The 60,948-nt window shown below is 39.9% G+C and overlaps 3 protein-coding genes across 6 annotated transcripts; all 3 read right to left on the reverse strand.

The window, feature by feature from the left end:
* Positions 1-33,542: 33,542 nt before the first annotated feature.
* On the reverse strand, positions 33,543-39,357 carry LOC111222351 (transmembrane protease serine 2-like). Of its 4 annotated transcripts, none has more exons than XM_022746058.1 (14): positions 39,298-39,357; positions 37,936-37,992; positions 37,555-37,747; positions 37,021-37,113; positions 36,720-36,836; positions 36,463-36,592; positions 35,890-36,006; positions 35,755-35,795; positions 35,385-35,556; positions 35,073-35,245; positions 34,871-34,966; positions 34,476-34,618; positions 34,225-34,377; positions 33,543-33,805 (listed from the first exon to the last, which is right to left on the reverse strand). In XM_022746058.1, exons 2-14 carry the CDS (start codon positions 37,963-37,965, stop codon positions 33,797-33,799), a joined length of 1,467 nt encoding a protein of 488 aa, XP_022601779.1. In that variant the 5' UTR covers positions 37,966-37,992; positions 39,298-39,357; the 3' UTR covers positions 33,543-33,796. The 4 variants fall into 4 exon arrangements, with proteins under 4 accessions (XP_022601779.1, XP_022601780.1, XP_022601781.1 ...); XM_022746059.1 differs by having other exon boundaries at positions 39,303-39,334; XM_022746060.1 differs by lacking the exon at positions 39,298-39,357 and adding an exon at positions 38,346-38,445 and having other exon boundaries at positions 35,385-35,553.
* A 1,342-nt stretch (positions 39,358-40,699) lies between these two features.
* On the reverse strand, positions 40,700-47,082 carry acat1 (acetyl-CoA acetyltransferase 1). The gene is made up of 12 exons (XM_022745865.1): positions 46,959-47,082; positions 46,285-46,332; positions 46,077-46,194; positions 45,648-45,743; positions 45,026-45,126; positions 43,568-43,711; positions 43,085-43,235; positions 42,891-42,986; positions 42,661-42,774; positions 42,196-42,260; positions 41,871-42,028; positions 40,700-41,080 (listed from the first exon to the last, which is right to left on the reverse strand). The coding sequence occupies exons 1-12, from the start codon at positions 47,007-47,009 to the stop codon at positions 40,960-40,962; spliced, it is 1,263 nt and encodes a 420-aa protein (XP_022601586.1). The 5' UTR covers positions 47,010-47,082; the 3' UTR covers positions 40,700-40,959.
* A 1,158-nt stretch (positions 47,083-48,240) lies between these two features.
* On the reverse strand, positions 48,241-59,290 carry LOC111222196 (stromelysin-1-like). The gene is made up of 10 exons (XM_022745816.1): positions 59,085-59,290; positions 51,744-51,991; positions 51,485-51,633; positions 51,283-51,408; positions 51,038-51,199; positions 50,733-50,880; positions 50,432-50,562; positions 50,129-50,288; positions 49,093-49,196; positions 48,241-49,001 (listed from the first exon to the last, which is right to left on the reverse strand). Exons 1-10 carry the CDS (start codon positions 59,190-59,192, stop codon positions 48,898-48,900), a joined length of 1,440 nt encoding a protein of 479 aa, XP_022601537.1. The 5' UTR covers positions 59,193-59,290; the 3' UTR covers positions 48,241-48,897.
* Between the last annotated feature and the right edge of the window lie 1,658 nt (positions 59,291-60,948).

Here is a 60,948-nt window from a genome sequence, read left to right on the forward strand (position 1 = left end):
TTAGCACATAAAAAGTAAAAAAAAAAAAAAAAAAAAAAAACATCTAAGAAGCACATCTACATTTACTTCCTCATTGAGAAATTCTGGATCAAGCCTTGTGCCCCGCCCACCACCACTGCCTGCGCTAGGTTGACTGGTGCAAGAGCAGTGCGCAGAGGAAAGAAATATAGAAACTCAGCCACAAGTTTGAGCCTCTGTCAGACGCAGACTCACATGAGGAGTCTGTTGTGACCAAAATCAGCGACTAGCAGCCGTGGCAGAACTGTTAGCATCTTTTACTTGTTTATGTTCTTTGTTAGCTTGTAACTAGCAGTGGCTGAAAGATCATTACTGACAAGGTTAAAGGGTTTTTCATGTGTTTTAACCTCGTTAACAAGGTTAAAAACTTGATATTAATTGGAGGGGATTTTTAAGGTTGAGAGTTTTCTGGCAGGATATTAACATTTCGCATGTAACAAATCACATTTTACTGTATAGTCTATAACTTCAGCAAGGATAATCTGTTATGACTGGGGAATAAAGAGCATAAATAGGTGGGTTGCTACATGAGTCATTTATAACGTGTTATATATGTACTGAACTGAAATGAAACGTGTGCTATTTGATTCCCTAAAGCTTTTTGCATGCGTCTTGAATTTTCAATCTCTAAAGAATTTCAGACACCAAATGCTGTGTGCTCATCATTGCAGTGCAAGACAGCTCTTTACTTTGTTGTTAGATTCACATATTGTGTGGGAAATGTTATGTGAATTGCCAGAATTGTCTCAAGGATACAACATTTAGAATTCACTAAGAATTTGGGTTTGACTCTGGCCTCACAAACATGGAAGAAATGCTGTGTCTTGTAAGTGATATGACACTGCACATTATAAACAGAAAAGTACTAGTAGTAGTATGAGATATCACTGGGCTACAAATGTTTTATTGTATATTGCTGCATTATTCTGATTGTTACAATATATATATATATATATATACACACACAAACACACACACATACAGAGAGAGACACACACACATACACACATATATATACATATATATATATTTATATATATATATATAAATGAGAAAGAGAGAGAGAGAGAGAGAGAGAGAGAGAGGAGTAGCACATGCTCACACAGATATTTCTCCAGCACCATCTGACTGTACATGGAGTGTGCAGCTCATTTAAATGTACTCCGATAAGGATAAAGAATAAAAGAATAAAGAAAGGGGAGGATGTCTCTGTGTCAGCAAACTTCACTCAGTCTCCTCTTCTCAGGAATATACTGTATACATAAGCAGTATTAAATTTGGCACATATGAAGCTGATGTCTCTGTGCATGCAGACAGGTGTCTACATCCAACAAGGACATGTAGAAACCCCACCAGGCAGAGTCTCTGTGGGGGTTGTTTGGCAACAACTCCATCACCTCAGTAACCAACCTCTTCTGCCAAGAGTAGCATACTGTACATCGTGCAACTATAGTATTTTGCTTTAGAAAAACACATTCATGCCACCTTATCAAAAAATGAGCCTAAATATTCACACCTAACATATGCAAAACGTGTACTGGGGGGGATACTGTATGTTCAAAGTAAAATCACTGAATAGCAACATTTGTGAAAAGCATGAACGTTAAAATCAAGTTGCACCATTGGATAAATATTTGAATGTCAATACTAATTTTTCTAGTGTAATAATGAACACAAATGCAGATCTCTGGAGTAAAGTTTGCCTGTTTCACTGCACTTTATGAATGTCACCATGCAATTTTTGTTTGCATGTCAATATAATATACAAATATAATGCCTAATGTGCGGATGACGCCAGAGAAAGTCTCCTCATTCTTCCTACATTCTTTTTACCTCTGGCTTTTCATATTTTCATACCTGACAACAGCAGCTAAGCACATCTCTGTTCTAACTTATGTGAACAGAATAAAGCTGTTTTCTTGTCTGTTTTTATTACCACTGCATTTATGATTTCAGTAAGACCACGGCCACAACAGGCAAACATCTCACAGGTTCCTCTGCTATCGAGCAGTTGCAGTGCATCAACTCAGCTAAGCTACACCTGCCAAACAGCCCCAAACTGTCACTGTATGGGTTTGTATGGAGAATAGCGAGTAACCATCTGTTTTTTTAGTTTATCTAAATCAAAAATAGTCTGCTGTGTGGTACATCTTTATCTGACATGTAAGACATCGAGTGTTATAACATAAAATCTCAATAGAATCCTTCAGGTTAATGTAGGAAACCTTGGACAGCGAGCAAAGAGCACTGGTCAGGTCCTTCATTTAAAGAATGACCTGAGCTCCACTTGGCTTACGTCTCGCTGTACCTGCGTGGCCACAGCATTAACCTACTGCCCTATTTTATAATGAAAGCCTACAGACACAAACAACACAACTAATTGCCGTCTTGTTAAGTCACTGGTCCGGTCAACAGTTGCCTAAATCTTTGGTTCACCAATATCATTGTCTTACTGTACCATTACACATTCATGCAAAGACATTTTGAACAAAAATTGGAAATACATGTCACAAAAAAATCTCAAAGGGACTCTAGTAAGAAGCTTTTTCATCTACCAAACTTAACTGTGTCACTCAAACAGAAAATGGAAAATTAACCAATAAACCAAAGCTCTCTGGTTTTAGATCAAAATACTGTAACAACTGATAAGTAACAAAACAAGCTGTGATTCTGACGTCCATATGAGGTGGCAGATGTGTATGAATGCCAGATGTTAATAAGCATCTGTAACAATGTTCATCTATAAAACATTCACAAGCTTGAGAACCTCTTGCCATATGTTGTAATAACAGTCTTTCAAATGACTGCAGTGTTTTTCAACCCATTTGCCTTGACCTTATTATTTCAACTTCAGATTTTGCTGACATTTAATTAATCATCACACTGTTCTCATGTCTGCTGCATCACTGATTATCACCAGCAAAAGCAGCAGTTTAACATTATTTAACCATGCTGTACAAGTACAAAAAGATATAGCAACCTCTATTACTAAGTCTGACACTTGATACACAAAACTATAACTGGACAAAATGATAAAGTGAAAGCTTTGTCTATTTCCTATTGGATATACAATGAAGACTGTTGTCTCCATCAGTGTCAAAGAGTATAACTGTGTGATATATGGGAACATGTCTATAATAGCCTTGTTTCTGCATGGAAAACCAGGCTGATTTGATATGATTCTTTGAGCTTTAGATACCACATAACACGAGCTGACTCCATGTGTCCCTCTTCCCCCTCTCTTCCTCCTCTTTTTCTGCCTCACTACACACTATCATCTCCTTAAGCATTCTGGTCTGGGTTAAATGAAACCTTTAACAGTTCAATGTGCATCCATTAACATATGCTTGAGTCTACTCTTGTCTGAACAGCCAAGCTCAGGCGTGAGCACACACAGTGGAGCGACACAAAAATCTTGACCCGATGGCACTGACAAATCCTGGAGTGATTAGTGAGTCCACGAAAACAGCATGTCACTAATACCTTCTGATATTAAGCCTCATCCATAATTAAAACTAAATAATAATAGAAAAAAATCTTCCTGAACCTCAACTGTGCTTCTTTAAGTGATCAAAAAAAAAATGAAGTCAGCAAAGAATTTAAGTGATGACCTAAATTCCAACACTGGAAAACATGTTACTGAATGAGATGGTGTCACTAATATATTGCAGCATTAGTATAATGATATATATATATATATATATAATATAATAATGTGAAAATTTGAAAACAACAGAACACTAAAAGTTTCCAGTCTTGTAAGGGAAAAGTCTGGTTTTAAAACTTTTAAAAACATAAATCAAAGACATAATTAATTAATAATTAACAAAACACGTTCAAAATGTGGGTTAAATGAATGTATGGATATTCCACCTCTGTCAAACATCATATTGTGATGAATACACTTTATAACCAGTAGCTCTGCTCTGCATTATAACACATCGAGTTGAAAATAATATAAAGAATAATCATAGAATAAATAATAAATAATATAAATAAATAATTCCCATTGGCCTACATTGTGTTGATATTAATGTGCGACTGAAGAGCTGAACTGAATTGTTGTTGGCTGATGTGTGTTGCTGTGACTCTGTCAACCCGTCGTGGCTCTATGTGAAGTGACAGATGTATACCAAAAGACAGTAGCCTGCGCAGGCCTAGTTTCCCACTGGCCTTAATGTGACCTCTAAGCAGTGCTGTTTTGACTGGTGATTATTGGTCAAAACAAGTCGTGCCACCGAACTTGGTTTAAAACCAAAGTTTTTACAGATTCATTCAGAGCGAATGTTCTGCAATTTGGGAGATACATTCATTAAAAACTTTTTCTCATTACACTGATGATAAATTAGTAGTCATTTCTTGGGGAGATGGTGTAACTCATGTCTTGAAACATACCCTTTCGATGAGTCAGTAAACTACAGAGATATTAATATCAATAAGTTGATCCGACTGTAACTGGTAAAATGACATGGATGAGCATGACTGAATTGTGGTCATACATTTGACATCTTCCTCACAAACCCAGGTCTCCTTTCTGAGCTTCTCGGGGTTAATATGGAGCACGGGTTACTCCTGATCAAAATGAACAGCCTAACTGCTGATGACAGGTACTCAGAAGCTCGGGTTTTGTATCTTTAATCCCCCAAAATCGTTGTTCAGCATGAAGCTGCTCTGAGACAGTTTCCTGTGTTCAGTCTGTTGCTATGATGATCTGACCTGGGAAGAAATGTTGAGAGAAACTGAATTCTGCTTAATCATTAATCATGTTTGATGTCTGAATTAAGCCATACTGAAAATACTTGTGTTTTAATAAGCGGAGGTACCATTTCTCCAGCAGCCCCTCGCCGTCCTAAGCTGGAAGCTAAAAATACCCATGCACAGTGATGCTAAGAGCCAATTGAGGAGCTTTGCTGTATATTTACACAGCTTATTAGTGTCCAATTGAGCATGTGTCAGATTTCCCCCCCGGCATAGCTGAGCAAAAACAACATTATGCCATTTCCCCAATTTTATCTCTTCATAACTGGAATATGTTGTTCGTATTCCATTTAGGTTTTAATAGACACTTTTGCAAGAGCACTTTAAAAGCTCAAGCATCACTGAAGTGAACTCTTCAGCATATTTTACTCTCTGCAGCGGTGAATTGTTTATATCTACTGTAGATGAGATTGAAAATGTGTCCTCAAATTGGCAAACGGCAATTCAGAGCAAAATGGAGTTGGTAGGTACTATTCATAAATGACTACTACTAACTCAAACTACAGCTGCAGTGCAAATAGGTGGATAGAAGATGTAATGTTTTAAATCTACTAACAGGCAATGCAAATACAAATATCTACATAAAAAGACAAAGGATAACGCGAACAGACAAAAAAATTAAATCAGTCTTGAAATAAAATGTTACTCCCGTATCTACAGTATTATCAGGAAACAGTGAAATCTATCAGGAAGCATTGCCAGGGTCACCTGAACAGAGTGCAGTGTTGCTCAAGCCCAAAGCCCACACTGCAACAACACTCATTACCCAGGTCTCCATAGAGACAACCTCAGCAGCCTGTACTGGACCAGAGCCCTAAAAGCCTTTATTTCAGGAAGCTACATCTCTCTGTCCAGAAGAGGCGCAAAATTAACCATTCTGATGGAGACTCTTCATTACGACTAATCTTTGCTGGTCTGTCCGGGGAAAGCAGATATGCAGCAGAAAGAATTTGGTCTAAGATCAACAACACGGCCCTTTTATTTTGCTTACAGTCAATTTAGCATGCTACAGACACAAGCACAATACAAAGAGAGGATTGTCATAATGCACTCTGGATAATTTTAGTTTCTGCCACAAAACCAACATTTAAATCATTGAATCAATGGAAAAGGTCAGCGTCAAATGAACCGAGTCGGTCCATGTGAAAGGCACTGCATCTGCAGCAAGCACAAATGTAGCATTCACCACAATTACAAGTGCTGTTGCTGCCATTCAAAGTTTCCATGTAGATGTCTCTAGCAGCAGCCATTTTGCAACGCTGTTGCCTGGACCAAAGAGACTGAAAAAGCCATTCACAAGCAAAGCGATAGATCGTGCTCAGCAAACAGACGTTTCAGCACAGCACTGAGGGAGATTTGAAATGGACATCAGTGTCCTCCCTGTTTCTTCAAAATGTCTCGCCTCAATTACAGAAAAAAATGTTTGCTACACCGCCGTCACAGCTTTTACTCCATTCTCTCCTATAAATAACCACTGCCTTCATTGAACCCTTTAGCATGGCCACAAAATGGTTTTCCTGTCATCTTTGCTTGACGCATCACCCTCCACTCTCAGTTCACATTGTGTCCACTTTTGATTTTTTTTAACCCTTTTCCCTCCTTGTACCTTTCAAAAGATCTTCTAAATACCCCAATTTTCTTTCGAGCTGATTTCTGCCCCCCAACACGCGTACCTCCCACCCCCTACCCACAGCCCCTTGTCCTCCTCATACCCCCCCTTCCTTACACACCCTTGTTGTATTCGCTGTAAAAAATCAGTCAACCTCAATCCAAAAAAATAAAAAAAATAAATAAATAAACAAAACACCATTGCTACTTATCAAATCTGTCTTTTGAGGAATTTACTGTGCACAAAATGCTTTTTGCAAGATGTGCACTTGGGCAAGGGTGATAGGGCTTGTCTCATTTTTTTTCCAATCCAAAATGACTCCATGTCTGTGCTTCTAATATGGCGGGTGCAATGCCAGAAAAAAGCACAGCCAACCTATTTAATCCTTTTTTCAGAGGGCCCTCAATAGATCTAACAGAATGTATACAATATAATCATGTTAATGTTATTTAATTTCATATTTAACTTAAAAAAAAAAAAACTTATGGCATGCAAGTAAATACAGCATTTTTCATCAGTATACCTCTTGCTTAAGGAGAGGATTTCTGAATTAAAAATTAACTTCATGTCACTTAAAAAAATATTTCAGTTTCATTAAGTAAATAATTGTTCTGTTTGAATGCAATTCATAGGTAGGTTTGAGATTTAAACAAACAAATACACCAGGTAAACGTGCAAATGAGTTACAATTAAATTATTTACTAAAAGATTTACTAGATAATTTTTCTCATAAGCCAATACATGAAAATGTGATTGAAAACTGTTAATATGCATATTTAGCATCTAAAAATGATGTAGGCAAATGCACTTAGACTGAGGCCCAGTGCAGTTTGATGAGAGAGAATAAATAATTATTTCTGGTACCAACTGAGAGAGAAACTAAATAATTGTGAGATTTTATTTCAGGCCTTGAATTCTCTAAAAATTAATTGTGCAAAAACTAAACTAAAAAAATATGTTAAATGCCTTGTTCCTAGTGCAGTACAGGCTGCACCTATCACTCAACCTACATTTCTCCTCTTTCTCTCTCTCTATCCCCCTCTCTCGCTGTATATATACACATATATTTAAGCAAAGCTCCATCTTAAATCTTGAAAATGCATGAGTGGTTATACGTTCTTAATCCCTATAAATGTACATGTGGATGTATCCAACCCCAAAAAACCCATGCACTGCCTGTGTCAGGACATAGCAACAGCCTGTTCCTCGCTCAATTCTCCAGGAAAAAAATTGAATCATACCTTCAGTGTGGAAATGCTTGCAGACTATTTCAGATAGTATTTGTACACTCAGTCCTCTGGGTTAATTAACATAAACTTGAAGTTTAACGGGCACAAATGCATCACCTACCATTCAAGATGCACTGGGAAAAGATAAGAGCCAATATCCACATGCCCCGCTCCGTTCAATATCCAAGCTTATGCTTTTTCTTCTTTTCTCCCCGCACTCTTTCTTCTTGTTATTTCTTCCTTTTATTTTTTTTCAACAAGTCAATTGCAATGAAAGAAAAGGGAGCTTGCAAATATCTATTTCTCTCCCTCTCTCTCTTTCTCTCCCTCTCTCTCCCTCAATCCTTTACGTTTGGAGGAAGATGAAGAGGAGGTTTGAGCTTCTTCTGCTGCTGCTGATTGTCTCCTGGTACAGCGGGAGATAGTATATGATCCACAACTGTGCGTCTCCCCTTTGACGGACTGACCGCACCGCACCGCGCCGGGCCTCAGTGCAGCCGTCCCCCCGTGTCGGAGCGCTGCTCTGCGTGGAACATGAGGGAGCTCGGCTCGGTGCGCTCCGGTCCAGGTGAGCTGTGCCGCTGCTGCTGCTGCTGAGTCAGAGGCTGGAGACGCATAGGACACACTGCCAATGCGCACACCCAACTCCACGATTAAACAATTAAAACAAAAAAACAAAAAAACAAAAAGACTCCAAAATCGGATTAAAGAAAAGAATCAATAAATAATAAATAAATAAATTAGAAGTCTAAGCACGGAAAAGAGCCAAACATGTCACCTCAGATACAAGAACAAAATGCGTAAAAGTTGGATTTTTTTCGAGGATTAAAAAGCGCATGGAGTTGATTGTTAGCTGCGCTGAAAACTCATTCTCTCTTCGCCGCCTCTCTCCGTCCGGCGAGCAACAAGCACACGCATCTTCCCCCCGCAGCCGCACACACAAACTGCGCACACTGGTCCCTGCGCTTATAACCTGCCGTGCCTCAGAGCACTGTGGAATAAACCCTCGCCTCCTTCTCCGCAGCGGCTTTTCTCCCTCTCCATTGCCTTAAAGGTGCAGGGGTGGGGAGAAGGGGGGGCGCACAGCTGAGCCTCTGAAGGAGCGTTAAAAAAAAACAAAACAATCTTTCTTTTGTTTTATCACTGGGAAGACGGATCAAGGTGTCCCACTCTGAGAGGGAGAACTGTGCATTAACATAAGCAAGAGAGAATTAGCCCATGCAGGACATCCTTCTATGGTTTGCTGGCACTGCTGTGGTGTAGCAGGCTGGAGGATGGATGCTGAGGGAGGGAGGGAGGGAGGGAGGCAGGGAGAGGGAGTGATGTAGGCTACACCTGACTGGATGCTATGTAGGCATTTGGTGGGGAAAAATTCTAAATTATCTTAATTGGAGGAGATCAAATCCTGTCTTTTAATGTGTTTTCTGGATAATTTATGAGCCCTGGGGGCGCTTTGGGGATCCTGCCAGCCTTACCCTGCATTCATTAATTGACCTTGACAAATATAAGCAGCGACCCCCCCCCCCCCCCAATGCACCAGGGGGCATCAAACGGCAGCCATGTCAGACATCCACAGCCCTCTGCATGTGTTCACCTCCAATCAAACCAAAGAGGAGGCTGTGGATTAATATATGAAAACTAAATCTTTCAGTATTAAGGGAATAAGATAGTTTGATAGTGTAAACATATTTTATTTGAACTGGTTAAAGGCCTGACCTCCAAGATTTTACAAATTAACAAATTGGAAAATAGCTGTACCTGAAAATGTGAACTTTTTAAATGATTATTTTTGCAATCTAAAGAAATGAATGGAACACGCACATAGTAAATGTTTATTTTTATCTTTCAGCGTGCAAACATCCATGTTATGTTTTTCAGGCATAGTGTTATGATAAGAAAGTCATATTCGCATTATACGTTGAATTTAAAATGATTTTACAGGCACTGACACAATAGTAACTGCAGTGACATCCGCTGCCATGTGACTGTTTGAATTTAGCGTGGCCCATTTATGTTCAAATATCAGGCGACCCAGAGTTTAGCTCTCCTCCCAGATACAGTGTCTGTCTCTTAGACTTAGCATCCACATCAGACCGACACATGAACATGCTCTGCACCAGGAATACAGGACCTGTCACCGCCTGTCTGGCCCCTTGCATGCTTCCAGCCAGGCATCCCCAAAATAAAACACATCATTATCACTGACTCCAGCCACCCAAACCAACACGGCAGGGAGGAAAACGTGCTATTCCTCACACATTGTATACAAAGTATGTTTTTGTTTGTGTTGAATTTGCCTAATCCCTCTCCACGTCATTCTCCATGGCTCCCAGCGGTGAGGGGGGTTTGTTGTTCATCCTGTTATGGTGCTGTGTTCAATGTAATGTGCACACCTCTTCCTCTACCTGCCTCTCCACAGCGCTGGTCTGCAGACTGGTACTCTCAACGCCTCACTACCCTTTTCAAATGGATTATTATTGGAAACCATCCAGTTGCGGGCAGCAACCTATTTAGACTGCCTGCAAATGTGGCAACTCATCAGATAAACTGGCAAACATACCAACACCTTATGTTATTACCAGCTGATATTTCCATTAGTTACAGTATGTGTTTGCTATACTCTTGGATTGCCGCCTTTTCCTATTATTACTGTAAAGTCAAAAATAACTTGGATTTCACACAAAATGATATTAAATCCAGACACATTTAATAGCCACTGTGTGACCGAAGTCCAACAGACAAATAGTTTGTGGTTTGTGTTGTTGATTTGAAAAAATACAAACTCAAACACAAGAGTGCCAAATAACTTGGCACTGACCCATTTCCTCACCAGTCCCACTGATTAACTGCCCTTTTTTCTTTCTTTTTCTTAGTCTGCTTATGTCCAATCATTCAGCCATATGGTGTCATCCCAGTGGACTGCTGGGTAGAGATTGGATTAAAATCAGACTGTATGGTCATAAAGAGATCAATCCCTATTTCTCTAATCCCTACTTTGACTCTATGATATGTTATGAGGTTATGATGAAATCTAAGGTATTATCCTCTTTAAACCCTTCTGTTATTTAAATTATAAACCTTTGCAGACATTTCTCAGGCTTTTTTTGCATTTATAAAGGGATCTATTGTAAATCTGACACAAAAAGTTTTCAACTGCTGCAGAAAAATTGTGAATGTTTTCTTAAACATTAACACAGTTTTATAAGGTATAAACTGATTTGTATTACAATATACAGTATGAAGTTAATTTCAATGTATTGACACATTATGTGTTCCAAGAATACAGGTCGTATTTTACAAGCTATTCTGTTCTGTTATGTCAAGAACTGGTCAATCAAGTCTGAGCATGAAAAATGACCCCTTGTTTTCTTTTCTGGTTTCTGCTTCATTTTTCATGTAAGAATTGGACATTAGACTGGAAATGAAACAACAGATTGAGAGGCAGATGCAGTAATATGTTCACGCCACTTTTAGGCCTAACTTTGTGTGCTCAAAAACATGGCATGGTATGTATGAACAGACCACACATGGCTAAAATCACATTATGCCTCCCACAGGAGTGTAGAATGACAAGTTATGCTTTTACTACTCATGCATTCATAGGAGGGTTGAAGGAAAAAGTGGGAGATGCGCACATAGAGACCGATTACATATCCCGTTTATGAAAACTGAGAGGGATATGATATTACTCCGCCTCTTAAAAGCAGCTGTAATCCAGGTGGCGTATTTGGTTGAAATGCAGAAACTTCCAGCAAAAATGGCAGCAGTCACCCGAGCAAGACAAAGACACAGGCCAAGGAGACACACAGAGGATTTTCTCCATAGGAATTACTGTTTCAATTTAGTGAACAAATCGTCTTCAAGTGTTACAGATTAAGCAGTCAAGCAATACTACTGTTACTTGAAGAAATTAGAGATGATAACAAACCTGTGAATCAGCATTACCACTCCAGCAGTCGTCAAACTCCTTGCCACATTACAACTCTTGACATCTGGTTCTTTTCAGACAGTAATAGCTTCCTCAATGGAAATACTGTAGTCTGAATTTAGTCATGTCCTAACCTTGGTGCTTACTGCACTGCTACAGCACACAAGTCAAAGATTTCTTGGACACTGCAAACTTTCCAAATGTTATAGGACCAATTGCTTGCACCCACGAACCAACCGTCCCCTCAATCCACGGGCACATTTACAGAAACAAAAAACATTTTCTAAATGTGCAAGTTATACAGTATATAACTTATGCGATGCCAATCAACAGATCACAAACGTTGTGGCTAAATATCCTGGCTCTGTCCATGATAGCTTAATCTTCCGAAATAGTGCTATCGACGACAAATTAAGCAACAGGACTTCTGGGGAGGCATGGTAACTTTAAGTATTGTTTTTATTCATTTGTTTGTATGGGGATATTTCACAATTAATGTATTGGCACATTATTATCCAAGAGCTCAATTTTAACTGGTGTCCCAAACATTTACATTACACAGGAACACGTTACATTGTTTCAAGAGGGAGCTGAGCCGGAGGACAAAGCTTTCAATTTACCAGTCGATCTTCGTTCCAACTCTAACCTTTGGTCATGAGCTCTGGGTAGTGACCAAAAGAATGAGAACATGGATGCAAGCGGCTGAAATGGGTTTCCTTCGTAGGGTGGCTGAGCTCAGCCTTAGAGATAGGGTTAGGAGCAACGACATCTGGAGGGAGCTCGGAGTAGAATCGCTGCTCCTTCACGTTGAAAGGAGCCAGCTGAGGTGGTTTGGGGATCTAATAAGGATGCCTACCAGGCACCTTCAATGGAGTTTTTCCAGGCATGTCCAACTGGGAGGAAACCCCGGTGTAAACCCAGAACTTGCTGGAGGGATTACATATCCCATCAGGCCTGGGAACGCCTTGGAGCTGGAGAGCGTTGCTGGAGAGGTGGATGTGTGGAACCTCCTGCTTAGCCTACTGCTACCATGACCCAACCCCAGATAAGCGGAAGAAAATGGATGGATGGACGTTACATTTTGACAATAGGCTACAGTTCTCTTATATGTTTTACTTCTATTTAAGGTGTGCCCAACGGCCATGGCTGATGACGCGGTCAACAACCCAGCGACTGCAGCTCAGCTAGACACACATCCAGGCTTGGGGAGATTGAGTGCTCATTTGGCAAAAGTCAAATGTGCTGCTTGGACTGTGCAGGTGGAGTGCTTGTATGCACACCCAAAAAGTTTCCTGTATTATATACTTAGATACAGTAATTAGCTTGTTATATATCAACTGCAGCAAATGTTATATTGAAACTATTTTTCCCCTGTTGTGGGCCCATCTGACTTGGTTTGGTCAGAATTAACTTCTCTTTTTATGACGATGTGTTGGCACAGAAGATAAGGTCACAAGGTCTTCAGGGGTTCCTTGGAGACCCCTGGTCTTCCTGGACACCCCTGGAATAATGCCTGCAATGTTCAGGCAATTGTTTGTTTCATGCTGCTGGAGACATAACTTAGAGGCCACTCACATCAAATTGACAGCAGTCACGAGTTGTTATTGCTGCTGACTGCTTCATCGCCCTTAGTGATGTGCTTAGCTGTGCTTGCTCTTTTGAAATAATTTGAGGCACCTTTGTTTGGGAGGCCTATTCCATTGGTTTTTTTAAACCAGGTGTCGGAAGTTATGGTTAGAGTGCAGGGACATGCGCTGATTATGTGATCCGCCGCAGGTTTGGTACATCCAACATAAAATGAAAAGGCACAGCCTGCGCTTTCTGTGGACTGACCAAGTCACTGTTTACTCTCTAACGTACATACAGTACATCTGCCCCTAAGTCATGCAAGGAGTGATGCTATCAATTTCCTCTAAGGCAGGCTTTAACTCTGTATGTTATGTTACAAAACTGATCAGATATTTGCGAAAATGCAGGTGCAAGGTGGTGACAAGGAACAGATGTCAATCTACACAATGAGACACATCCTCATCCTCAAGTTAAAGGACCAAAGCCAGAGCTGTCTCCAGCTCATCAAACACTGCAGCAAAAGACTATTATCAGTGGATGTTACAGGTCCTACCGTATATAGCAGTAGCAGTTTGTACACAATGAGACAATTACAATGCAGCTGCATTTCTTGCCAAAAAAGATACAGTATATGCCTGTTAATTTATCCTACCAAACAATATTTCAGAGATACAGAAATGTAGAATAGTAGTTGTGCAGAGACAGAAAGTTAAAGAAGGTGGGTAAAGCTAAATGACTAAAATTTGAGTACATCAACAGGCTTGTACTCATTATTAAGCACGGAGACCAAAAAAAGGCCTAAAAATATCTCACACAGCACATATTGTGACAAACACTTTTCTGGTCATGAGCCTCCAGGCTTGATCAAAAATACATCTTATATCCACTGGTAACTACGGTGGTGATGAGTCATTTGGAAAGCAGTTTTATTTAAACTTTATATTCTAGATTTTAAAAATCACGTTCAATTTAATTATTTATTTCAAACAAATGTCCTGATTACTTTTACTTCTCTATGTGGTTTATGTTTATAGCTCATTTACAACATAATGTAAGTGAGTTCAACAAGAAGCAAGTGTACAGTGGGGAATAATATCATTACACGACAAAGGGTTGGATTCCCCAAGGGAAATTTTTATGGCTCTTATTAACAAAATAATCGCAAGCATTTTGATTATATTCAAACAACCCAGTAAAATAGATATCTGCTAATGTCTTAAAGATGACCAATGATGGCAGATTCATTCCAATATGTGGCTCATAATGAATAAGAGGGCTTTGCTGCCTGGGTCAGACTGCTGAATAATTCAAACCACGTTATGGAGGTAGAAATAGAGGAACAGTGGGCGAACGTACATCTTGAGACCCTCGTTTTATTAGATCATCTTTGAATCCTTCTCTCTGACCATAAATTCTGAAAGGAACGTGAGACAAAGTCACAATTCAAGTTTAATGAGTCGACATGTCTGCAGAATAAAGAAATGGAGAAATCGTGTTCCCTTTGAGAGTAATTCCCTGCCATTAGAGGGTGGAAAGTGCTGTGTCTGCTTGAAAAGAAGCTGTGCCATACGCTTTCCACTGCAGGTTACACGAGAAATGACACTCTGCTCTCAAAGCCGGAGCAACAAAGAATTTAAAGGACAAATCCACCCTTGAATTCTCAGAAGCTGTTCATAAACTGTATAGTAACTGTACCATCAGTCTTCTGATGTCACCTCTTAAGCCTTTACCCAAACATCTCGTGTTCCTATTATGTTCTACTGAGGTTAATGTTGATGGACAACTTGTTATTTCTGTCTCTTTTATGTATGATGGATTTGTCACCGCAAAATTGATGCAAAACGGCAACTCAAGAGAAAAGCTTTGCTCTTTAATTTCAGGCTTTATCACCAAACATAAAATTCATTGCTGTTTTACAACATTGTTTCCCACTTGAACTATAGATTAAGAGTCTACAGCCATTCTAGCAACTCTGTGAGGCCGTACTTTGGCAGAGCTCCTTTAAGCTAAATTAAGGGTGTCAAACTCAATCACAGAGGGGGCCAAAATTAAACTGGGTCCGAGTCAAGGGCCAAACGGGGTCAATATTTATTGAAAAACAGACTTAAGTTGACCATATTTTTTCATGTATTACGACAACCCAAGAGCTTGGACAGAATTAAGCTGGAAGAATATTATTCGTTCTTTCTGTACTCCTGCTCAAAAGAATCCTTATTGAAATCAGGTTGACTGCTGGAGATCTTGTGGGAGCAGGCACAAATCATTTCCATATATTTTAGAATTGTCCCACTGTAGCTCCATTTGGACTAAAATTCACAGCATCCTGGAAACTGTATTTCAAACCAAAATTACTTTGAGATTGGAGATGATGTACCTGATTAAAATGGAGGAACTTGAATAGAGGAAGAAGGATATATCAAAGAGGACATTTTTAGTGTTCATCATTTTATTCTTGGTGTCTACTAAAATAGATACATAATTTAATGTTCTAAAAAGACATTCCTCTTTGCTTTTTGGATTAGCAGGGGGTTTGGCAGAGTCAGGCATTGACTAGATGGCGATGGTGAAGCAGCCCACTCTGGCCTTTGACCACCAAAATCAAATCAGTTTGTCTTTGAGTCCAAGTGAACGTTTGTACCAAATTTGAAGAAGTTCTGTCAAGGCGTTACTGAGATATTTTTTCCACAAGAATGGGACATACATACTCACAGACGGACCGACAACCCGAAAACAATATGCCTCTGGCTCTAGCTGTCGCCGGCGCGGAGACATGAAAATGGCAAAAAAAAAAAGTTGTGAATCATTGTTTTACAATAAAATACTCTGGCCAGTTATCAATGGCATTAATCACATTAAACTACAAAACTAACGCAGAAATGTGCTGCTCTTTTTGTTATGCCTCCACGTTGGCAAAAGCCAGAGCCAGAGGCATACTGTTTTCAGGTTGCCCATCTGCACGTATGTAGGTCTGTCCCATTCTCGTGAACACGATATCTCAATAATGCCCTGACAGAACTTTTTCAAATTTGGCACAAACATTTACTAGGACTCAAGCAAAGATTCTCTATACAGAAGTTTACCACATTACAGGAAGCACCAATGGTATGAAATGGGAAACATCTAATCCTGTCTAGACTTACCTCTCCGCATCCTTTGGGAAAGAAAAGACAGACCCGTTTTTCTTATTATTACAGCCTATTGCTGCACAAAGCTCGGGCATTTTTAACACTAACTGATGGATTACTTGTCCCTGCCAAAATAATACAACAATAGTCGATACAACACAGATACAGTAAAAATTTGTACCTTTTTTGCCGTTCACAACATCTGATCAGCGAAGTACAAAGTCATTTTAGTTTAATAGGGTAATACTCTGTTTTAGTAATTGTTAAGAATTGAAACAAGTTTTATTTAAGTTTTAAAGTTTAATCCATGGTTTCATGTAAAAGTAAGTCAATCTAAAAATAACTATGGTCTATCTAAACCTCTGGTTATCGGTTGGCAAACGATATCGGCAGTTGACAGATCTCTCGAGTGTCTGGCACTGAGGCAGAGGCAGGTCTCGAATAAAGTTATTTTTCTCCTGATCTGTTGATCTGAAAAATGTCATTTTGATGTCAGAATGTTCTGAAAACGTGTGGCTTGTGAAAAATGGGTCCAGTATTTATTTTTATTTATTTTTTTGGTCTCGTTCACTTTGCTCATTGGAATGAATAGACTACAGGAAATAACCGGAAATGAAGCATCTCGATTTCTCTACTGTCTCTGATTTAAGGATGAACTGATCAGATTTTGGGGGTCAAAGGTCACAGGCGTGGTGACGTCACAAAGCTCAGTTTTAGCCTTGTGAACGTGATATCTCAGTAATGCCTCAAAGGAACTTCCTCAAATTTGGTAAAAATGTTCACCTGGACTCAACAACAAGCTGATTAGATTTTGGTGGCTAAAGGTCAAAGGTCAAGGTCACGATGACCTCACAAAACACGATTTTGGCTTTGTGAACACAATATCTCCAGAACTCCTCAAGGGAATCCCTTCAAATTTTGCGTAAATGTCCACTTGCACTCAATGACAAACTGATTACACTTTGGTGATCAAAGGTCAAAGATCAAGGTCACGGTGACCTCAGAAAACAAGTTTTAGTCATTTCTCAAGACATGACACATGTTCACACAAATGGTTAATATTCTATATGATTCTGGATAAACAGGGATTTACCCTGATCTGAGTTGCGGACAACCACGAAGTGGTAATTCTAGTTTCCAGTTGCAGCTGTTTACTGATTAATGCAGTGCCAATGAACTTTGGAGAGGTATTCACAAATTATTCCAATCTGCTAAAGACAGGACAAACTTTCCCTTGTATTTTAGTTAGGGTAGTCCTAACATGTACAATAGTTCTTTTTAGGAAGTGAGAACTAATTTAATGTCTGGTAGAAGCCTAGTTAACAAGGCTGAAAAACACTAGGTTTCCCTTATTGGTTTACATAATCACCTTGCCTCATAAGGTAGTGACCAATTGAGTGGACAGGGCAGAGTTCTTTGATGGCCAACCTTAGCAGATCTATACATTGATTCAACTCATTGACTACTTTGCATCTCATGGCTCAATGCACTCCTGTCAAGTCCTGGTAGAGTGGACAGCAGGGTCATCCAGAGGTAATTCTATGGTTTATGGACTTACGTTGCAGAATTTGTAACCAAGTTGATTATTAAGACATGATTATTGAGAAAATCTAATTTGAACAGTTTGGCTCTATGGAATTGACTGAGATACTGTGGTCCATCTCATGGTTCAGAACTAGCACATGTTATTATATGACAACTTTAACTTTACTCATTCACATCTGGGTCATTTCAGCCCAGGCCCAGTACAAACTATATTTGATCAACTTTACTACAAGCTAACAAAGTGGTACACAAAATATTTATTTTAAAAATCATTTAATTTAAAGTTAAATCCAAGTTAATAATTCATTTAAAATCAAATCAATGCATTTTACAGGTTAAAAAACTCTTTGACTTTTCAACATACTTAAAATGATATTCTTACCTATGCTGTATAAAACTTCATTTTTCCTGCTCATACAGGTTCAAGAAATCAGTCCCAATTTTTTAAGCTTCCTTTTTTACATTTGCTCCAGTAACATCCTGTATTGGGTACATATTGGAAAAAAACATGGATTGTATGGTTGTGCTTTTTCACCAGGAACAATTTGATTAGTAAGAAAAAAAGAAGTATGCATTAATACTGAAAATTAAAAAAGAAATTCTCTAGTTTTGGTAAAACATTCGCCACTGATACTAAATTACTGGAATTATTAAACAAATATGTGTGTAAATGTTATTTCCATAGATTTCACTAACTATAACTGCTTTTAATTTAAAAGGTGCATATTTTCCCAATATATTAAAAAAAAGATACGGCAGTCCTTATAATTCATATTCTGTCGCAAAGCTTGATAAACTTTTCATTGACTTTTCATATAAATTCACTGAATCATCTGCACTTAGCTTGGAAGGCTTTCTATAATTTGGTACAGCGCAGCATTGGGATGAGTTTGTGTTTATCCATACTGTTTATGTTCATCTTATTGTGACTGTGAAGTGCACTGACCAGAGATCTGGGAAGCAAGAGAGGCTGAGTGACTGTCATTCACAGAGCAATAGTAAACATCTTTGAGTTTGACTTCTCTGGTCCGTAACTGTCCAACATGGGGTGGCAGCGTTGCTTAGTAACCACAGCACATGACTGACCTTATCGGTACGGTCATAAAAATGTATGAAGTCCTTTTATTCATTTTCCCTTCTCTGCTGTGCTCTCTCCCCCACCTCTCTCTCGCTCACACACACATACAGAAGCACACACAGTTCAGATGAACACATCCTAAATGCATTGTTCTTGTGTGTTTGTGTGTGTGAGAGAGAGCAGCAGGGTGGTAATGAAGGGCTATACCTGACACATGCCACAGACTACATCAAGAAGCATGAAGAGGGTGAAGTGGGGGAGAGCATCCAGTGACAGGAAAATCAGCAGTCACAATCCACAGGGAAAGCCAGTGTGAGAGCAGGTTCACTTTCACTGAAATATTTCTATTATGCCCCTGAAGATAAAAACATGCAAGGATTGCAGATTCAAGAAATATAATATTTGGATTAACGTGTTGTGTAACCTATAATCTGGGGTGCTTTCAGTATCACAACTCTGTGATCTACTTAGTTGATGTAAATCTGTCTAGTTTACAGTGTCATAATCTGGGTTTAATCCCCAGCATAATATATTTATGGAACTGCCAAGGTATCATGCAGTGGTGGCACCATGTACGACAGTGTGGGGTTTTCCAAGGCCTTTACAAGCCAGGAGCAGCCCTGATGATCCCACAGAGGACATTAAGCACTGAGTCTGTCAGCTCATTGACACAGTATCACAGAGACTGGCTTCTTGCAAAGTGCTGCTCTGTTGTTTCCACAGGGAGCACAGATGTTAGCCTTACTGTCGCCGCCGTCACCATCTTTTCGCCCTGACAACATCTGCACAGCTGTGTTGTCGGCCGCCACGCACATGCAGGAACGCAACAATAAGCTCTTGAACTGTTGACAGCTGGGGGCAGGTCGGCGCAGATGGCAGGAAGGGGTGTCAGGGGACTGGCACAGGGTGGAGCGCGTTGCAGGTAGAGAGTGGGGCTCCCATCTGGCCTCGGTGCTGGCACTCTGCCCTGGGGCATCTTCAACGTTTTCTCGACAGAAAGCCTGTCAGGACTTGGAAGTCACCTTGTGCAAAACATTGTACTCTCTGGGCAGTTTCACTGGAGTTGAGGGGGGTGGCAATGGTGGGGGGGTGGGGGATCAAACGCTACAGTCTGCACTAATTTCAACAGACAGTGGATGGAAAAGAAAGGTTACTAATTAATTAATCCCAAGGCAATGGCTCGCCCAACTTTTTAGCCTGATTATGGTCAAATTATATGTTGCTATCTCACAACAACCATGAGGTATTAATCTAACTAACTGTGTTTTGTCAAATACTCACACTTGAAATGTGGTACGTAATTTGAGGTGCAGAAAATCATTGCAAAGGAGCGATTAGAATTATATTTAGTCAGTGAAAGTGGCATTTATTATCCTTATATATGTATAAAGAGAATACAGTCTAGTATGCGGAAAGGATTGATTATTCTCTCTCCTGTGTTCTCTTTTTTTGATGATATTTATTTGTATAAGAAAACACAGTGAAAAACGTAGCAGCTGGCAATGTGCCTAACAAGACATATATTAAAATGAATGTAGTTTTAATGTAGTTGTCCATCTGCTTCAAGTTATTGGGCAGTGAACAGTTATCTGGATCTCATTTACATTATGATTCATTTGGATGTGACATTTTCCACACTTGTCTCTGTAATAACATGGGTCTAACCTTAGATTAACGCTTGTGTTTAGTTACTCTTTTCTTTTTACTATTTTTTTTGTGGCTGGTGGGGTGAGGGTGGGGCCCACAGATCCCAATGCTGTATGTAGAGCTCAATTAATTAATTAGTTGATCAAGAGAAAATTTACTATTTTCATAATTATGAATCATGCTTTCCAAAATAAAATTTCTCAAGTAAACATTCCCTTGTTCAAAACTCTAAAATGAAGTGAAGTGTTAAAAGACAAAGTATGTGCAGTATTTGACTAGCTAGCTAACTTTCTATTCAACCTCTTATAAACAAATCTTTATAACTGGCAACTGTGTAAAAAACACCAATCACAGTTAGAGAGCATATGACAACCCACTGAATTTAACAGCATTTTACAGCTGAAATGAAAAAATGTAATGTGAACTTCTGAAACACGTCATCAGTTCAAAAACATATTTATGAGAAATTCTCACAAAATTATTAAAAGCCATGATGTATAAAACTGATAAACCAATTATAAGTAAGTTTTTCTGAGCTGCTAAAGAACAACAACTCAGAAGAAAGTCAATGTAATGAGCAAAATATCTGAACATGTTCAAAGAAGAAAAAGAAACTGAACAACTGCTGAATCCTGAAATTGTTCCATGTTGGTATAAAATTTGATTTCAAACTGTTTAAAGTTATAGTATTGTCATTATCAGTAGCGGTAGTAAGTAAAGTTCTGTCTCTTTGAGAGTCAAGACAATGTTTTAGCACTGAGTAAAGACTCAAGCTTCGGACCTCCAAGACCTTCCCCAAAATGAAGCATCAGTCTGGAGAGTCTGAGCAGACCTCCAGAGCACAACGACTGTTGACTGCAGCACGGGCAGCATGCGACAGCGCCCAGTGGGGGCTCTGGGTATGACCTGGACTGGCTGTCCAGGGCAGAGAGCCAGCACTGAAGAAAAGCGCTTTATGGATGGAGCATGTGGTCAGGTCATCTCTTCTCCTTCTCTCCTCCCCTTCTTCACAGCTCCCCCTTAATCCTAGCCTGAAGCTCCCTCCCTCCCTTCCCTCTCCCTTCACTCCTCCTCCTCCCCCTCACCTCACCCCTCTCCCCTGTATCCAGCATATCACGAGGAAATGCCAACAGATGCCCAGTGTCTAAGACAGGCATTATGTTCTTAGAGGATGTCCTGGTAATTCTGCTTTTTGCCAGGCTGCTGATTATTACCATGTTGTTTAGAAATGGTGAGGATGAGAGGCAGTGCAGGGAAAACAGGTAGCCATATCTGCTGGCTGGGTCACGTGGTGCTGCAGTCCATGAAAAACAAGATCTTCAAGACCCAGAGGGGACATATGTCTGTTTGTAGTATATGACAAAATGATGGGATTAACATCCACAGAATAGAATAACAGACAGACTGTTTGATAAATAAAATATCATTGTCATTACTGTATTTAGTAATATTATCAGTGGTATCCAGGGGATAACTAAATGGTATTCAGGGATATCTAAATGAGAGTGTGCCAACAGCAGCATTTAGTGTTGTATTTTATAACATGTTACTCATCAAGAATTTAAAACCGGAGGAGCAGAACTTCATTTGCTATAAGAAAATGTGTCAATCATGGGGACTCTGGGAGAAAGTGGTTTGTCAGACCCTGAGGGGGCCACACTGACCTAAATACAAAATTGTCAACAGAAATCCTACACTGACCAACCAAAAGAGACACTGGGGAAGCAAACGTTTAACTCTGCAAAGACAAAATACCTCAACTGAGAAACCACATCTCCGAAGGCTCTTTTAATGCTTCATAGGACAAAGTCATGACTGTGGTGTAGGACAACAACAGTAAACAAGTTTAGGCTTTGTCTGAAAAATATATATTCTCATCCTCACTACATAAGATGGGCATGTTGTTAGTGAGCAAGATCAGGCTATAAGTAACTAGCTGGCTCACTTATACTGTAAATCCCTTTGTTATTCCTATTGTTTACTTGTCTGAGGGGTTTAGACAGATGTTTTTGCCATATTGTTTATTTCCATATGTTTTTTACATAAAGGGTGAAAAGAGATTGTTAAGATTAAAGTTTAACCCTTTCAGTAAAGAGGATTTCTCTACAGTCAGATCATCAGTGGTGCTGTATTCATGGGCTGAGTCACTGAGGACTGATGCCACCTTGTGGTCAGGAGTGGTGTTGCTGGTGGAGTCCAAAGCAAATCCTGCAATGTCAATATTGAGGAGATCAAGCTGTATGTCAGTTGTTCTTAATATTTCTTTTACATTCTTTACAGTGGATAATCTTTGGAAGGCTAATCCTAAGAAAAACAACTTGCTTTCCACTGATGAGTTTAGATGATATGCCATTATACTGTAACGAGCTGTAATTTGGAAGATTTAGACTAATTTCTAATTCTTACATGTTGGCAGGGACATGGTGTTTACCTATCATCTTAAGCTGACATAAACTTTCCAAGGTTAGACATCGTGGTGCTATAATTAGAGTCAAACTGAAAACATGCAACGTATATTTTAATATTAAAATACACAGGGAGTAAACAGGGGGTGGACAAAATAACCAAAACACCTCACAATGTAATACAGTGCAATACAAAAGCATTGTGATAAATGTTACTTATGTAGTGCTTGTTGTTTGTTGAGACTCTGTATGAGGTATTAATTCACCTCTATAGTCTGAGACCCTGGCTTATAGAATTATTCTGTCTAACTGCAAAATTATTGTAGGAGTTCTTGTTAATTGTCAAACTTCGCTACAGGATTGAACAAAATGGTGAAAGTATTCTTGAAAAATGTGTTTGGCTTTTTTCTTTGAAACACACTTAATCACTCAATAAAAATAATGTTTGGTGTTAAAGTATTTTGTCCTGCTTTAAACCAGTTTATCGAAGGACAAAGGACTACTGATCCAAGGATTGATGCTAACAGTAGTTATCACAGTATGTTATTCATTTCATTCGACAAAGATTAGAACATGCAGTGGTGAAAAGTAAATTTATTTAGGTACTGTACTTCAGTAAAGTTTTGAGGCACTTGTACATTACTGGAGTATTTCCATTTAATGTTTTTATACAGTATAAAATTTTAAGTCTGCAGAATTATTAATCCTGTTATTAACTATTAATCTGTTAATTATTTATTTGATTAATCCCTGTTGAAATTGTCGAAACTATGAAGTCAGAATCATCACCAATTCCCAGAGCCAGGGCCGTAGCTACTATTGGGGACACTGAGGTCACGTCCTCTGTGCTATTTTTGGAAATTCGGATGATTTATGACGAGTTTGCATTCGGCAATGATATGTTACACATACTTTCATCTTTTTCCAGTATTTCAATAATTCTTAAACTCTGGTTACAGCCTCATAATATAAAATTTTCTGCCCAACCAACAGTCTAAAAAACACACATATTGAAAAATTATTTTAATGAAAAAACTATTGTCAAAATAATTGGTGAATAATTTCCTAATTGTTTCAGCTCAACAAACAATATGATTATCTTATAAAGTATGAACACTGTTATAGATTAAATTACCCAGCAGTATATAAAGTAGTTCAAATTAACTATGGTTCATTCAGCAACATTAAAATTCTGTTTATGCATTAATGAATAAGTAATCTAAATATATGTCGCTCTTTTTATTTACTTTTACTGAAGTAAAAGATTTTAATACTTCTTCCATCATCGGCAATGAGCACTGAAGACAATGTGTTCAAATTCACAATGATTAGTAAATGCAAATGTGGTGAATACAAATGTGCATAACCTTTAGTCAGTGATAATCACATGACAATGATCCACCAACATTAATCTTTTAAGAAGCATTTTTTAAATGAATAATCATATTATGATATAGTGTATGATGTTATGTCACCCCAAATGTGAGTAAACTGTATTCTACAAGTAAAAAAATGTATCTTTTTACAGCAAAATTTGAGAAATTTAATTTTCAGACTATTGTTCAAGAAATGGAAATTTTCCTTCAGCAACTCTAGCCAATAATCTGCATTTTTGTAAGATAATTTCCTTTATGTATATGCTCTGTGTATAAAAGCAAAGCACTGAAGTACATGTTGTGAGCTGGCCTGCACCCGTAGCTCAGTACTGGTTGACCTACAAAACCAGTGAGAGTGCTGATCTTCATCACAACCGCAGGACCCTGGTGTGTCGTAAAGACTCATGCTGATCTGAGAGTCTATGAGGCTTGACGCATGACATCGACCTCACGAAAGAATGGGGGGGGGGGGGGGGGGGGGCGGGGCGGGGGGGGGGGGGGGGGGGGGGGGGTAAACACATAGCTGCCCAGTAACAGGGGCTCTCTTCTCATTGGCTACAGAGGAATGTTGCATTGATCATACTCTTTGTGCAAAGTGACACTTGGTTTTGATCCACGCACACACAGGAAGGATTACAGTAACATGCTCACAGTCAGCAGCTTGTGTGTGCGCATGCACAGTCTGAAGCTTAGGCATGCACAAACACACACACTTTCCATCACCCTGACACACACACAGAAAATTACACATACACACATCTCATTTTCACACACTGACAAAGTGTTGGTGAGAACTGGGGCAGAATCACACCAGTAAGCCTCTTTTTTTCTTTAAATATCCTGTGAGAATTCAGTTTTTCCCCATCCAAGATTAGCACTTAGCCCCTAGTAACAGTACTGTCATCGTGTTGTTACACATCACTCACCACGGTTCATACTTTGTGTCGACACTGTTTCCTTTCCTCTGGTTCAATAATTGGCTGCTCTTCACAACAACACCTTGGTCATGCCTTTAAATGAGAATGTGACAAAGAACTGAGATATTTTACATGATGCTGACCATGTCTGGTTCACAGCTCACTGAGTCATGAGAAGTGGGACAAACAGGTTTTCAATTTCAAAAGTTACTTAATGAATTTTAATTCATTCTTTTTAAGAAAAATGTTTGCTATTGGACTATGTTTATAGTATATAACATAATGCCAAATTATTTTTAGACCAGTGCAAGTTTTTTTCCACACCAGTGACCAATGAATTTATTTGAATTTCATTCATTTTTGTTAAGCAACGTAATGCCCCATCATTGTCTTTGTTACCGCAACATCGCCTATATAGCATATGTGTGGGATACTGCAGAAATGAAGTGTGACAGCGCACACGGCCACGTGGTGACAATATATCAAGTTTCAAAAGTGAGTGAATGGGAGTTTCAGCTTCACCACATGGCCAACTCAGGACATAGATCCAACAAAATTCAAATAGGTTTAAAATTCCTGTAAACGCGCTCCCATGGCTCAACTGGAATGCGTACCACTTAGGCCCAGTCCTTACCGCAGCGGCCACGGGTTCGAGTCCAACCCATGGCCCTTTGCTGCATGTCATCCCCTCTCTCTCCCAAAGTTTCCTTTTACTCTCTCACTGTCCCTATCTGGATAAAGGCAAAAAATTAACTTAAAAAAAAAAATGCCTGTGAACTTTTATTAGAATCATTCCAAAAGTATTTGTCTCTTACCCAGTATCAATAAGTAGACATTCACATTACTTCTAATGCTTTTAACCAATTTAAAAATGTACAAAAACCATGCAAACGTTTTAATATAGATCTAATATAGATATAAAATACAGTATTTCAAAGACATATCAAATGTATATTAAATTCCTGAGCACTGTTACAGCCCTGATTATTTTGTGTTCTCCACAAACTACTGTTTTATGCGCCAGACAGGTTTTGCCCACATTCTTAAACAAGACTGAGCTCTATTTTCCTCACATACATAAGAATAAAGTCAGTACCTACAGTGAGAACTGCTTTAATATTCTTAATTTGGTCTTCACATATTTTAGTTTCATTGTTTTCACATTTAAGCTTCTATATGGGGGGACCAATGGTTCTACATACGTACTACAATTATGGCAGTTGTCATGAGATCTTCTTTAGTTTTTAATACTCACCAGTGATTTTGTCACTGGGGCTACTGATGCCCTGCTCACTGCAACCAATCAACCAGCCTTCAACTGTAAAAAATAAAATATAACCTTCTACAGTAAAACTTAAACCATCAAGGATCGCCTCGGTTATGAGTTTCTTTTTTCCATATCCACTGTATATCGAGAACCAACTACAATTATGATTCACAGTGAAGTTGACCTTTGACTATTTGGATATTAAATGTCATCACTTCATCATTTAATCATCATTTAGTGTGAAATTGTGTCATAATTAACGTATGAATTTGTGAGTTACGGCCAAAAATGTGTTTTGTGAGGTCACAGTGACCTTGACCGCCAAAATCTAATCAGTTCCTCCTTCAGTCCAAGTAAATGTTTATGCCAAATCTGAATGAATTCCCTCAAGACAGCCGTGAGATTTCACATTCAAGAGGCCAAAAACATGATTTGTTAAGTCACAGTGACTTTGACCTTTGACCACCAAAATCTAATCAGTTCATCCTTGACTCCAAGTGAACATTGTGCCAAATTTGAAGGGATTCCATTATTCCATTGAGGAGAACCTGAAATTGCATTTACAAGGACAAAACAGTGTTATGTGAGGTCACAGTGACCTTGACCTTTGACCACCAAAATCTAATCAGTTCATCCCTGAGTCCAAGTGATTATTTGTGGCAAATTTGAAGAAGATACCTTAAAATGTTACTGAGATATCGCATCCATAAGAATGGAACGGACAGACATTTGTACCGACAAACGGACGCACAGACTGAAAACATAATGCCTCCGGCCCTGGCTGTCACCGGTGCGGAGGCTTAAAAAGGTTTCAGCAAGGAGTTGAACAAGCTTATACTGACTTCACAATTTTTTGTGTACCAAACTGAACAGTGCCAAACAGTTAGCTAGGCTAAAACAATATACAGAGCCACAGCACAACAAAAACATCCTAAATGTGAGCACATGCAAGCGCGCCTGCCTCATCTTTCATGTATGCAGTGCATTTTGCAATCCAACTCTTCAGCCTCTCCTCAGCTGCAGCACTGAGTCTGGAGAGCTGATTTAGGGATCTATAGTGAAAACACTGTTTGCTCAACACTCCGGGGTTCCCTGGTCTTCCCATGCTTCAATTGAGAGGCAACAAGAAAAAGGCAAATAGATGAAAGGCGGTCCCCACAGTGGGAGATGATGCAACAAGGGTCCTCACGCTAAGCAGGCAGCTATTCAAATGAGTGGCTAATTGTTGCATCTGTTAACCCATTGAAGAGGTGTCAGTGCAGTATCATGGGTCTGTTAATTGGTACAAACAGGTAGCAGATGCAGGCTCTGGGATTGAGCATCTGCCAATTAGTGAGCCAACTTCCATGAGCAGTGATTAAACAGCCAAGCTGATGGAGGGAGATCAAAGAGGAGGAGAGGAGAGGAGAGTATAGGAAGCAAGGAGAGGAGAGGAGAGGAGAGGAAAAGTCCCTTTATAAAACCATTACAACAAACCCTGTCAACCAAACACAAAAATGTTTCTCTGATCAGAAATTTACAATCAGCTCCACTCTGCCAGTACTCTCAGCCCAGTTACTGCATGTCAGCCAAAAGGCTGACAACTTCACCGATGTGTGAACAATCCTCTTCTTAGCACAGTATTTTGGGCCAAAAATAAACAAACATATAATCCTCACATAGACCTAGAAACCATCTTTTCCAAAGTTCAAACAGTGCTGACAGCCAAGGACACTGAAATAAATAAATGTAACAAAATACACTCCTCTCCCGGCTTTGGATACAGGTGCGCTTAATCTCTTTGTAGCTATTGCTACATGTACAACCCTCCAATGGAGGTCTGCTATCTGCTTTTCAATGGGAAGCTTGTACAGGGACATATATCTAGACCGAAAAACTCAGTCCACCTCAACACCTTCATCCCTGCCAAAGAGCGCAGGTTCAGAGCCTTAATGCAGATTTGGTAGCCTGCTTTTTCTCTTCAGCCAGAAACTTGTCCAGGTTTTCCACAAATACTCTTGGGGATCGTGGTAGGGCAGCACAGACATCCTTCACAAGTCAGCCAGATAGATGCGGTGTTGTTCTCTCCCAGGGCATCCACAGATGTTGCCGTCACCTTTACAGATGACCCAGTTCGGTGCAGCCAGCCTCTCTGAGAGTAACTTGCAGACTGCAATCTTTATGAGGTTGTTAGAAAACAAAGTTTCCTCAAACAACCACATGCCATGGAGTCTCATGCAATCTTAAAAATCTGCCATGCCTACAGTACAGAGCTATGAAAAGGTGTCAGTCCAGTAAGGTCCATGACCTTGTGTGGTAAGAGGAAAAGCTGTTTATCATGGCCCAATCGCCCAGCTTTCCTCAGGATTAAACACTGAACACCCCACTAGCTGGAGAAAAAAATATTAACATTGTCTGTGTAACCGTTTCACCGTAGGCTCATGATATGAAAAACCATCATCAATAACACCCTGTCAAAAGTTTTCTCATGATCAAAAGAGACTCTGTAAGATCTCTACATATCAATAACTTCTCAAATAAAGAAAATGTTGCCCATGATTTCTGCTTAAAACGTTCCTGATAAAAGGATGAGAACCAAAAAGTTTCCATGGTCTATGGTGCTGTCATCACACATATCCAACATATTGTATATGCTGCCTCATTCTCCACCTGCCAGTGGCTCAACACCCTCTTTCCAAGCACTTTAACCACATCTGCTACATGCTTCAAAACTTTGTGTCTATTGCATTTGTTGCCTATGAGCAGACACATGACTGCCAGTGAACATGCTGTTGATATCTGATTTTGAGCACCTTAGGAAATAAGCTTTGGTACAGGTTCAGTGTGCAATGCTTTTTTGTGCTGTACATGCCTACAATCTGACTTTCCACCAATGAATATATTGGTCTAAGTCCTCTTCCCAAATGCTAAGCATACAAAAGTCAGAAGGTTTCAGGATGGATTGCCATCCAATAGTTGGCAATCCATCCAATGTCGCCAAGTTCAGTCTGGACCACAGTGGTGACTAACCAACAAACTGACAGAATGATGCCAACCCTGGAGCCATGCTGCTTGCACAGCTAAAAATTAACAAATTACAAAATCTGTTATCATTTTAAAACTAAACAGAATAACACTATTTAAATAAGCAAACTGATTCATAAGTTGTACCTATATGTCTGGTTGTGCAAAACACTGGCAGTGAGCCAGTCCCCCTCTCTCTCTCTCTCTCTCTATTTGTGTGTGTGCACAGCCATGCGTACTGAGCTATTCCTGAAAGGAGCTGCTCTACTCTTCTAACAATATTCTGTCTCAAACTTCTCAAATTTACTGCAGATCTCACACAAATATGATGAATCATCTTGATGCAGTTTAGTTACCACACACGTCTGCGCATGCGTATAATGCTGCAATATCATAGCTGATCTCAGAACGTTTAAAGCTGAGACACAGACAGCTTAACAAGCTCCAGTCCTTGTCAACAGGACATAAGTCACTCCAACTAAAATGACAGAAACCATAGTTTCTCTGAAATTAAATATATTTACATATTAATAGAGTCTAGTAAATAAATACATGGTAACATGATGCATCTTAAAACATGGTTTTAATTTATATTAAAAAGTGAATAATTTATGATTTTCATGTCATTTGAGTTATTTTCTTGTTTTTTTCTAATCAGAAAGTCAAGTTATTTATTTGTAGGCATGAAATCACACAATGGCCTCTGTGCCCTGGCATGTGGCCTTTGTGCCCTAAAAATGTTTGTGACAGGGAAGGCCAAATGGCCTTGGCCCTAAAATGACAAAAACAAGCCTGGCACTCACACACAGAGAGTAGATCAGGTTTGTCTGGTGTCAGCACAGTTCTGCTTACTAGACCTAAACCAAGCAGATAATAATCGTATCATCACCCGTTCCCTGCCAGCCATGACTCAGTACTCATGATTGTTTCTCACATTGGAAAAAACATTTTTTAAAAGATTTTGTTTCTGATGATGGCTAACTAGTGCTTGATATAAATGTGTGATGTCTCCATATTTAGTTCATTAACTACTTAGACCTGATCTAGCCTGTGATGTAGACTATGTGTGTACACTCAAAATGGTTTCACGCAAAGAAAAAGAGAGAAATCATGAGTCCATGATTTGACATTAAAACACTGGCTTCAGACTGTTACCAGCCTATTGCTTATCAGCCTTTAAGATAACAGGTACTGGTCCTAAGATTTGTCTAGTGCTTGTGTCAGAACAGAAAAAACATTATCCACTATAATTATACATAAAATACAAGTACCTCGCTCACTCCTTACTCCATCCTGTGACTGCTGCAAGATTCCCCTCTGTCTGTCAGTGATGCTGATGTGGGTCAATCTCCTCTGGATGGACCTCTGCTTGGATCTTTGGCTGACTCACCGAAATATGATGTGTGCAATTGTCCTTCTGCAAAATGTGAAAATCAAGTTTTAGTTTGATCATTCTGTGTGCATTTTCTGTGTCCATTTCATACACAATTAAGACCCTACACACCCATGGCCACCCCATGGTGTTGTCACTTACTTGATAGATTAAACCTCCTCTCAGAACAGTACAGGCATGTTCTATCTACGTGTCATAGTAAGCCAAGCCAGTGAGTCAGCATGCACAATACCAGGGCCTTGAAGCACCTAAATCGAACAGAGCCACAATTAATGTTGTCAGCTACACCTGTGCTTTTGCTACAGTGCAACTCTGAGGGGTCAAAAGGTCTGCTGGTATGTGGATATTGTTGACCTCACATAATTCCCTGCATAGCTCCACCCAACTTTACAGAGGCGTAATCAGTCAGAACACCTGTGTGAGCGTGCAGAGCCTTTAAGAAACATGAAGAAAAATAAATACACATTCTCCTACATTCAGTTGAGGATAATGTAACTCAATATGCCTCTCAACGGAGACACTTCACTCAGTTTAACACTATAATTTTTAAGTGAACAGATAATGAGACTGTTTACAGCAGCTGTGGAGGTCTCCTTGTTGGTTTGCTAGCTTGCTAACATTCATACTATTCCTTAACTTTCATAAGTTTGCCAAGAAAATGCAGACAGTAACGACAAAGCAACGAAAGTAAAGCAATGAACATTTTTCTAAAAGCAGACACAACTAATATTACCAACTCACCTGCTAACTGTGGAAGTCACGTTTTAATTTGACAACGTCCTGCATTTCTTCCTCCGCTCACATCCTCACAGTTTGATTGGATGTGACGCACTAATCTGTTTCTCTGTCCCTGCGCTCACGCGGTCCACACAGCGACACTGACACCTGGTGGGCAGTTAGTGGTACTACCACAGCAATAAATAACAACCAGTAACATGGTACCCTAAAATCTATTACCCAAACCGAGGTAGCTGTCACCTTCTGAGACGGTCCTAACACACACATATACACACACTCACACACATACACACAGACAATTGTAGAGTTCAGTAAAACATCAGATATCTCAAGATAAACTAGAACAGATCTTTTTACATATTGTTCCCCACTTGAACTGGTCCTACAGGCAAGGTTGAGGCACTTCAGAATGGAGTGCAGTCAGTGAGGCCTTCATTCACCCCAAATTATGTCTGTCACAACACACAAGACTTAAATCGAAATTGATCGAGGTTAATAGGAATTTTATAAATCAAGTTTGCAGGGTGTCAGACCACAGCTGTTGTGTTGAGGTAATGTTTGAGGTGGTGACGGCTGCAATAGGATGGCACTGTTATACTGAGCAGAGCAAAGAGACGGGGTATTTTCAGTTGACAGTGTTTTGAGGCAGAGGAGTGTGTTTGGTTGTCAAACCTATTGAGCGTGTTTTTATCCACACACCATCATTCTATTCTCTCCTTATTGTCCCAGAATTCTGAATGTTTTTTCAGTATCCTATAAAATTACACTGTAGCAGTAGAGTTATTAAGTAATTGAATGTGTAATGATTGAGAATGAGTAAAGAGCAATAATTATATCAATATCTTTATTTGCAGATAAATTGAGATAAATTCACACAAAATGATGCAGTGGCTTGTAGTAGGCAGGAAGATGTCAACCTGGAACCTGGAACCTGAAACCTGAAACCTTCACACTGACACTGAATTTTCAGAAAACATGCAAATTATCTAGGAGGTTCTGGTACAAACACAATCACATTTCTTATCCATACACCCACTTGTTAACATATCAGATTGGGCAGAAGTCATGTGACGTCAAGCCTCACCACCGTCTTTATCCCATTCATGCCACAAGAAAAAAAAGTTCTACTTTAAAGTTAAAGTTATAGTCCGTATAGCCCTCCACTCCACTGTGCCCAGCTGAGAAAAACACATGACATGAGTATGAGCACATGCACACGCATGCACAGGAGCATACACAGAGTGTGAGGAACACTATATTCCACTTAGAGTAAGGTGACCACAGTTGTAAAGAGTGGTTATCTGAGTTACCATTGCCCTTTTGTCTGCTCCAATCAGTCTGGTCATTCTCCTCAGACCTCTCTCATTCTCATGTTTCCATGCACAGAGCTGCTGCTCACTGGATGCTTTTTTGGTTTTTGAGTATTCTGAAAGTTTCAATTTCAGATATACTCAAACTGGCCTGTCTGGATCCAACAATCATGCCACGGTCAAACTCACATTTTTTCCCCCACGCTGATGTTTGATGTGAACATTAACTGAAGCTCCCGACCTGTATCTGTATGTTTGTATGCATTGTACTGCGGTTACATAATAGGCTGATTGGTTAATTGCATTAAAAAAGCCAGTGCACAGGTTTTCTAATAAAGTGTTTGGTGAGTGTATATAATATGTCCAGGCCCTGACCTTCCGGATCCCCTCCAAGCATACTGTAGCTACTGTACTGAGGTGGGAGCCAACAGGTGGATGCAGGAATTAAGGTGGGTTTTAACCTTCTTGCAAATAGGTCTTTGAATGTGTGTTACAGTAGTGTTGAGTAGAGTGTGCCATTAGTTCCGCAGTAAGAGTCAAACTAACTGTCTGTGCTGGCTGCCAGGCTTTGCTCCATTAGCCAGTTACCTGACCATTTGTCACACGCCTAACAAACTGAAACGCAGCTCTTTGTGCAAAATTTGTTTTATTACAACAAAATAGCTTGATTATGTTTAAATACAAACATCCAATCTGTAGTAATAACAAGTATTGAAAAATAATGAAATGATCGATCGGTCAGTTTTATTTGTACAGTCCTCATTTTGTTTTTTTGTTTTTTTAAATCTTCCTGTTCGGAGCTTCAGATTCAAAGTGCAAAGTGTGTGATAAAGTAACTGATTACTGCAAGAGGTTTGTCTTCATGTTGGTTGACGTTTCCATCACTCATTCTGTTAGGATAAAAAACAATGTTAGAAGTCTGGTGTGATGATATTTCACTTCTCAGTAGGCCGACTGGAATAATTAAACCTAAAACCACTACATGTCACTCATGCACATTAGATTCAAGTAACGTCACATGCTGTGACCTAAATTTCCCTAAACCATAACCCGCATTTACCAAAACAGAGCTGAAAGATAAGAAAACATAAGACTTTGACCGCTAGTGAGCACAAGGACTATAGTGTCACTCTGCTTCTAACTGCTGTTTGCAAACACATTGCCATAAAAATGCAATAAATGGAGAGTCACTGCTGTTAGTTATGCTGCATGCTGCCCACAGACAAAGATCCCCTAAATTCACGCATCTGACAACAGAAGACCTACAATATCTATAATAAACATTTATTAGGGGCATACATCTCTGTACCTGCATTTGTCTATATATCCAGTCAGTAAAGTAGGTTATGTTGCCGTAGACTCCTGGCTTGTTCCTCCAAGCACATCCAATCCCCCAGCTAGTGTCCCCTGCGAGCCACCATACACCTCCCTCCTCGACCACCAGGGGCCCTCCACTGTCACCCTGCGGCATACAAAAGAAATGTGTGTGTGTGTTTGTAAGTGTGTGTGTGTGTGTGTGTGTGTGTGTGTGTGTGACAGAGAAAAGAAACTCAGACTAACCTGACATGTGTCGACTCCTCCCTGCAGTTTGCCTGCACAGATCATAGTCTGAGTGACCTGTCCGTCTAACACCAGAGGACTGTTACAGGTCACTCTGTTGTAAATGGTCACCTGGGCCTGATTTAGTCTGTCAGGGGCTGGTCCTGAGAAAAATTAATAATTGTACACCCGCAGTTAGCTCAGCCAAGCGTTAAAAAGTACTGTTCACTTACTTGTGCTTTAAACCTTAAAAGACAGGTGACCCCTGAAACACTTGAACAAATAATTTACAGAAAAGAAAGAAAACTAAGTGTTCAGAAACAGATTTGTTTGTTGGGTTCTCAGTCAACATGGTACACATCCTCCATTTCACTTCACATGGAAAGTTGGACACATTCACGTAGTGTTGGGCTCACCAGATGAGCGCAAGGCCCCCCATCCTGTGATCCAGGCTTGACGTTCGGCAGAGAGGTTCACGCCAACGTTGGGGAGACACACTGGCTTCACTGTGCCTGAGGGACGAACAACCATGAGCTCAAGTGTTCTCATTATCAATACAAAGTGACAGGTCACATCATCATTTCTTGTGATGAAATATGAATTTTACTGGCAACTTACTTGTAAATGTCAGAGGTGTGTCAAGCTTTAGCAGAGCAATGTCATTGTCATTAGTTTTTGTGTCATATTTGGCATGGTTAATGATTTTGTTAACAGTTTTGCCAACGTCAGAGCTCATTTTGATCAAGCTCACGTCGCCAGAGTATACTGTCCATATATCAGGCCTGGAGTAACTGTCATGACAAACAGAAAGATGTGAAACAGACAATAGATTCTCCTCCTGAATATCTGTCAAAAATTACATTAAAAATCAAATGTAAAACAAGGCAAATGGCATGAAGATCATAAATGGTGTAAAGAGTAGAAGCTCACTCTTGGAAGCAGTGTGCAGCAGATAGGATCCAGTAAGGGCTGATGATGGAGCCTCCACAAATGTGTTGACCATGAATCTGGAGACTGACCTGCCACGGCCAGGCTCCATTTACAGCCTCTGCACCACCTACGATACGAGTTCTGGGGGCTTCTGAACTCTTTCCACATTCTACTGATGACAGAAAAGAGTTTACTATAACTCATATTTTATTGGGACAAAGAAAAAAAAAACTTGATGATATTTGGTCACTTATAAACAGGAAGTCCCACTGTCTGGCTAAATCTATACTATCCACCGTCTTTGCACATATCACATGATTTCGTACATATTTCAGCATTGCAGTTATGTCCCAGTTGAAGTTGAACTTACCAATACACTGAAGTGTGACAGCTCTGGCTGAGCAACGTTGGCTGCAAAGGAAAGGACAAAAAATGATATTTAAACAAGCAAAACAAAGTATTCAGTATTTATGTATATCATATATCATCAGGTATCATCATATACCTGTAAGTGAGCTGTGACTGTACACGTGACGTATGAATACCCCCAGGCTTCAGTTTCATGTATCCTTGAGAGGCCAAAGAACCTGCACTGATTTGCCTGTAGGTCACATAATCCTGGCTGTGGGACGGACACAAGGTTGATGTCATGTGATCAGTGAGGTAAGGCAAACACACTATTCCCAGCTTTTTAAAATGGACCTTTAAATAAAGTTTGGATGTTAGCCGGTCATGTCATCCAGCTTTACATGATATGATGTATTTCCCCCCCGAAGAAACTGTGTGTAAGTCTGCACGATGTGAAACATAATCATTTTTCTCTTTATCTTTGTTTGATTAATCAATTGTACAATTTTAAGCAAGTAATCAGGCCATTTGTGCCTCTGGAACTTTAGCACCATGTGACAGTCTAAGTATTGTTTCAGAAGTTTTTCCTTTCTGACAAGAATTCACTGTGAGGAAAAAAATGTATAAGCTTGTGCTCTCAAACACTCATAGGTTAATTCTTATACAGCGGTTAGAACAGAGTCTGCAGAAGTGGGACAATGTGAACAGTGGTGGAGAAGACAATCAGCACCTCCTGTAGCCAATCTGCTCACACACAGCTCTGCCATAGTTGTTGTCCCAGTTCTCAGCGCACACGGGCATCCACGTCTGGCTGTCCGGTGAGTAACTCTCCAGCATGAAGCTGGTCCCGTGAAGGCGAACTGTGAGGCGGAGAGAACAGCGGTTCATTCACCTGCTGTTGATTGAAGTAAATCTAAAAAAAACCATAAACGCCAATACAGGACGTATGTGTGGAAGATCTGGGTGTTGATTCTGAACACAACTTACAGCAGTGAGATTCATCCTCTCCACCTGAACAGTCCATGACACCATCACACCACTGCCAGGATGCCAGACACTTCCCACCCTGTTGGCATGACTTCCCCAATAAACACTCGTAGTATACTGCAAACATGCACGCACGCACGCACGCACGCACACACGCACACACACACACACACACACACACACACACACACACACACACACACACACACACACAGTATAGAGCACACAGGAATTTCACACAAAATTCCGAGGATGACAAAAACCACTTTAGGCAGATACAAAGATCTTCAGCTGAACTTACAGAAGTACCAGAGCAAGATGCAGGCCACTGCCAGGATAAGAACCACACACAGAGATGCCGACAGGACATATTTCCAATGACATTTCTTTATCCCTGTAAGGCAAGATTAAAATTAAGTAATTGAGATGGCTGAGTTTTACATACCAGCGACTGCACACCCTTCAAGATTTACATAGAGTCAGGCATGCAAATGGCAGGTTTAGAAGATACTGCACTGCAGTCTAAATTAGTGAATTCACTTCCTACATTATGTCAGTTAAGCTTCACATGACCAAACACTAACACTCATTTTGTGCTGTTTTAATTCCTTCTTGATTGTCCAAGAATTTTCCATAAATATTTTTCTGTTTCAAAACTGCGAGTTGGACCAGTTCAACACTGTTGTATTATTTTGACATATTAGGGAGGGGTGCATTAGAATTTTTAATGAAGCTGGGGAGGGCCTTGCTTTTTTAAAAACTAGCATTGTTAATCAGTTTATCCTCCTTTTATGCTGAAATATGGGAAATGAAAAAACACTAAGAATTACCGTACCTGTCATTTGTCCTGTATTATGTGATGTTCCAGGCGTTACAGTGTGGTGGGTGTTGATGGTTCTGGGGGTTGTGGGAATGTAGTTAGGGGTCTGTTGTGGGTGGGAGGGGTATATCCCCTGCTGTGGGTTGTATGGACGGGGTATTCCTTCATCATGCCGGAATCCAATGTTGTCATAGGTGGGACCATTTGCCTACAAGTAAAGAGAAAGAAGTTAAGCTGGTGTAACAATGACAGAGAAGGAGATAAATATGTGATCTTGCTTTATTCAGAAAAAATCATTGATTTTAGAGAGATTATATAAAGAAAAGAGAAACTTTTGAGAACAATATGTACGAAGACATTTAGAAAGGCTGCCTTTGACAATGAAACTGATCTTACCTGATTATTACTCATACTGAAACTGGTCATACTGCCTGATGTGGGAGACTCTCACACCTGGAAAAGTTCATGCAGTATTAAAGAAGAATGAAGTACTGCTCATAAATTTAAAAGTAAAGTATATGATGCACCATGTAGCCAAACTATAGCTTTTGTTAGAGCAGTATTCATAAAACAAAAAAGAAAATTGATTGAACAAATTGTCCATTAAAATGCTGGCTCGCATAAAAACTACCTAAGCACCTGAATACATATCACAAATACTCTCATCCCCCCAAACACCAAGAATCTCCAGTTTTTTAACAACTAAAATACTACAAATACAAAAGCTCACACCTGACCTGAGTCAGCTCGCTTACTAAGAATTCACAAACACATTCATCCACATCTTTCTCTAGATTTCTACCGACCTTGAAATTCCCACAAATTCCTTCAGCGCTCTGATTCTCTCTTTTCTTCCACTCCCTGTTTCCCTCTCTGTCACATGCTCTCTCCGCTCCTCCATATAATCAACAGCCATGACCACACCTTTTCCCTCTGTGTGCACAAGCCAGCCTGTTGTATACCACTCCATTTATCTAACACTTCAAAATGACATGGGCAAAGAGCAGGTATTGATGGAGGAAAGCACTGATTCTCATTATCATGTGGTCACAGCCAGGATTTAGGATAACGTGAATGAAGTGAAAACAATGAGCACAGGTGTCCATCCAGCAGTGGCCGTCCATTGACTTGTTATTTGATCACATTAGGAAAACCTAGTTTAGAAACTCAGTTCAGCAGTGTGATATACTGTATGTATATTGTGATTTACATGCATTATTGCCCTGTGCATCTTATTCTGTAGGTTTATGGTATAACTTTGCATAGCAGTGATATTCTCTAGCAGTCGTCAGCTCTACTATATTGATTTAAAAGAGCAATTTGTGCTTTTGAAAATATTTCTTGGCTACATGCCTGAGCAACCAACATCTAGACATGTGCAATGTTTTAAATTCTCATTTTACTTGAAACCTCGCAGACTCAAACTGTAGACAATCAAGGACAAGCATGCACTAGTTTCTGCTTGCTGTAACAAAATCTGCTCTTCCTAACTAAAAGTTATGCCTAAGAACCATAAAAAAAATCTATTCGGGAGTGGCAGCTTCTTAAGAATGGTAAATTCAAGTCCAAAAGAAGTTCAGCTTAATGTTTTCCGGTAACCAAGGTTGACACAGTGTGACTGAGAGGAGGAGCGAGAGGAGTCAACAAGTGGCAAGTGGTAACTGCTTGTTTGACCTGGAGCCAGCATTCAGACAGAGATTTAGTGGGAAAAACAAAGATTTAAATCAAGTGAAAAGACGTAATAGAATTGGTTCTTACATTACCCATGCTATTGCCCATCCTTCGAAAGAGCAGTGTCACCTAGCTGTCTTTGATCAGTAACAAATGGGCAAGTGGGCTAACAAATACTGATGGCCAAACTAGTTTCAGAGCCCGTTAATATTTAACCCGGTGTTTCACTGGATTAACTGGCAGGAAAAGGACAGAATGAAAGACAAGAGTCATCCAGGAAGAGATTGTGAGGAACCTAATGATCTACTGACTGACAACAACCCTAATCTTAACTTACATATTTACATATATGAGCAAATTGCATTTAAAGTAGATGGGGAATAGCCTTAGCTTGTACAAATAATTATGAAACTCCTGTATTAACATTAAATACCTTTTGTATCACTTAATATATCTGAGTTATTGTATAGATACTACATTACATTACAGAGACATGTTTCTGTCATTCAGTCTATCCACATTGTTGAGTGGGGTGGACAAAATTATAGAAACACTCATCACTGTTATGCAATAAAATTCAACAGCACCACAAACCGCCTTCAAAATGAGCAACACCTCTCAGAAAGGGGTCAAAACACAAACTGGACCTTAAAACCTTCATGGAGGTAGGACTCATTTCAGGTCTGTTAAATTTGACTGCATTAATCAAAGCTAGGTGTAGCTAATAAAGTGGTAACTGGGAGTATATCTTCATCACCCTTCCTTAGCCCTGGCGGTGACTGTCAAAAAATATTTTGTTCAGTTGTTTTACGTACCCATGGTTTGATAAGTTCAAATCTGAAACTGCATTCTTTCTGATAAGACACGTTTAATAGATATTTTTCTTTGCTTTAAATACCACTGTTGAAATTCTATTCACCTCTACTGCATCAAGGATACAGCAGAAATTTTAAAGATAACCTCTCAAACCCTCAGTGTCCAATATCTGCATGGCTTAATGCCAAGAGGGGTAAATGGAAAAAATACAGCCTTTTATAATATTGGTGAACTGATCCTTTATCTACCTGTTACTGAAGTTAAAAAGATACGTGTAAAGGCAATATGAGAGCCATAAAATTTAACCCTGACATGTTACCTTCCACTGTAACATGGAATGCATTTAATCCATTTAACTAAAATGGTGGCATCCAGTGGCTAACTTGAAAATTACAAAGGTCCTGGACCACATTCAGGACCAGAATGCCACACCAACACGTCATTCACTGAGTCACCAGGAAGCTACTACATCCCTGGATTTGATCCAGACTATGCAAAGGCCTGTGTTTCTGCACTTTGGGGCCAGGCAGAAATTCTATTATCCACTTTTACTGTAACAGAACACATCACATAATAATAATAATCAAGATAACACTTGAAATCACCCTGCCTCTAAATTTGGTCAGACTTCAACCTCATGGTAAGTCATAAAGATCAATAACACAAGAGTAGGTTTGGTTCATAAAAACTACAGTATTTATTCAACCATTTCAATACATAGTTAAATATTAATCCATTTTTTGCACAAGACGTTTTGACAAACAAAGGAGTGTTTTGAATCCTGGAGGCATGATGTCATGTGAGTGGAGTCCTACTTCGCTGTTTGATTAAGGCAACTGGCATTAAAGTTGTAACAGATGCATTCTTCATAGTAAAAGGCAGTCAGCACACACTTCAACCAGTCTATCAAGGAGTGCAGAGACATCATGTTTCCTACAACTTCTGGATTAGAATAGACGACGCTCCACCACCTCCGTTGCAGATGCCTGCCAGCCCGTACTGACCTGACTTCAGGTTGTGCACCATGTGACCCACAATTCTCGCGCCAGACATCCTGACAAAGGAAAGAGAAATAAAGCGTTATTAATAATCCACAAAGTGCTAATTTTGTGCTTTGTGATGTTGATTTTCATAGATGGCATGTAGCAGCTATTTCAGATAAGAGACGCCCATTTACAATGTGTAAGAACTATGTATAGTATGATTAAGGCTACTTCATCTGTAGCAGACAGTGGTTTTAATGATCAAGGAGTGAATAAATAAACAAATTCCTATGTCCTCCTTCGGTCCATAAATGTATCAAACCACTAGTACTGCTTTTCTTTTCCAGTCTCCACTACTTGTTCTATGGAGAAGGTAAACTGAGATAAGTCACAGGTTTCCTGTTGTGGTCACCCCGGGTCAATGATCATGACCTGATTACAGCACAAAAAACTTGTCAAAGTTAGCAGATAAGTGATTTGATGTCCATAATGTTTAGTAGTCGTTTGATATCATAGTTTTATGTGAGCCTAAATTGCAAATATACTGCAGGAAAATTACATTTTCTGTATCATTTTTTCTGAATATCTTCATCAGCTACAGTTGATCCTTTTGTCTCCTACTCTACTGGAACAGACTCAAAAATATCAAAACACAAATCTATGTCCACATCAAGGAAGAAGTAGAGGAAAAAGTGTGGAGATAGTTTTAGAAAACAGGAAACACCCTGTTCCTCATCTTAGCTCAATTATTCCTAAGAAAAACCAAGTGGAGCTATTTTTGTTCTTTCCTCTTCACTCCAATGTCACATCCCTGTTTCAAAAATAAAGACCAGCCACTCTGTATCAGTCTCAGCTGCTTACCCAATTGGATGTCCCAGGGACACAGCCCCTCCATTAACATTGACTTTTGCTGCGTCAATGTCCAACATCTTGATGTTGGCCAGGACGACCACGCTGAAGGCCTCATTGATCTCCCACATGGAGATATCCTCCTTCTTCAACCCCGCTGCCTCCAGCACCTGACACACATTCACTCATGTTAGGATGTTCCAATAAAACTGCATCAGTGGAAGAAGTTGAGTGTAGGGCAGACAGAGCATATATTTTTATCTTTTTAATAAAATAACTCCAACTTTAACATTATAAAATTATATCATACTTGACCTCAGCAAGGCCTTATACTCACCTTTGGTACAGCATATGCAGGAGCAATGGGGAAATCAATGGGTGCAACCGCAGCATCAGCAAAAGCTACGTGGAAAAAGGTTAACATATTCTGTGACTTAACAAAAACCATGACAACTGTGTTAACTAGACTTAAAAGTGTGATGTAGTAACAAGAAGTAAACAAGTAACAGTTTCCAGTTTCTCAACTAATACAGACATGCATTTAAGTTTAGTGTAAACAGAAACTTTGTTAATGATTTGTGCAACAGTGTAGTTTTTTTTTTTCTAAAATTCAACTAACCTAATATTACTTTGAACTAGCAAATATACTTCTCTATTAACCTGTAGAAGCCAATACTCCTGCATTTTCCTGAAGGCCTACCATGTGTTCACCTTAGTTAAGCTCTGCAACCATTGCCTAGTGTGTGTGTGTGTGTGTGTGTGTGTGTGTGTGTGTGTGTGTGTGTGTGTGTGTGCAGCTTACAGACAATCCTTGCCAGTGGAGTGACATTATGTCTCTTTGCAGCATCTGCTGTCATTAAAACAAGAGCAGCAGCTCCATCGTTCAGTGTGCTGGCATTGGCTGCCGTCACGGTGCCTGAAGAGCAGCAGAAAGTTACATATCCTTGCTCTTCGAGGAAACGTGTATGCTGATGCTCGCCAGGTGGCTTAATGAATGATAGAAATAAAGAGTAATGACAACTGCACATTTACCATTCTCTCTCTGGAACACCGCCTTCAGTTTGGGGACTTTGCTAAAGTCGACCCTCCTCCACTCCTCGTCCTCAGACACGACCACGTCAGGTTTGCCTACAGTAATCATATTAATAACAGATATGCTTTGCTGTGTAAATGGCCGATGTCACTGCATGGCCCGAAAGAAACATATTTTTGCCAACTTGCTGTACCTCTCTGGGGAATGCTGACTGGCACAATCTCCTTGGCCAGAACTCCAGACTCATATGCTGCTTTGCTGCGGCTGTAGGAGCCGATGGCGTAGGCGTCCTGTTCCTCCCTGGTGATCTTGCAGTTCTTGGCTGTGTTCTCTGCACAGTTTCCCTGTTAAAGACAGCAAGGCAAAAGAAATGGCAACAAGACAAATATTAATTTTAATTAAATTATAAATCATCCTTATGTCATGACAATCGATTGGGACATATCATGATATACAAAAAGGCAAATATTTTTACTTTATGAAAAGGCCCAGTCACTCCACCTGTAGGTCCAGCCCCAGCATCATCAGAAATACAGTACATTCAATTACTGGAGTAAGATGGAATTTTATGTCTAGTTTTCTTACAGGGGCAGGCACCGTTTCATATATTTTCAAAAGCATTCCGAAACTGAAAAATTTTCAGCAAGGCAACATTCAACATAAAGTTGATGGTTACCATGTGGAACTTGTTGTAGACATCAGTGAGTCCATCCTTAACAATGAGGTCTTCCATCCTCACTCCTCCGTACGCTGGAGTCTCTCTGGCCATCACATAAGGTACGTTGGACATGCTCTCCATGCCGCCTGCCACCATCACATCCTAAAAATCACACAGAGTCAAAGTCACACTTTAAAGGCCACTTTATACTATGTGATTCCGGGCTGTGTGAGACCTAAATTGACAGTTGTGAGAGAAACGTAGTAAAATCTGTGACTGTCAATCCAGCATAGTGGTCCTGGATGACAATGTGAGACACGCCCACTGACGGAGATTTGGTAACCAAGGACATCATGTGGCAAAATTCACGTCTATCAATCAACTAATCATAATACGCCATGAAATGACGCAGGATACGTGGTCAATTTTTTTAACTGCAGTTTTAATAAATTTAAATGCAATCTGGGGGACACGGAGGACAACACACACAGACACACACTCTTGTGATTATTTACTAAAAGTCCCATGTGTGATTAGTACAACTCTGCTATGCAAACACATGTACGTGCCAACATGTGACTCCTAACTCACAGACACGTGTACATACATCTGTGTGTACGTCCTGCCACTTCACATGTCCACGCACGTGAGACTCTTAATGGCCAAGCTTGATCTAAACTCTCTGACCGAGAAAACCAACTATTAAATCTAAATGTGGACACAATAACAGCCTAGTACGACTCAATACTATTTTTTTTTATGTTTTTTTTTTTTTTTTTTTTTTTTTTTTAAACTTACATGTACAGTATGTATGAATTTCCATCAGGTAGTTAGTATAATAATGATATGGTGTGTTTTAACCACATTATTTCAAACCAAATACATGCTGCAGTCATGCTGCAACAACTGAGTAATGCTTATGGCTACTTTTCACTTGTTTCCTTATTCTTGTACATTTTTTATTAAGAGGAAGTCACACATGCGCACACACACGTGCCTCTGCATGGCTGAGTTGTATTAATGAGACACAGAATTAACTCACATATATGCACACATGTGGGACTGAATGCGTGTATTTATGTGCATCTGTAGTGACAGCCACAGTCTCCTGTGCATACAGTAGTTTATCTTACAATACCACTCTAATTCCTGCAGTGGTGTAACCCAGCAAGGCAAAGTCTGTGGTCACCCGTCATATTCTAAGAGTTTATGGTAAACAAAGCTTGTGTTTGGTCACAATGAAGTCCTTCATTATCTTACATGGGAACTCATTTGTGTTTTTAAAAACACATTATTTAAATCCCACTTCATGGCAAATGATGCAATGAGAGGGAATCTTCAGTCTAACTTTTGTTTTGTTTTTTTCAGACCCAACAATAATCACAAATTCATAAACTATGCACCTTGCATTAACTGAAAGCAACTGAAAGCTTCTATCAAGCTGCAGAGCTAGAGTGTATTTAAAGGCAATGCTACCTGGTGTCCACACATTAGACTCTGGGCTGCCATCATGATGGACTTCATCCCAGAGGCACAGACTTTGTTGATGGTTGTTGCTGGAGTGCCGAGTGTCAAGCCTGGAGAGACAGAGACATATTTGCATTCGCAAAAATAAAGAAAAATCTCTTGACCGACCCTCAGTTATGCTTCTGTATGTTTGTGTGCAACTGGCACAGGTGAGCTGTAAATTTGACATTGGTGCTATAGTATTACACAGTGATCTGTTATGTGTGATAAAAACACAATCATACCAATTATGTTTCTAACATATGTTCTCATTAGTTTCTACCCTTGCTGTGACTTTTAACATCAATAATGACATAAAAGTGTTCCACTTCAGAAGCTGGGTATACTTATCCAGCTGCTGGAGATAAATTGTGTAGCTTTGCACATGCCTGTATGATCTGTGGCTTTCAAATTAGACATGTGTACAGAAACTGCATCACTAAGCTGTCAGCTGTATAGAGATGGCAGGACGACCTGGTTTTGTCCACCTTCTCCGAGACAGAATATGTGTATGTGGTTTCTGGATGTCAGTATTTTGGTGCAATGCCCATAATATGAATGTGGCTAAAAAAATTAAACAGTGTGGCCACACCTGCACCAAGCAAGGCTTGTCTTGTGGGGGCCTGTCCTTCTCCTGCCTGAAGCACATTGCCCATGTAGACCTCCTTCACCTCTTCAGGAGCGATTCCTAAACACAAGAAGCAATAAGTCCACTCACTAAATATACACAGCCATTGTGAACTGATGCAGCAATCCACACACTTACATGAAACCAAGAGAATGAGAAGACTTATTTATAATATTTTTTAAATTGTTCATCTGGTGTATTAGCTTAGCCATGCTTGCACACCTTTGCAGATGACGATTATCTGAGGCTATATCTAGTCCTACAACACATTATCATGCCCAGTTTAAGAATGAGCCCAGTATACAAGGAAGTCAATTTAAAATGCATGAAGCCACTACAGAATGAATGAGGAAAACACTTCTCTCTATTTCCAAGTTAACCACCTGAACATACCTGCTTTGTCTATGGCTCCTTTAATGGCAATGGAGCCCAGTTTGGTGGCTGGTACTGCTGCCAGGCTTCCTCTGAAGGAGCCCATTGGAGTGCGGACAGCACTGACAATTACGACATCCTGAAATCATACGTAACAAGTATGCATTTAAGTGTTCAATCCAAGCATGCAACTGTGATGCCAGTTTTAAATTCCAGTTAGTGTACTTACATTGAGTGAGGGGCGAGATGTGTAGGTTCTTGACAGGTACTTGTGAGTCTACAACAGCAGGATAACGACATATATATTTCATGTTCCATACATGGTAGAGTGCCTATATCTACTGTATTATTTCCAGGTACGCTTATAGTTCAACCTGAAGCTCTTTGACATCATTAACACATTTTTGGGTCAAATGAATCAGTTTTGAACCACGTTAGCTAAAGCTAATAAGCTCTGTTAGCAATGCTAATAATAAAAGCAGGCAGAAGTAGGGAATGGTGGCTAGTTTAGCTAGGTGACAGGACTCTTTTATAGCTTTTTATATTTTCAGTTAGCTAGCTATATTGCTGTTGTTGTTGTTGTAGTAGTAGTAGTTGTTGTTGTAATTGTTAGCTTCTTTCTTATGCTGTTGAGAAACAGACAATGCTGTTACACCGTGTACAAAAACGAAGCCAGTGACATGATTTAGCTTCACCAAATCACTCTTAGTCACCTGCCGCAGTGACCAGGTGTTTTCAGGCTGTTACATTATTACTATGGTCAAGGACAGACAGACACAAGCTTAGCTGAGCTGCTTCAAGTTGTCCAAGGCCTCGTATTTACATGTAGTCAGACTTCTGCAACAACTAGCACCCGATGCTATAAAACAGAAAAAATGGTTGTTTTTACACACCCACACTTACCAAGCGTTTACAGATTTGAGCGTGCATGGTTAAAAGTCCACTGGGTGGCATTTTGGACTGAGAGACAAGGACTGACTCACACTTGGACCCACTTCACCTTCAGCCATGCAGCGGAGGGATAAATACATCAGCCAATCACAGTGAGGGGTGTGTGTGCCCCCCCCCCCCGACGTCAAGGTTGACTAGGCATTATGGTCGTTGTAGTTTTACAACAGAGCCAGGCATATCCACATCCATACATTAGCTACACTCATTGTGGCTATACCGCTGAGGGGGAGGGATGGGAGTCGGGTGGGGTTAGTTGGAGCCAATCACAGCTGACACTGGGCGAGAGGCGACAGGTCGCTGGTGTAGTAACAATTTGTAGTGCCCTGTCAGACTAGTCTGATGACACAATCTGCTTACTGGTAATGACTTACCTTAATAAAAAACATTGTTTAGTAGCTGCTCAGGTCAGTTATGTGTAAGAAACAGACACACAACCCCTACAAGTGTGGTTAAAAGATACTAGCTGAACTGTAACAGCACTGGATGAGCAGGTCCAGAACCAAAGGGGTGAAACTGCTCCTGCTGCCAAGAGGATAAATTGAGCGAGGCCTGAGTGGGGCCTGGTTTGGGATGTTTTGCTTGCTTTGTCCTTATTTCCAGTTACACAGTAATAAGAATACAAAGATTTGCAGCTCTGTGCTGTGTGTTTACTTTATTCCACACATGGCTACTATGTAACCTCTGAATGGCTCAGTAGAAATTAGAGTGAAAAAATGTCTTTTCCTAATGAGGTTTTGAAGGTAACAGCTACACACATTATCACCTGGTAAACCCATGTGAACTAAAAAAGAACTTTCTGGTCTTTTAAATGTTTATTTTTTATGTATTTGCATGGCTCTGTAAGCACTTTCAATTGCCCTGTGTCTGAATGCTTTATAGATAAACTTCCCTTGTCTTTCATCAGCTCTTGTGCATTTAAAGCTCTTATAATGGCAACAGTGTGATTGATTTTCCTTTTGCAACAACTCATCTGAGGTCATGGAGGTCATGCTGTAAAGATGAATGGTCTCCTAATCAACATGCTTAGTTAAATCCGGGGTTGAAACACATGCACACACACGTGCACACACAGGACACACACTGCCAGACCAGAGTTGCAATATTTCCCTAATTCCAGTAGATCCTAATCCAAATTACACACTCAGTCATGATAAAGAAGCATTTTAAACTCATTTGTATTATTTTATTTATTTATTATTTTGTTTATTTTTTTCATTTTTTAATGCTTGATTAAATCATGTTCAAGAGAAACCATTAGCTACAAAACAGGCAGTTGTTACCTACAGCATTATTATATCTTATATTGTATTTCTTCTTCAAATTATGTATTTTCTTGCAGATTTCTAGTAAAAAGCTACAATAACCGATACTCAGGATGAGTTAATGGGAAAGACCATTGCTTTGTGCATGCTTATAACTGTGTGTGTGTGTGTGTGTCAATCAATCAATGGGTGCAATCGCAGCATCAGCAAAAGCTATGTGGAAAAAGGTTAACATATTCTGTGACTTAACAAAAACCATAACAAATGTGTTAACTAGACTTAAAAGTGTAATGTAGTAACAAGACGTAAACAAGTACCAGTTTTATTTGAACTCAACTAATACAGACAGGCAAGAGTTCAGAAGTATGCTCCTTTTTTTTTTTTTCAAAAATTCACCTAACCTAATATTACTTTGAATTAGCAAATATACTTCTCTATTAACTTGTAGAATAAATGCAAGCCAATACTCCTGCATTTTCCTAAAGACCTACCATGTGTTCCCTCTTAGTTAAGCTCTGCAACCATTGCCTTGTGTGTGTGTGTGTGTGTGTGTGTGTGTGTGTGTGTGTGTGTGTGTGTGTGTGTGTGTGTGTGTGTGTGTGTGTGTGTGTGTGTTATTGGGTTATTCTTTAGTTGCAATCCATCCATTTATAGTTTAACAGAGTGCGAATAGCTCTTCTCCGATTGTAGTCATACTCTCTCTGCGTGGATCCATATGAGAAGTACAGGTACCCTGAAAAAAAGGGATGCATCATTGATATCAAGCCAAACAGGAACATAACATAATGCTACAGCAGAGGGACCGTCCTTTCACTGTAACCTACCTTTATTCTCAAAAGCAGCATCCACCCGGTAGCCAATCCCAGGGAACTCTGTGTGTATGACCTTTGGGTACCCAGCATCCATTCTGCCCCTCCTTTCATTGTAGCTATGAGTAATGTGAAGAGGAGTGTTCATCAATACATGACACCTGTCTATATATGGATCCAGCCTATCACTGTAAAAGGTAATACCTATGCTGACTTGAATTACATTAGTGTAGTTTACTTATTTCTCACTATCCTGTTGATTCAACTCATGTAATGTCAGTAATGTACTGTTTTTGCCTGAAGAAGGTATAAAACTAAATTCACGTAAGTAAACTAGACTTGTAACTTTTTGTTCCTGGAGTTTTTATTCGGGATAAGTGGGTGGAGTGTCCCACCATGCTCTCTGGTAAGGATGGATGTTAACTGTGCATGGTGACTGGTATTACTGTTCTTGACAATTACTCCACATTGTTTCTAGTAGCTTTAAGTCCCTTTTAGGAAAAAGCATGTTAAACCATGAGTGAAGTGAGTTGAACAATAAATGACTTCCCTGGAGGCGCACTTTCCTTCAATGTGACATGTAATTATAGATTGAAATAAAATTACTTTATTGCAATTGAAAATAGACATGTTTCTTTGGATACTTCCACTTGTTAAATCATACATTGATCTTTGTTTAAAATGCTCAAAATGGTATTTTTCTAATATATAAAAATAATCCTGTAAACCTATCAGTCTTTGTTGTGCTTACTTGATTTATCCAAGGCAATCAGTTTCCTAAACTCTACTGAGTAAACACAACTTTCCACACAAGTCAGGCTAACTTGTTTTACTTAAGTTGCTACCACTTAAGAGCAAGTTAACTTTCGTTGCCATTTTTAAGTTGCACAATTACATTTTAAGTAAACTTGGACATGAGGGCACATTAACTTAAAACTAATAGTTATATTTACTTAGTTTTTTCAAGGCAATCGGTTTCGTAGATTTTTTTTAAGTAAGATTAACTGGTCACTTTTTACAGTGTATGTTTATGGCTATTCACATTACTCACCTCCAGTATTTGTTATTCACAAAAAGGAGGGTTCTGCCTGTAAATGACACATGGACAGCAGAGTCCACCTTGGTGACGGATGGAGGGAAGCCAAAGTCGGTGAGAGGTTTTGGATAACCAGGCAGGAGAGTGTTCCCAACGATCTTCCAGTAATGATCCCCTATGACATGAAAAGGTAGAGCTTTACTAATGTATGTTCCAAACTGTTACTACCGTTTATTTAATGCTTTTTGTCATCTTTAATCATTAAAAAAGAACAAAAAATAACTTACAATAAATTATTTACTATGTTAATTTTAGTACCTTCAAAGAAAATGACAGTATTGCTTCTCTTATACTCATAAGCAGCATCAACTTTGCTGATTTCAGACCAGACAGACTGAATCCTCCTCATAGTGATGCCGTCCCAGGAGCGGCTACGGGTCCAGAAATATCTGACAAAGAAACACAAAATTCCATAAGATGACAGAGATCACATACTGACAAAAAAGAAATCCTACAATACACATTTAACTTTGAAAATAATGGTTCATCTCTGGAGTATCATGTTTATGTGAAAACTACGTGACAAATCAAATCAAAAACTAGTGCATAAATGTCTTACCCGTCTTTAAAGAAGTAAAGACTTCCTCGAACGGAGGTTGCAGCATCAAAAGTCAGGAATCTGCTGCACCTGGTTGGTCTTGGTTCGGGATCTGGGTCAGGTCTAGGTTGTGGTTTTGGGTCAGGTTCAGCTGATGTTGTTCTGATTCCTTTAAAAGGAAAAACAAAACAAAAACAAAGTAATGGCAATGGTAAATATCTTTGAGGAGAGTTTTTCAGTGCTTTCGTGAAAAGTGCAGTTTCTGTAAAATAACAAGCTTATAAGCTGCAAAAAATCAAAAGTCTGTAAATTAGCTCGGCTTTCACCATAGATCGCTTGTACTCCCTGTTTGTCGTCATCCGGCAGCATGTACCCCTCTGTGTTCACATATTGGTAGGTGGGATACATCAGGGCTGTCTGGACCTGAGAGTGGGCCAGTCCCATTGCATGGCCAAACTCATGGGCTGCCACCAAGAACAGGTTGGCTCCTGCACAAATACACTGATAAAGTTAGGTTCTAAATCAGTTGTGGAATCATATCTCAATTACAATGTTTCCTTAATGTCAGCACCCGCTGAGGTTAGAGTCCAGCTTTCATCTTCATCAAAGTGGGCGTCACCTCCAATGCCCTCTCCAGGGGAGAATGCATGGGCCAAGACCCGACCCTCCCCATCAAATGGAGCAAAATCTCCATGTTCTGGTTTTGAGAGAAGAGGAGTAAAGTTACCACTAGATCAAACATTTTCTCCAAGGCACTGAAAGTACTGCCTTACCTCGACTCCTGAATGTGATCATAATGTCAGCGGTGCCGCTGTCGATCTGCTTGAAATCCAGAGGAATGACATCACTGTAGATTTTCAGAGCCTTGGCTATGGTGGCATCCACATCACTTTGACTCAAGTCTGGTGTGTAGTCAGTTATCCTGCAGCAGTGTGAGAGTAAAAATACTTTAAGAGTTTTATAACAGGAGCTTCATTGCTTTATCTTTGGATGAGCTGCATGCAGGGACTTGTTGGGACCCATGCGTAGTACCTGTATGTGAGAACAGTCTTGTCCCACTTTGGTTGACCATTGAAGTGGCTATATCTGGTTACGTCTGTGAAACCACAGCGGGGGCGAGCCATCACCTCCAGGGTGTTGGAGTCCAACTGCCCTGTCATCTCCAGGCCAAAAAACTCCTGCATTTTTTTGAGTGTGTCATCAAAGGAGTCTAGAGAGCTGCGCAAGACACTGCTGGGGGCACTGACGCCCACATCAGAGAAGAACTGAGACAGATAGTCCTGAATGAAGAAAACAGAAATAAGAAATTCTCATATGCAGATAAAACTCCTCATGAGATGACTCTGACTGATTAGTTATTTACCTATTCAAGTTTAAATACAGAATTTTGAGGAAAGATAAGTGGAAGTTGAAATCAAACCTAATTTTCTGATACAATTTTTGGGTTTTATTTTTTCTGCAATAGTCTTTCAGTGTATTTACATTCATCAATTGTCTTTTTATATAGTATAGGATCCAGAGGCTGCATGTATGTACTAGTAAACTAGTAATTGTTCTTAACTTTATCTCATGGATATCTGCCCCACTGTTTACTGTTCATTCTCAGCCATATCAGTACTAATACCAAAACAGCACTTGCTATTTCCTGCCGTTGCTTCACATTAAAAGTGTTCAACTGGTATTATTATTATCTAGTCTCCAGGGTTAACGCTAACACTGAGCATTCATTTAAAAATCAATCATCATCTTAAAATGCTTTTACAGGACAATACATTTCCTTCTCAGCAGAACCTGCAGCAAAACCCATTGCAGGGATTATTACAAGTTCATACTTATAGAGATTGCAGTTCCAACTCCTCAGCATGATAACCAACTGTATTTCCTGTGTCCTGCTGTTGTCTGCAAAATGTCTTGAGCTGTGAAATCAGATGCATGATGGAAATAGGCCAATAATTGAATTAGCTGCCCCTAGGATTCTGACTCCTTCAGTTTAAAACCACTCGCTCTACCACCAGTGACCATGGTTGTCACCAATTCCACCCTAAAATCTTAAGGATTATACTGTAACTTTAGTCAAGTTTACTTTCCCCTTTTATAATGATAACATTTTTCAAACTTACTGTGCAAATATTTTAGAGACCATTAGTTGGCATTATAAATACACAGTATACTCACTCACACTAACATATTTCCAGCACATTCGAAACTGTACCATGAGTTTGTGCTTCTAGAAAAACACCATATTCACTGAAAATTCCACGTAGAAAAATGTCTGTGCTGAAAATCTGTAGTCGTCTGTAATGCTTCTTTGATGGTTATAATTGTTCATCATGTAAAACTTTTCTCGTAAGCTTCGACAAAATAAATTCACATGAATCATTTTAAAACCTTCATGCATCACAAAGCTGAGCTGAATATATACTGTGTGACACAGGCTGGCTTCACACTTTGTTGTGTGAATGACGTAGCAATAGTGTGAATGCTGACTCAGCAGCTGCAATCATTCATTTTATCAACCTGCCTGGCTGCTGGAAATAAAAATGTGTCTGCCCTTCACACGCTGATTAGACCCGCATCAGTCAGTGCTGTCAATGGCCACTACACACTGGCAAGCAATGAAAGAAGTATGAGAGAAGAAGAGTCAAAGAGGAATGCCAAATGATGTAGTGGGGGTGTGACCTTCTCAAAACAAATGTATGGAATGTGTGTAGGTCTTTAAAATACCATCCTTTTTTATCAGCAGGGTCAGAGGTGACTCCTCTTTGTGACTCTTTGCAGTGGTAGCAAGGTTTTAGCAAATTGCTGGGACAAGAGTACAGTGGCCGACAAGGGCAAATGCGCTGCAACAGCCCAAAACACTTCCAAAAAGAGAAACAAGCTACAAATTCATAAACGATACATTTTTGAAAACACATACAAAAATACAAAACAAATACAACAACAGGAATGTGCTGCAAATGAAAAAACATGCTGGAGGAAGCCAAAACAAAGACATTAGGAGCAAACACATGGCAAATACAGCAACGATGCAACAACAAAAACACACAAACCAAACAAACAAATGCAACAGAAAAAAGCATTGCATTTGCACAGACAACACAAGGGAAGTGCTCCAGGGCTCTAGGGGGAACACCTTGACCATAAATACACTCACCTCCCACTTTATCAGGTACACCTTGCTAGTACCGGGTTGGACCCCCTTTTGCCTTCAGAACTGCCTCAACAAGGTGTTGGAACAGATTCAACAAGGTGTTGGACACATTCCTCAGAGGTTTTAGCCCATGAAAGCATCAGGCAGCTGCTGCAGATTTGTCTGCTGCACATCCATGATGCGAATCTCCTGTTCCACCACATCCCAAAGGTGCTCTATTGGACTGAGATATGGTGACTGTGGAGGCCAAGAGTACAGTGTGCTCATTGTCATGTTCAAGAAACCCACTTTGAGATGATTTGAGCTTTGTGACATGGTGATGTTATCCTGCTGAAAGTAGCGATCAGAAGATGGGTACAATGTGGTCATAAAGGGATGGACATGGTCAGCTAAAATACTCAGGTAGGCTGTGGCGTTTAAACAATGTTCAACTGGTACGCCAAATTCTGACTCAACCAGCTGAATGTCACAGCAGAACTCGACACTCATCAGAACCAGGCAACGTTTTTCCAATCCTCTATTGTCCAATTTTGGTGAGCCCATGCGAATTGTAGCCTCAGTCTCCTGTTCTCAGCTGACAGGAGGGGCACCCGGTGTGGTCTTCTGCTGCTGTAGCCCATCTGCGTCAAGGTTCAATGTGTTGTGCGTTCAGAGACTCTCTTCTGTATACCTCAGTTGTAACGAGTGGTTATTTGAGTTACTGTTGCCTTTCCATCAGCTCGAACCAGTCTGGCCATTCTCCTCTGACCTCTGGCATCAACAGCATTCAAAGTCACTTAAATCACCTTTCTTTCCCATTCTGATGCTCTGTTTGAACTTCAGCAGATCGTCTTGAATATGTCTAAATGCCTACATGCATTGAGTTGCTACCATGTGATTGGCCTATTAGATAGATAGATAGATAGATAGATAGATAGATAGATAGATAGATAGATAGATAGATAGATAGATACTTAAAACAAGAGTGGATAAAAATTCACTGAACCAGTTTGTTTTGGGGGGCGATAAATTATAGCAAATAAAATTGAATGGGGACCATCAAGTTTATAAGTGAGAACTTCAAAGAAAATTCTCACACTGTATCTGATGACATTTGAGGTTGTTTTGGTAAACACAGGCCCCCACCACGACCACTGCCCTATGGTTGGCTGAAACAGTCATAGTGTGGGGGGCACAGTTCAACAAGCGGACAATGATTCGTTGTTTGCAGCCAAGATTCAGTTAAAAACATAAAATCTAAGTTGGCAGATAAAATCATTTAAAGTAAATGTCTCATTGGATAGTGATCTCACATTGAAGAGAGCCATTTTAAGTGAATTTGAGAGGGCTTTATAGACCGTTGGGTGGGGCTTGAGGAAGAAAATACACATTTGGGTATGTGTGCAGTGCCCTCTTCCTTTATCTTGCTCAATTCCTCACTATCTTACAATACCCTTACCTTACTAACCAATACAGTCTGGGGGTCCCTCCCGGCCCCCTGGTACAGTAAGTTGACCCTAGGTGTAACACTCTTTTGATCCATTTGTCATCCTGTCTGACCACATGCCTGTAATCCCCCTTTTCCTCTGTCCCCGTGCCCTTCACTCTGGGTCAGTCTATTGCCTCAGACCTGCTCTGTGTCAGTAGGCTCACCGTATTCTAGAATACCAATAAACTCACACCACTACAGCAAACTTGGTACTAAGGACTTGAGTGAATTTTCTTCAACAGGCTAGAGAACGGAATGGGGACAGTCAACGTAGGAGAAGACGAGTTCTGTTCAATGACCGGTGCTGTGTCCAGGTGTGCTGCATTACTGAACTGTCACACACGATTGACAGTGGAGATTGCATGAAGAACTGTGGACTGGGGTGAATGCCATCTCTGTTACAAAATGATGCACGCTCCCAGAAAAGATTGAAATTGTCAACTAATACTATGCTGTGTGAGGAGCATTCAGATTGTAGCCAAGTGTTTAGACAGAGCAGCCTTCTGAAACGCCCTACACCTTGATGGAGAGAAGGAATCAGTCCAGAGATAAAAAAAAGATTTTTTGCAGTCCTTAGATATTTAAAAAAAGACTGTTAAAATCACACTTTAGCACCTCGAACTGTTGGCTTGCGATATCGTTGGTCCCAACGTGGATAACAACATTTCTGGCATGAGGATGATTACTTAGAAGAGAAGGGATCTGTTGAACTATGTCCACAACCTTGGTGCTGGGGTAGCAATGTGTTGTGGCCACTCTGATGTTCCTCACTATGGAATCACTGATAACAGCGGTGGGTTGCATGAAGCCGGACTGTGAAGAGGGAGGTGTGTTTTGTCAGGTGGGTGCCCTCTCCAGAACTCCAGGCTTGGACCGGCCAGCTGGTTGCTGGTTGAGAAGGGCGTGTTAGAGACTGACAGACAAAGACTGGGCCTGCTGCGTTGGTTCAGCCTCCGGTAAGCAATTACAGTAGCCGTGGCTTCCTTCTGGTGGGTGGTGATGACAGTGTGTTAGAGTGGTGTTAACTCTCTCAGTTGGCTAGGTAGCTTCCATGCTAAAAAATGACCAGGTTATGCTAGCAGTTGTAGCAGACATACCTGGTCTGGCATCAGTCACAAGCCATTAAAGAAGTTCATTGTAAGGACATGCAGAGTTATGGATCCAAAATTGACACTTTGTTACTTTTGCCACCATCAAACTATCAAACCAATAGGAAAAAGAGACAAAGGACCCTTCTCTGACAAACAGACCATGCTGTTAGCATGTCAGAGAGATGCACAACCAGACAATGGGTCAAAGGGTCAGCTGCAGAGGATCAACGAATGGACACCGGGGTTATGGTGGAAGAAGGATGTGCGAGTTTTATAGGCCAACTCTAGAATTAAACAATTTAAAAGTTCCTTGGAAAATTACTCTCTTCTCCAAGTTGAAACAAAGGAGAAAACATGTGACGCCCCTGAAATGTGTGCCAGCCCCCAGGAGATAAAACAGTTGTGATCAATTCAATTAAAGTTATCCAGCAAAAGTTAAGTGCATTAGATTTTATTGCGCATCAACCCCCAAGAAACGCGGGCAGATAACACATCTGCCCACAACTGCCTGCAGAGAAGCCGACCAGAAATGAAGAGTGGCCGAGAGAGTCTACTGGCAAACTCCACCAGAGCTGAACCACTGAGAGACCAGCAGAATCTGTCACCGTGATAATGGGACACGGCCTCCAGGAAAATCCACCTAGATCCCACATATCCAGGGTAACCACGGCAAACACGGCTCAGCCACCTGGGTTCCAGCCGAGGGTCTCCAGCTACAGCACAACTCACAGTAGGCCAGTCTTAACACTCTGCTCATGATTGGGTGGATGTCGAAATATAAGAATATTTAATCATCAAATCTCATTCGTAGAAGTAGTAATCATTAGCTGTATAGCTATAGTATATAACATATTGTCTTCCACCATTGCCAACTCATCAAGCAGTCCATTCCATTATTATATTATCTAGATGATTATTAAACATTGCATTTACTCTGTAGATAGTAGTCTAGTTAATAAACTTCCTTATTTACACTCAGTCATTGTCTTGTGTTTTTTTGAAGTAGAGACTGGAGATCCATTGAATTGAGAAGGCACGTTTCTGATATGAGATTGATCACATTACTTGATGAAGTAATTCATTGTTTAACCTTTTGATGTTGTTTATAGTTTATTTATCACAGTTTAAGTTTTACACCTTTTTTTCCTGACAGTTTTAAATAGGTGTCTATGGGGGGAGGTTAGAGTGGATGACATCACAGCCAGAGTGGGAGAAGAGGTTAAACTGGTCACAAAAATCTCTGTTTAATTCGTCCTCACGGCCACACACTCACTTTTCAGACACCATTTTTGACCAGAACCTAGAAAAGTTTGTCTTCTTTCAGGAAATGTCTCTGACAAAGCACAAAGACTTACAGAATTTGAACTATGCCCTTAAAAGTGGCAGGATTACCATCCAACTGCCCCATTCACTCTAATGTAAAATGAAAGCAGAAAATCAGGAGGAAACAGGAAGCGAGGCATTTTTAAAATCGCTGCACATGCCACATCTTCACAACTGAGACCAATTTCTGTATATCAACCCTTCTGCTGTTCATCTTTCTTATACTAATAGAAATGCTTTCTTCTGTCACAGTTTTAAGGCATTTTATTCCAACTTCCACCTTTGGCAGTAAATGATTCGGCTTTCATCTTTTTCAACAACATGTTTCAGTTCTCAGCTTTTGCAGCTAATGTCATAGTTCTAAGTAAGGCTGGACCCAAATGCAGCCAACACAATGGAGTCAGTGAAAATTGTTTATTAAACAGAAGACTTACAAAAACTGGTCAAAAGCCAAAGCATGAGGAAACACAGGGACCAGAAGCACACGAGGAAGACAAGGACTCAACCGGTAACACAGGGGACAACAACAGATGAACTGACAAAGACAAAGGGGAGGACAGAGACTAAATAGACACAAGGGTGGCAAAGGTGATTAAACACAGGTGAAACACATTAGGACGGGGCAGACAATCAACAAGCAGGGAAACAGGACAAACATAAAGAGACACACAAGAAAACAAACTACAAAATAAAACAGGAAATGACAAATGTCCAAACAAAATCTCAAACATAAAGTGTCTGCCATGGCAACCCATGACAGCTAATGGACTCCAGTTTAACATTTTTGTTTGTGAGTTGAGCTTACAGGTTTTGCTTGTACATTTCTTCTTTAGGTATTTTTCAACCATTTTAGGCCATTCAACTTTCAAATTAGAAATTTTGCTGTTTTCATCTTTTTTCATCAATTCAGGTCTTTTTCAACCATTTCATGTCATTCAACCTCCAGCTTACAAGTTACGTCAGCTACCCCAGCATTGCTTTAGAAAATGCTTTGGCTAGCTTAGCTACTTTAGCATTGCTTCAGCAATCTCATTCAGCTCTCGGCATTCAAATGCATTTTCCACAGGAAATGCATTTTCTAGTTATCTCTAAACCTCAACTTTGAATTGTTCAAACCAGTTTTATTCCTGTGAAGATGACTTTAAATAGGATTTAATATTTCTGGAAATGGAAAGTAAATTCTTTCTTTTCACGTTACAAAATTAAAAAGACTGAAATTGTATTGTTTGACAAGATTGAAAGAGATAAAAACTGAATGCTCTTCTCTTGCCAATGTCTCCAGGTTAAATAACACCAACAAACAGTGCAATATTTCAACTTTGAGAACATCTCATGTTTACCTGGGCTTTAGAGAGCTCTTCTTGGCTGGGTGAAGTGGTGGGCACAGCTCCACAGAGTGCCACAATCACCACTATCAGCACAGTTTTAACAGCCAATGCACCTTCCATGATTCCTTCTTCTACTGCAGAGAAGAAATAACTCCAGGTACTTTATTTATTCTCCCTCTCAGACTCTACTCGGCCGCTGAGTTGGAATAAAGTAGTTGCTTATTTCCTGAAACACTCAATATCAGTGTTTTGGATGCGAGATCAGATAAAGATGCATGATGAGGCAACAAAACATTCCTGCAAGAGTCTGAACAGGCCCATTAGAGCAACAGGAGAGAGATAACTGCAGGGATGAGAGAGAGAGAGAGACGGAGAAGATTCAAGATAGTTTCAAGCTAGAACTCGGGCCTGTATGAACATGATGCTGATCAGAAATTGCACTGTTTAAACCATCGACAGGAATGCAATGTTTTCTTTTAGATGTGAGATGACATCAGGTGTTTCTGTGTGTTCTTGAGTTTTGTAAAGTTGTTGGTGAAGTAATGTGTTGATTACTGCTATCACTTTTTGCTCTGTCAACTGGTGAAACTCAGCGTGCTGGCAGCCAGACGCACAGACCTTTTACAAGCTCACATTCATCTGAATTGCTACACAAGAGTTACACTCTAACCAAATGGCCCTCTAGCCATTAAAGTGAGAAAGTCTAAGCAAATGGCAACAGGCATAATCTAGACACTAACAGCTAACAGAGAACCACAGAGTGATTATCAGCTTTGATTGTGATTGTGATTGACATCCTTTGAAAGCGATGGGCTTGTTTGATCCTGGGCCTGTTTGGAAGCACTTTTCTCTCCCACTCTATTTGTCATGGATGATCATCAGAAATGATGATCGAAGCTGGTGAGCTTATTTATTGTTTTTCGATATTATGAAAGACCTACAAACACCTGATGATGACATCAAAAAAATCTTTAGTGTTAATTGTGACTTTGAGACCTCTTCTGCCAGAGATGCCAAAAGGTGTCAGTGCATCATGCCGTGGGGCGTGTTTCTGTGAATCTTCCATTTCATACAGTGAGAAGGCACAATTAGATTTTATTATTAATTAATTAGATCTCAACACAAGTCACCAACAGAATATTCTTTTTCGGGTAATTGACATCAGTGGGTGTAATAAGCAAAGACGCCAAGAGAGGGAGCAAAAAGTTAATGTTGATCCTGGTTACTGCCCAGGGTTGACACATGGCTGACAAACAGTGCTGCTGTTTCACCCATGCCACTGGTTTCTCTTCCTCTTCTGTTATTGGCATCAGCATTCACAGATACACCCTGACATATTTGGACTCCCAGATCAGACAGACACATCACTAAAGACACCCACTGACAACTATAAATCAGCTATTTAATGACATTTTCTCCATTTCTTGTTTTGGAGCACGTTGTTGTATATTTGTACTTGTGTTGGCATTTGCAGCATTCCTGGATTTGGAGGAAATTCTCTTCAAATGTGCGCATTAACTCTTGTTTTATCTTGTTTTGAGTGTTTTATCCAGGGGAAAGTAGATAACAGATATGGCACGTTGTCGCCATAAACTTTTTAGATCTCATTTCTTAAATTATGTCACATTTGCCCTGATTGACAATACAATAATACAGGCAGTGTATTATTTATCAGTAAACATCAACCTGAAACAGCATCAGACTCTACAGCTGTATCCTTATATACGATTCTATATATCATTACTTGATATTGTAATGCTTTTCACATAGGACATTTTTATTAGTAAATTGATGATTCTAAATGAATTATTTTTGATACCTGTTTTAGTGTCATTGTGTTATTTTCAAAAATGAGATCTAAAAAGATCTAAAAAGT

This window comes from Seriola dumerili, unplaced genomic scaffold, assembly GCF_002260705.1.
Source record: "Seriola dumerili isolate Sdu_G_001 unplaced genomic scaffold, Sdu_1.0 BDQW01000091.1, whole genome shotgun sequence".
Classification (NCBI taxonomy): Eukaryota; Metazoa; Chordata; class Actinopteri; order Carangiformes; family Carangidae; genus Seriola; species Seriola dumerili.

What these genes read in the sequence shown, in the direction of transcription:
- LOC111222351 (XM_022746058.1), bottom strand. Translation starts at nt 37,965, where the DNA reads ATGACCAGTTTCAGTATGAGTAATAATCAG. An exon ending in AGAGGATGAATCTCACTGCT is followed by an intron (nt 36,593 to 36,719) that starts GTAAGTTGTGTT and finishes TCCGCCTCACAG; the next exon opens with TTCGCCTTCACGGGACCAGC. An exon ending in TGTCACACTTCAGTGTATTG is followed by an intron (nt 35,557 to 35,754) that starts GTAAGTTCAACT and finishes TTCTGTCATCAG; the next exon opens with TAGAATGTGGAAAGAGTTCA.
- acat1 (XM_022745865.1), bottom strand. Translation starts at nt 47,009, where the DNA reads ATGCCACCCAGTGGACTTTTAACCATGCACGCTCAAATCTGTAAACGC. An exon ending in TCTACAACAAGTTCCACATG is followed by an intron (nt 43,236 to 43,567) that starts GTAACCATCAAC and finishes TGTCTTTAACAG; the next exon opens with GGAAACTGTGCAGAGAACAC. An exon ending in AGTCAGCATTCCCCAGAGAG is followed by an intron (nt 42,987 to 43,084) that starts GTACAGCAAGTT and finishes TGATTACTGTAG; the next exon opens with GCAAACCTGACGTGGTCGTG.
- LOC111222196 (XM_022745816.1), bottom strand. Translation starts at nt 59,192, where the DNA reads ATGGAAGGTGCATTGGCTGTTAAAACTGTGCTGATAGTGGTGATTGTG. An exon ending in GTGAATAACAAATACTGGAG is followed by an intron (nt 49,197 to 50,128) that starts GTGAGTAATGTG and finishes CATTACTCATAG; the next exon opens with CTACAATGAAAGGAGGGGCA. An exon ending in TGCTGCTTTTGAGAATAAAG is followed by an intron (nt 49,002 to 49,092) that starts GTAGGTTACAGT and finishes CCTTTTTTTCAG; the next exon opens with GGTACCTGTACTTCTCATAT.